Raw genomic sequence first — 72,089 nt, 5'->3', positions numbered from 1 at the left:
TGAGTTAGCAAAAGTGCTCTGTAGGATCCTGAGGCCTCTTTGTTATTCTAAAATAGCATTAAGACAACCTACAGAATGAAAGATCATATTCACTGATACTTTTGATAAGGGGTTAATACCCAAAATTTATAAAGAAATCACAAAACTCAATACTAAAAAAACAAACAACCTAATGAAAAAAATGAGCATAGGATTTGAATAGATGCTTCTCCAAAGAGGACATACAGATGGCCAATGGACACATGAAAATATGCTTAACATCATCAGAAAAATGCAAATTAAAACTGTAATGATATATCATATCACACCTGTCAGAATCTCTATAATAAGTAAGTTTACAAATAACAAGTTCTGGCAAGGATGTGGAGAAAGGAGTACACTTTTACACTGTTTGTGGAAATGCATATTGGTGCAGCCACTGAGGAAAGCAGTATGGAGATTCCTCAAAAAAGTAAAAATGGAACTGCCTTATGATCCAGTGATCCCACTTCTGGGAATATATTTAAAGGAAACCAAAACACTAATTCAAAATAATGTAAGTACCTCTTTAAAAAAGATTACCTTTTAAAAAAATATGTTCATTGCAGTGTTATTTACAATGATCAAGATATGGAAGAAGCTGAAGTGTCCATCAGTAGAGGAGTGGATAAAACAACTATGGGACATTTACACTATGGAATACTACTTGGCCATAAAAAAGAAGAAAGCTTTACCCTTTGCAACAGTATGGATGGACCTAGTGAACATTATGCTAAGTGAAATAAGCCAGTCAAAGAAAGATAAATACCGTATGATTTCACTCATATGTGGATTCTAATGAACAAACTGAACTAACAAGCAAAACAGAGACAAACTCATAGATGAAGAGCAGACGACAGCTAGTGGGGATGGGGAGGTTATGAGGTGGAGGGATAGAGCAAAAAGGAAAAAGGACTCATGGACATGGACAACAGTATGGTCATTTCTGGGGGGAGGGGGTATAAGGTGACTAAATATTAATGGAAAATATAAAGTAAAGATTAAATCAAAGTTAAAAAATAAAATAGCATTAAGTTCAATTGATCACCCTGAACTGAACCATGTCTCTTTCCTTGAACACATCCAGCTCTTAAACTCTACAAAATTTTAAGTATTGATACTTCATGTTTTCTTTCTGTGCTGTAATAAATGAAATAGTTTGTAATTTTGTTTTAAATTGTTTAGTACTAGTATGAGGTCTGTCCAGATGGTATCCAGACATGTAATATGAAAACTACAAACATTTATTGAAGAAGATACAAAACGGATGGTGCAGAGGATGATGATACCTTAGTCCCCATCAAGTAGGCACTTAAGGACCTCACACAGTTCTCCCAATCACCACTAGCTGCCCTGTCATATTGTCCTGAATCTCATGGATGGTCTGAAATCTCTTCCCTTTCAAAGGTGATTTGAGTTTTGAGTAAAGCCAGAAGTCACAGGGAGCCAAATCTGGGCTGTAGAGAGGCTGAGTCACTTGGGTGATTTGATGTTTTGCCAAAAAAATCTGCACCACACTTGATGCATGAGTGGGCACATTGTTTGATGAAGCTGCCAATCACCAGTTGCCCATAGCTGTGGCCTTCTGAATCATCTGAATAGCTTTCATGGAGGGATGTTCAAGGTTAACACAAAATTTGATGCAGATTCGTTACTCTACTTGCTCAGTCATTTTGAATGTGATGGCCTCATATTACACATGCTCATTCAACAGCATCTACACCCCTCCACTGACTACTACAGTGAAGACATCATTGTTCATGCATGTGCATTTCAGTCCACTCTCCTTGGCTGTCAGGTTACACAGATGTTGCCTAAACTGTTCTCATTATATTAACAATGGCTGGACTATTTCCAGATAGCCTTTCAAATACAAAAATGCAAGTTTTTCTTGTATTTTAAACATATATCTTGTGACTTGTAACACTTAATATCTATATTAAGTGTTATTGTATAGATTCTTAGCATTTTTCACATATACAATTATTTCATCTATTAATAATCTGCTAATACCAGTTTAAGTGTCCCTGCCCAAACTGAATATCTTTTATTTAATACTTTTCCTAAAAAATTGTTTATTTATTAGCCCTGGCTGGTGTAGCTCAGTGGATTGAGCACGGGCCTGCGAACCAAAAGATCGTGGTTCAATTCCCAGTCAGGGCACATCCCTGGGTTGCAGGCCAGTTCCCAGCAGGGGCCAGTTCCCAGCAGGGGTCGCATGAGAAGCAACCATACATTGATATTTCTCTCCCTCTCTCCTTCCCTCCCCTTCTAAAGATAAATAAATAAAATCTAAAAAAATAAATAAAATTATTTAAAAGAATTGTTTATTTATTCATCACATACTAAAAGACCCTTTAATCACTTCCAAGTTTTGACAATTATAAATAAAACTGCTATAAATTCCATGTGCAGGCATTTGAGTGAATATATAGCTTTAATTTATGTAAGTAAATAATGAGGCACATGATTGCTGGAATGTATGTTAAGACTATGAGTAGTTTTGTAAATCAATGAAACAAAACACAGACTTCAGAAACAAACCAACATGGGTAGTAAATTTAGTAAAGGTGAAAAGGCAACAATAAAGAAAGGATTGCCTTTTTAAAAAATAGTCCTTGAACATTAGCTATCCATATACAAAGTAATGAACCTCAATCCATACCTCATACTCCATGCAAAAAATAAAACTCAAAATGGATCACAGAATTAAATGCAGAACTAAAACTATAAAACTTCTAAAAGAAGACAGGAGAACATTTTTGTAACTTAGAATTATGCAAATGTATCTTGGCATACAGAAAACATGTATAAAGTAACATATTAAGTAAAATGTCATCAAAATTAATAATTTATCTTTTTTGAAAAACACTGTTAAGGAAATGAAAAGACAATCATAGAATGACACATGTCTTCAAATCACATATCACATAGAGGGCCTGTATCCAGAATAAAGGACTCACAAATACTCAATAATTAGAGAAGAAGCAATGCAATAAAAAGGCCGAAATATTTGAGCATACATTTCTCCAAAGAAGATGTATATATGGCAAATAAGTACTTGAAAATATGCTTTATGCAACTAATTATCATGGAAATGTAAATTAAACTACAGTGATGTACAATTAACCATCTATTAGAAAGCTAAAATTTAAAAGAAAGATTGTATCAGGTTCCAATGAGGATATGTAATAACTGCAGCTCAAAAATTGCTGGTGAGAATTCATAATGGTATAGGGACTTGGGATAAATTAGGCAATTTTTAAATAAAGTCAAACATATGCTTAGCCTATGACCTGGCAATCTTAGTCTTAGATTTTCAGCCAAATGAAGTGTAATTTAGTTTTCACTTCTTATGAAATATATAAAATTATGATAGCTTTATTTCTAATCACCAAAACCTGAAAAGAACTCAAATGTCCTTCAACTGGAAAATGGGTGAATCGATCTGGTATATCCATACAATGGAATGCTGCTAGCAATGAAAAAGAATGAGCTACTAATACAAGTACAACATGGATAAAACTCGAATGTATTATGCTAAAGGAAACAACCCAGATTCTAAATGCTACAAAAAGTATGACTCCATTTGCAAGACTTTTTAAGAAAAGCAAAATAGTAAGCATAGGAAACAAAAGGCTGTCAGGGGCGGTGGGAGGAGTTGACTAAAAAGTTGCACCAGGGTATTTTTTTTGGAGATTGATGGAACAATCCTACATCTTTATTGTGGTAGTGGCATGTTGATCTGTTGAGATCTGGGAAATTGAGAATGTAGCCTGACCACAGAAAAACAGGCTGATTGTAATCTGTTTAGCTTTGAATTTTGAAACCCCACCCTGTTCCCATGCGCGGTCTCTGTCAGCAAACAGCTAACTGCCACGTCTGCTTCTGTTCAACGCTTGCTTGCTCGCCCCTACATAAGGACTTAGCTGTAAGCGCTCGGTGGGATTCCCATCTGCAGCCCTCTGGGGACCGTGTCTCAGGACACTCCGAGAGTTCGCCCCTGCGCAGGTTAAGCTTGGCCAATAAAATAAGATCAAAACCCTGAAAGGTCTTCGAAAGTTATTCTCACATCTGGTGGATATAACAGATCAAAACTCACAGAAATGTAAACTAAAAAGAGTAAATATTACTCTGTTAAGTTGTATCTTTAAAACATGGAAAATATAATGATAAAAATGATAGCTTAACTTTGCATATTGCTCTTGGACTCCATTAAATGTTTGGAAAACATGAATTTCTTAGAATTTCTAAGGAATGCATCTAAAAAGCTTTTTGCACATAAAAAAGACATATTCAGCCTGGCTAGGACAAAGTCACTCAGATATGCAGTAAAAATTTTCAGGATCTTTCCTATCATGTACTGTTACCGAACAACTAGAGGTCCGAGGGAGGGGCAATACAATATTTGGCCCACCTAGGGATGCCCAAAACTGCTATACAACAGGGGCGCCTCCCAAAAACAAAATACTAATATCTACTGGGCTCTTTTGTCCGCCGCCAATTGGAAAGACATCTCTTAATGCCAGAGATTTGTGAAAAGGAAACAAAATGTTTATTTAATGCTATTCAGGCCTAATGCCTCCACTAAAATATCAAAGTCCTTTAGGGTATACACCTACACCCACACAGCGCTCCCTTCTCCCACTGTCCCAACTCCGGGTACCGTAAATCAGGAAAAGAGCACACGTCTGCGTTTCAGGCTGCTGGCACCGTCAGCTGTGTCACTGTGCAGGATCTCGAGTTAATCCAAAGTACTGTGGTACCCTCTCATGGTCCACTGGCAAGAGTCCTTTGTACCCAGTTCCAGTCAAAGTCTCTCTTGCTTTTCAGGCCCCGTGGCCAAAGGGGGCACCCCAAAGTCGCATGGGCCTCTTCTACCAAAGCTGCAGGAGTCTGCACTCCACCAAAAGCATGTGGCTTTCTTCTTCACCTGGCTGCAGGGATCTCCATTCTGGCAAAGCTGCGTGGTTTTCCCTTTCACCTAGGCAGTTATCCCCTCATGTCCTGGAGCCCGTCTTTTCCAAGTTCCCACACACCGGCACTTCACTCAGGAGCGCAGCCCCTCGTTACATTCTGAGTCCAAGCCCTTCTCACTCAGAAGTCCAGCCCCTAGTTACATTCTCCTGAGTCCCTGCTACTCCCTTCTCCCTGGCTCCAAACTTGGCCACAGCTATTTAACATATCTATGAAACCAGTTAAAGGTTATAGATATGTTAAATAACCATTCCAGAGGTTAGCTGCAAAACTGTTGCTATGCAAAACAGCTCTCAATGGCCCTGCTCCATTCGTTTCTTCCCCCTGGGGGGAGGTGTGAGGACATCTTATATGTCTCTCCAATATTCCCATACACTTTGAATTCTGGACACCATTCTAAATCTTTTTTTGGGGCCCCCCCACCAGCTGCACCCTGTATCAGTACCACAAGGACACAAAATACAGTGTCTTAATGCTTATGTTCCTGACAGTTTAATTATACTGTCAATTACTTGGATATAAATATTCAACAAGAATTCATTAGCTTACTAAAATAGAGCACACCACATATTAGTATATTAAATACTTATTCAGCTGAATACTTATTTAATGTTCTTGATGGCAAAGGAAAATATATGTTATGTGACATTAAGTAACCAAAAAAGTAAGGCATAAAATGGTTGCACAGTTCATAATATATGAAAATGTGCTTAAGTGTGGGGGCGACCACTTTCGCAAGGTCCCCCTGGTGCCGCGGACACGCGTGAGTGAGTAAATATGGCCGAGACAAGATGAGATCTGTTTGGGGATGGAGGCGTGGGCTGTGGCCAGTTTCCCTGGGGAGAAAGAGGCCAGCAGCGGCCAGTTTATCCGAGGAGAAAAAGGCTTGAGCACCTTTTTCCATAACCTTTTATTGGGTTGTAATACACAGGAATACAGGGCAGCAAGGATCAAACAGTAGATAACATTACAAAGAGGTCTGAGGGTTTTAGTCTGAGTGAGTGTCTGTCAGGAAGAGAGTTGCAGAAACTTTGGGAGACATACTCATTTCCTCTCGGTGGACCCTTATCATATGAATGAAAGAACTCTTAGCAGAGCAGATTTCACAGGTTTATCAGCAAGTCTTTGTGGTGCCAGATTTTCCCCCAGGGCATGCTCTGGCCAGGCAAGGAGCTGCACCTCTCTCCGTCAGGTATTCAGGTTTAAGGGGATTAGAGCCAGGAAGCGCTTATCCCAGAGTACATGGGGACTCAGGCTATGTCAAAGCTGGGGATGAGAGTCCATTGCTCTTTGTTGCAGCCCCCCCTCCCCAGTCCTTCCATGAAGGCCTCCCAAGTGATTGAGTCTGGCTTAGGTTGCCCCCTCACCCTGCTGTGAGGGGTCTAAACCGTCATTGACTTCCGAGCAAGCTTTGGGGGCAGGGAGAGGAACTGAGGCAGCGTTTGCTACCAGAGACAGGCTTTGTCTCCTGCGGCTGGCATTCCAGATGTCGTCTCTCACCCTTAGCCACCAGGGGTAGAGATACAATTCCTAAAATCAGGCAGAGTGGTCTACTACACTTAAGTGACAAAACATTTTGCAGTTATGAAGTATTTAGCTTAATGAGTATGATTAGTGATAATTAAAATGCTCTTTGATATTTTGTATTTTTAAATGAGTAGACATTGATGAAATATTGGCTATAATTATTCAAATGCTAAACTTAAAAGAAACAGAATTTTAAAATAATGTAATTGATATTTGATCTTAAAACAGTTCTGAAGAACACAAAGATTTATAATTAGACTACCTAATATTTAGGGACTCAGGTATAACTAAAATGAATGGATATCATGTTCTTGAACAGCTGAAAAACTTGAAATATACTGCATGTTAATAATAATGAAATGGCTAGATAAATTATGTTTTGTGAGACGAATATGATAACCACTACACTACAGAAACCCTTGATAAATTATGTTTTTTTCCATAAATGTGTATATTTTACAGCCAGTTAAATTATGTTAAAACTGCAGTTATATATCTATGTGAATATGTGGTTTTATACATGTACAAATACAGATTTCTCATAGAATATATATGCAATCTATGTGAAGAATAGTTTCAGATATGAAAAATATAATTAAAAACAAAAAATGTACATCACAATAACATAAGTAATAAATGTAACTTTTTGATAATTTTCATAGTCTCTAATAATTTTAAAGTGATAATTTCATAATTTTACAGTTTATAAAGAAAAGTACTTCAAGCATTTTAAATGTTTAGTGCTTACTTCAGTGCCTACTTTTTTCTTTTCAAATTTATTTATTTTAATTATTGTTCAAGTACAGTTTCCTGTCTTTTACTCCCTTCCCAGCCCACCCCCCAGTGCTCCCCACCCCCCTCCCATTTCTACTCCCCCTTAGTTTTTGTCCAGGTGTCCTTTATACTTGCTCCTGTAAACCCTTCCCCTTTTCCCCTGAAATTCCCTCCCTTCTGGTCACTGTCAGCCTGTTCTCTATTTCAGTTTCTTTGGTTATATTTTGCTTGCTTGTTTGTTTTGTTGTTTACGTTCCTGTTAAAGGTGAGGTTATATGGTATTTGTCTTTCACTGCCTGACTTATTTCACTCAGCATAATGCTTTCCAGTTCCATCCATGCTGTTGCAAAGAGTAGTAGCTCCTTCTTTCTTTCTGCTGCGTAGGATTCCATTGTGTATATGTACCATAGTTTTTGGGTCCATTCATTTACTGATGGGCACCTGGGTTGCTTCCAACTCTTGGCTATTGTAAATTGTGCAGCTATGAACATTGGGGTGCATAGGTTCTTTTGGATTGGTGTTTCAGGGTTCTTAGGATATAAGAACTCAATTCCTAGCAGTGGAATTGCTGGGTCAAAAGGCATATTCATTTTTAGTTTTCTTAGAAAATTCCATACTGTTTTCCATAGTGGTTGTACCCAGTGCCTACTCTTTCAGATAACATAATGGGCATCAGGGAAGTCAAGTGTATAGAATGCCAAGCCTGTTCTCAAATGGGAAATGAAAAGTAAATAAATAATTGCAGTGACATGTAAGGAATACTTTTTATTTATTTTTTTAGAAAATATTTTAATTATTTTTAGAGAGAGGGGAAAGGAGGGAGAAAGAGAGAGAGGAAGGAGAGAGAGAGAGAGGGAGGGAGAAAGAAATGTGTGGTTGCCTCTTGTAAGTCCCCAAATGAAGACCTGGCCTGCAACCCAGGCATGTGTCTTGACTGGGAATTTAACTGGCGACTCTTTGGTTTGCAGACTGGCTCTCAGTTCATTGAGCCACACTAGCCAGGGCAGGAATGCTTTTTAAGAGTGCACATCTCTGTATGAACATAGTGGAGAGCTGGTACAAATGCCTGCAGAGGTACACAGTTTTAGCAAGGGATTATGCTAGATTAATTTGCTGAATGAGAAACATCCATTCTAGAGAAATAGATAAAATATAGTTCAATTAAAAATATTTATTTACCTGCGCACACATACACAGTAGAAAATAGATAGCAATCTCTTGTAAAATGTTAGTAGTAAATATGTTGATTGCTCCGGCCTGCGGAGCAATCAACTGGGGCTCGACCACCTACCTAGAACAAATGAGTTGGGGGGACAAGAGGCGCGAAGAATGGCAGCAAGACAAAAGATTCTGATCAAGCTGCAAACTTTATTTTTCCGAACTGGGTATATATATGGGGGGAGGGAGAGGAAGGGAGATTAGGTTGCTTGCTATTGGCTAGCTTAAGACAAAGAAGGGCCCGCTTATTGATTACTTGGGTGCAACTGGTACTCGTGGACACCTCAAGTGCCTGTAGCCGATTGGCTTGGGGAGCGCATGCACACCTCATGTACCTGTAGCCGATTGGCTTGTGGAGCACACAGGTTCCTGTAATCAATGCAATGTTTTTAGCTAGAAGCCAGGTGTAAGGTTCCCAACATCTCCTCCCCTTTTTATTACTTTGAGGGCGAGGAGAATGTAGATAGGGTAGACTTTAACCGGCTGGGGGAGGCAGAGGCCTGACTCCTCCTGGGCTCATTCTGAGCTTTAGGGTACCTTTTGGGAGGAGAGGAGTTGGGTACCAACCTCTTTGCAAGTCAGCTTACCTCTCAGGAGACTCGAAGTGGCCGTATGTACAGGCCTCTCCTTGCAGTGCTTTGCCTTGCACCCAGCAGTGTCTATCACAGCTACTTGGCTGTGAAGCATACCTTCGAGGGTTATGCTGCTCCCGCAGGAGGGGAACCTGGCAGGAATCGTGGGCTAGCACCCCAGCGGCTGTACGGCTCAGAGTCCGCTCCATGTGGCTCAGAGTCTGCTCCATGTTCTAGCATTTCTATTTGTTGATAGTGCACCTGAATAGGTCTTCCTAGTACACTGTTAAGTTGGTCTTTGACTAAGTTGGTTACACGTCTAAGAATCCAGGGGGCAAAGGAGAGGATGAGGGTGATAGAAACTAAAGGTCCTAAGAGGGGAAGGAGGTAGGGGAGAATTCCGTTGAGTCCACCCCAAAGGGGGTGTTCAGAAAGTTCTTTTCTTCTTTTTTCTAAGTCTTCTTGTAACTGTTTTATCTTGTCTCGGACGATGCCTGATTTGTTGGCATAGAAGCAGCAGTGTTCCTGTAAAGCCAAACAGATACCTCCCTGTTCTGCAGTAAGTAAATCTAGACCTCGTCTGTTTTGAAGGACAACTTCTGCTAGGGAGTCTACTTGGTCTTGGATGTCACTAATGGTACTGGACAGAGCCTGGACATCATCAATTAGTTGTTTAGAGAGCTTTGTGTATGAATGGACTGCGACTCCCAATCCTGCAGTCCCTGTGGCAACTGCTCCAGAGACGCCCAATCCAACTAATAAGGGTATGAATGTTAATGCTCTTTTTTGTCGCCCCGCAATATGGTCTAAGCTGGGAATGGGGACAGGCTCGTCTCCAGGGAGAACATCTATATCTGGTAGTAAGGTAGCCAAGACACATAGCCCGGTCCAGTTAGCGGGCAAGGCTGAAAAGGCTAGGTTGTTTCCACAAACGAATATTTGTCCATGACCTGGGCAAAGGGGGTTACTATAATTGGTTATGCTGCTACAACTAGTAAATTCCATAAAGCTGATGGGAATGTCAAAGCTATTATTTTGAGCTATGCCTTGTAAGCACGGGGAGGGTGGGAATATTGTAGGTTGGACTCTAAAATGTAAACTAGGGTTACATTGTAGCTGTGATTTATTAAGGGTGGATATATTGACAGGAATAGCTAAAGGCATGGGGGTGCCTAGGCTCATACATAACCAGCAATCCTCGGCTAGGTGAGGGTTAGATATGTTAAGAGCTTGATGTGTGGCTATTAAAATGTCAGCAGTCTGGGTATCTAGGTCTACTCCCCGCAGTTTGGGGAAAGCTAGTAATTCAGTGGGGGGTGGATATGGTTGAATCAGTGAATTCTTTAGCCACGGCCTTGATTTCTCGAATGAGAATTAAGGCTTCTTGAATGGAGGTTTTTTGGAGAAGGGGTTTTTGGTGGATTGTTGGTGGCTCGGGGTTGTTTAGAATGGGGGCCAGAATATGGGTGGCCGCAGGCGGTAGGTTTGAGGGTGCATAGGGGGGCGGCCGAAAAGCTGGGAGATCTTTAAGTAAGGGGACAGAAGAGAGAGGAGGCCAGTCAAGGTTATTGTAAGAAGCTGCCTCTTTTTCGAGTTTGGCCTCTTCTGCTGGGTTTAATTGGTCGACATGGTTATTTGAGGAATTACGGGAAGGGTTAGGGGGTTTTTTAATCTCTTCCTCTATGTTAATAGAAATTGAGGGGCAAATTGAGGGGGCCCTCAAAGGGGGCCGAGATTGATTTTTTGAAATTTCTTGTCCCTCTTTACAGAGATTTTGGGCTGAAGGGGCCCTCGAGGGGGACCAGGATTGGTTTTTTAGAACTTCTTGTCCCTCTTTACAGAGGCTCTGGACATCCGGAGAATGCCCATGAGTGACTAAGATTTCTTTAATAAGATTAAAATAGCTGAAGGTGGTGATAGGGACGGTCTAGGGGCCAGAGACTCAATAATAGTCATTAAGGCAATCTCCGACCCGGTTCCAACACTGCGGGTCAATCGTCCCCTCTTGGGGGAACCAGGGGCACATTTTGAATATAAAGTCAAAAAATAAAACTAAATCCTTTTTCTTAACTCGAGTTCCTCGCACCTTGAGAGTTTGCTTTAATTGACTTACAAAAATATCACTTTGTGAACATGCTTGTCCCATGACTGGGGGCCTTACCTGGCCGAGTTCGCTGTCAGGGGAGGGGCTCCTGGATCTGTCTCGCGGTCGAGTAGTCGCGGCGATCCAATCTGTACGGGGAAGTCACTGGCGGGGACGGCGCTTTGTTCCGGGGCCCCACATTGGGTGCCACTTGCTCCTGCCTGCAGAGCAATCAACTGGGGCTCGACCACCTACCTAGAACAAATGAGTTGGGGGGACAAGAGGCGCGAAGAATGGCAGCAAGACAAAAGATTCTGATCAAGCTGCAAACTTTATTTTTCCGAACTGGGTATATATATAGGGGGGGAAGGGAGAGGAAGGAGATTAGGTTGCTTGCTATTGGCTAGCTTGAGACAAAGAAGGGCCCGCTTATTGATTACTTGGGTGCAACTGGTACTCGTGGACACCTCATGTGCCTGTAGCCGATTGGCTCTGTGGAGCGCACAGGTTCCTGTAATCAATGCAATGTTTTTAGCTAGAAGCCAGGTGTAAGGTTCCCAACAGTTGATTTTGAAAACATGGGGGTTTGTACATATTTATTTCTAATAGACAGTCTAAAGTGAACTGAGTGAGGAGTTTCTAGAATGAGAATCTGTTTCACTATGTCAGATGGTATTGATGTGTCATGTACCATGTAGGCCAAGTACTGACCATTGGATCCTGCAGTGTGAAGGCTACTGTGTGACATGCAGTCCATGGCAAAGAAAAAGTGCCTGACTGGTGTAAAATCAAGAGAAATAGAGAAGTAATTAAAACCAGAATGTATAGGTGACTCTTTTAAGGCATTTTACTGTAATTGAGAAGGTGAAAGAAGGAGAAGATCAGGAAGAGGAGGAGGAAGAAGAGGAGGAGGAAGTGGGGGAGGCAGGGGAGGAGCGGAGAGAGGGAGGAGTAGGTGGGCAGAGGAAAAGCTATAGGGGAATGTGGATGCCAGAGGTTTTTCTTTCTTCCTTTGCTCCTTGCCTCTCTCCTAACCTCTCTACCACATCGAAGCATGAAATAAACCAGTAAAGAATAGTCCAGCAATAATCCATAGTTTTTATCTTTTCAAATACTCTCTAGATGTATAGACTTGGAATTACTTAAAAAGGTGAACTGGTTTATTTCTTAGACTCTGAGTGAAAAAGCTCACTGTGGCTCAAAGAAATTGATTGTATATTATTGATCAGAGACTTTAAAAGCATGGAGTAGCCAAAGAACCTATACATGACCCATAGACATGAGCAATGATGTAGGGATTACTAGAGGGAGTGGGGGCTATTGGGTGGAGGGGAAAGTGGGAAAAGTTAGGACAACTGTATAATCAAACAAAATCAACTGTATAATCAAGCATAATCAACAAAATATATATTTTTTAAAAAGCGTGTCCCAAGCTCCCTTGTGGACTTGCTTCAGGAACATATATGCAGTGAGAAATTTATCTAGTCTTAACTGTCCCTCATCTGCTAGGGCTTCTAAAATTAATCTCATGTATGGCTAGAAATATTGAGGAAACTACTCTGGTTCCCATTTCCAAAGACATATTTTTTTAGGAAACAAGACATGAGTCACCTGGTCCCAGATCTGTTTGGTCTTGATCCCATAAATGATGGGATTCAGCACAGGGGGCACAAGAACACAGACGTTGGCCAGCAGTACATGGATGTGGGGTGAGATGTGCTGCCCTAACCCATGAGTGAGGGTTGAGAAGATCCCAGGCCCATAAAAGAGGATGATGACACAGACATGGGAGGCACATGTGTTGAGAGCTTTGTGGCGAGCATCTCAGGATGGGATGTGAAAGACGGCATGGAGAATAAGCACATATGAAACAAAAATTAGCACAACATCTAAAATCACTGTTGATATCAGGACAAAAATTCCATACCAAATGTTTATTCGTATGTCACTACAGGAATATTTGGCCAACCCAGTGTGCTCACAAACAGTGTGTGGAAGAATGTTAGTTCTGCAAAAAGTCAGTTTTTTCAGAAGAAATATTATGGGGAATATTGTACAGTAACTTCTCAGAAAGATGGCAGCACCAATTTTCCCAATCAGTGCATGTGTAAGAATGGTGGTGTATCTCAGTGGGTAGCATATGGCAATGTAGCGGTCAAATGCCATCACCAGCAAGATCCCTGACTCAGAGATGTAGGTGGAATGGATGAAGAAGAGCTGAGTGATACAGCCGTTTAGGGAGATCTCCCCTGCATGGAACCAGAAAATGGCCAAGGCCTGAGGTACAGTGCACATGGAGAGGACAAGGTCTGTTCCTGCCAGCATGCAGAGGAAGAGGTACATGGGTTCATGGAGGCTACGCTTGGTGAGAATAACAAAGATGAGAAGACTGTTTCCAAGCAGGGCAATGACATAGGAAATGAAGAAGGGGATGGAAATCCACCAGTACTGGTCCTCTAGGCCTGGGATGCCCAGTAAGTGAAAGACCGTGTAGCTAACACCAGTGTGGTTTAAGGTAGTCATGCCTGGAGCATATGACCTAGGACCTCACTTTTTGTTTACAGACACAATCAAAATTTCCAATTGTACTCAAACTTTATAGCTCCTATCTGATTCTTTCCCATAATGAATGTTCCAAGAACATCTAGGATAAGAAAATAAAGGTTATTTTTATTTTTATTTTTTTTAGTAAGGCAACAGTAAAATAACAGCCAACTAAAATAATATGGTAAGCGAACATATTAGAGGCACAAACTACTATGGGAATCCGACAGAATGGCTAATTCACTTTATTTGGCTGTAGTATATCTGTGGATGGAGGTGAAATAGGTGGAGAATGGAATGAAGTCATTGGCAGTTGAAAGAAAGACTGCTGTCATACAAATATTTAATGAATGTAAAATAGTTTGCAATCTTGTGTTGTTGTGTGATTGCTTCTGTTATGCAGTGGTAAAAGGAGAGAAACAAAAGTATATTGGCTCTGATTACAAATTAAAGAACTCGGATGCTGTACTAGGAGAAGATAGTCAACCACCATGAGTTTTAAATTGAAAAGCATTAGTTATCACTCTGCTTACTTAACATCAGACAAAAAGTCCTAATGTTTTCAAATATTTATCTGAGGCCCTATAGTCCTTTAGTATAAATGGGATCCTCTCCTATTTACTCCCCAGGAGGTTATCTGACATCAATATATAACTTACTCACGTACTTCAAATGCAGTCTTCATAGCCTAGGATGTGGCGAATCAAGGTCTCTGAGTGTTGGGCATCAGGGAGCAGAGATATTTATGTATTTGCCTGAAGGCTCCAAGGGAAGTCAGTTCCACAGGGAACTAACACTTTTTACAAACCACCCTTCATCACATACACGTGAGTTAAGATATTGTGGCTCTTCATATCTGCCAATAGCATCCCTTCCAAACAACTCCATCCCTGGATTGGGTTGCACATATATTACTTCCAATGAATAACTGTTAGGGTTATTACACTATGTATTTCTGTTTCTGTTTTCATGACAATTAGTAAATAATCCTATTTATATTACCACATATAAATTGACTATAACATATGTAGATTATTTTAAAATCCCTTATTTTTACAAGGTTTTCTCTGTGATTTTGACAAATTTAAAATGAAATTTGTTTTTTTTTATATTATTTTGTAATGTCTTCCAATTACTTTTTGCATTTAGGAACGTAGTTTTATTTTTAAAAAATAATTGCACAAATTATATTGTAGCTTTACTCTGCACGGGGAATTTAAGATAATGTTTTGAATCTTTTATTTCTCTTTTGAACTACTCAGAGTATTAAAACTATGTAGTTATATTAGAGGACATGTTGCATAAGCTTATTTTTCTTTTTTTACTTTGTTATATTGTTTTACAATATTATATTAGTTTCAGGTGTACCATGCAGTGATTAGACATTGTAGAACTTATGAAGTGGTCACTCCAATAAATCTAGTACTCTTCTGACAGCCTATCCCTGTGACTATTTGGTAATTTCAAATTTGTACTTCTTAATCTCTTTGTCTTTTTTACCCATCCACCCAACCTCCTCCCTGTAGCAACCTTCAAAATATTCTCTGTACCTGTGAGTCTGTTTCTGTTCTGTTTGTTTGTTCATTTTGTTTTTTCGATTGCGCATATAGGTAAAGTCATATGGCATTTTTTCCTCTGTCTGATTTACTTCACTCAGCATAATACCCTCTAGGTCTACCCATGTTGCTACAGATGGCAAGGTTTCATTATTTTTTATGGCTGAGTCATATCCCATTGTTTATGTGCAGTGCATCTTTATTCATTTATCTGTTGATGGACAGTTGAGTTTTTCTCCATATCTTGGCTGTTGTAAATAACGTTGCAATGAACATATGTATGTATGTATGTATGTATATACATATGTATATTCATTTCTGTTTTAAAAATGTTTTTTAATCTCTGATTTTTATGTATGTTTCAACACTCTGTTTGTTGAAGTTCTCACTAATTTCAGCTATTTTCTCCCTAATTTTATTATGCATCCTTATAACCAGTTTTTTGAGCTCTGAATCTGAGAGATTGCTTGTTTCCATTTTGTTTAGTTTGGAGTTTTGTTCTATTTTTCATGTAAGACATTTCTTTGTCTCCTCATTTAGGCTGCCTCCCTGTTTGTTTATATGTGCCAGGTAGGATTGATAGTGTGACCTAATATAGTAGGTGTCCTGTAGCATCCAGTGGCACATCTTCCCAATTACCCAAGAAGGACACTCCAGGTGCCCCTCCTATGTGAGCCGTGAAATATGCTCTTCTTAAACAAACCTATGTCAAGGGTTTTAACATTCATTGGTGATTCTGGCCTGAATCAGTTTTTATTCTGATGGTTGTGGATGGTGGTTTTCCAACTCAGGATTTCTCATTACATTTATTAGTCGATATTCTATTGTAAATAAGAGGCTTCCTGTTTATTATTATTTTTATTAGTATTGATTCATGGATTCTTTTGTATTCAATAATTTATAATCCAGTGCTATGATTATTCATTTTGGTAATCAAAAAATTCTCTTAGGTTTGACTATAGAGGGCCACTTCAAATTGGCTCTTGTAACCTTTGTGATTTCTCTGTATTTTTTTGAGCATTTCCTTACATTTTGGCATAAGATGTTCCAGAATCACCTTGTAATTTCCCATTTCATCCTTGGAATAAATGATTTCTCTAAGATTCCTTACAGACTTTTAATGGTGAGTAATATTTAGAAAACAAGTTTGAGCTCTCGATGTGCTATTTTGGTGTTATTGTTTCTAGCCTCTTTTATCTATCAGAGTCAGGAAGAACAAATGCTTTTCTTTTTTTCTTTTTCTCTCTGAATGATTAATTCATACTGATAGCTCTAATTCTGATGCAATATAGCAGAGTTCTTGTCTTCTTGAATTTCTTTCAGCAATGTTTTGTAGTTTTCAGTGTACAAATATTATACCCCCTGGGTTAAATTTACTCATAGTTATTTTATTTTTGATGGTATTGTAAATGAAATTGTTTTCTTAATTTTGATTGTTTATTGCTAGTGTAGAGTAAAACAACTTACTTTTGTGTGTTGTTTGCTTTTTGAGCATGCATCCTGTTCTGGGTTTGAGTGAGGCTTTCTAGATTACCTGTTTGTTATGTATAAAAGCCCTTATTCACCAAAGATCCCACCTCCCCAAGCTTTTGGTCTCTCTATTGTTTGTTTGAACTGTGCTCTTTTGTACCAGGTGGCAATGATAGCAAAATGCCCCAGTTCATGGCCTTTCTATGTTTTGAGAAACATCTTCCATATAGGTGCTTTTATGTCCTGAGAGAGGTCAAATTTAGACAAAAAAATATGTGAGTACCTTGTGTTAGTCCTTCAGGCAACACCCTGACAGTAAAAATAGACATGTTTAAGTCATCTTTTTCTTGATTCAACATTTGCTTGGATGCTGTAAGTCTTGACTATTTGTCAGAGTTCTGAGAAAGTTGATGCTTACAGGTTTTACTAATTATTTTTTGGTGTTTCTGCAAAAATAATAACAATAACAACAACAATCCCCCCACCCAGGTCTTTGGAGTTCTCTAGTCTGTCCTTTTTGCCAAGTAGTCAACTTATTTTTGGTAAAAGTGACAAGGAGATTCTATGAGACTAGCATAATTTTTTATGCTATAGATGGTGCTTAAACACTATGGATTACTATATGCCCCTCTCCTCAAAGACCTCAATTGCTACCTCACACCATATATAAAATTTAACTCTAAAGAATCATAGACCTGCATGTAAGAATCAGAACAATAAAGCTCCTAGAATAAATCATGGAAGGAAATCTTAGTAATCTTGGATTTATCAAAGGATTTCTTAAATATGACATAAAACTCATAAAACACTTAAAAATAGTAAATACTGGACTTTATTTAGATTAGGTCACAGACAAAAGAAAATATATGCTGCTTAAAATATATCCTTAAGAAAGAAATTTCTTAAGGATAGAGACATAGAAAAGTTAGAAATAAAAAGATGGAAAAGATATACCACATAAACACTAATCAGAAGAAAGCCCATGTTGCTGTATTAATGAAAAAGAAAGTGAATGTTAGGGGAAGAATCATAACTAGAGATGTAGGGGGATATTCATAACAATTAAGGTGTAAGTTCGCTACAAAGATATGAATATTCTGAACCTATATGCACCAAGTTCTGTAATAGCTACAGAATGCATAAAGTAAACATTGACAGCACTAAAAGGACATATAAATCTAATGTCATCGTGGGAGACTTTGACACACTTCTCAAGAAATGAAAAACAAGGAGACAAAAGACTAATGGGACTAATAAAACTGTAGAAGGTAATCAACATAATTTAAAATTTTACTTACTAAATATTTATAGACCATTTCATTAAATAACAAGAGGATACACACTCTTTTCATATGTACATGGAGCAGTTACCAAAATTGACCATGTGCTAAGTTTCAAAGCAATCTTTATCAAATTTCAGGGAAATGAAATTATTCAGAGCATGTTGTATGGCTATAGCAGAATTAAAAAAGAAATCAATTACACAAAGATTACTTAAAAATTCTCAACTGTGTAAAAACATACTCCAAAATAATCAATGGGTCAAGAAGTCACAAACATTTTGAACTATATTAAAATGAAAAAAAAAAGAAGTATCAAAATCTGTAGGATGCAGCTAAAGAAGTGTTGTTTTGTATATTGTTTTGTTTATTTGATTGTTGTAGAATGTTTCTGTGCCAAGGGTCAACCTGAGATGTAAGCTTAAGGTCTCTGCAGGGCTTTTCTGAGCCTGCAACTTTTCCTGGGTAGGCATGGTCACTTTTTCAAAACTACTCCCATTATGCAGTTGCTTTCCCATCTTTTAATCTTTAATGTTTAATGTTTAGTAATTGTGTCTAGACAGTAGGATGTTTCAATTTGTGACTTTGGAAGTGGAGAAAGGATGCGTTTATGGGAGTATATAACTAAAATAAGATAAAGGGAAATGCAATTGAGATGGGGGAAAATTCAATCAAGAACACAGCACAAAGAATCAGTTTTCTACGTGGACTTTGAAGTCCTAGTGATACCAGTGCCAGACTTGCATGCAATTGTTTGTGAGGAACTCTAGGAGGCCTTCGGACACAGTGAGGAGTAGGAAAAGGTAGATAATGATTCTCAAGGCGGCATTAGCTTCTACAAGAAAGTGAATGAGCGTTAGTCTGAAATAAGACCTGGGAAATATTATGAAATGAGAATGCCCCCCAAATGGGTTTATGTCTTTAAAATATCAAGGGCTTCCACAAGTTCTAAACATATGGCACCAAAATTTTGATGGACAAAAATACTTAACTAGAGGATTTTTCTTTTTTCTTTATTGTTTATTTTTTGCTCTGTACCATAAATGCCCCAAAGGCATCTGTCTGGTTACTCCTGTATTGCATGCTGCCTTGTTCAAAGTAGGTTTCCAATGAAAAAATATAACTCTTTCACAGAAAAAATTGTAAGTAATGATTAAACTATGGGAAATTTTGATCAATAATAAACATATTACATGGAAATGAAAACATTGCTACAATCAATAAGTTCCTTCTTTCAAGTATCATATACTTAAATAAAATAATTCAGAATGTATACAGAAGTTTATGTATAAATATGTTTATCACAGAATATTTTTAACAGAGAAAAATGGAAGCTATGCAAATATTCAATAATAGTGGAATGGGTAAACTATTGTAGTATGTCACTAGAGTGGAATATTTAGCCACTTAATTTTTTAGGAAATATTTATAGAATACTCACTATTTATGTGGCACTGTGTCAGACTGGAGATAAATGCAGCTGTGTGAGAGGAGCTATGTGATTTATAGCAGCAGTCACCAACCTTTTTGGCACCACAGACCAATTTCATGGAAGAAAATTCTTCCATGGACCGGGGTGGGGTGATGGTTTTGGGATGTTTCAAGTGCATTACATTTATTGTAAGCTTAATTTCTATTATTATTACATTGTAATGCATAATGATATAATTATACAACTCACCATAATGCTGAATAAGTGGGATCCCTGAGCTTGTTTTCCTGCAACTAGACAGTCTCGCCTGGGGGTGATGGGAGACAATGATACCTGGAGTGTGTTGCTTTTGTCCACTCTACTCCATAATCTTATTCTGGTTGCTGTCACTGCTTCACAAAGACAGGATGCTGGAAATGGAAGCAGGCTTTTCAGTGCTTTTGTGGCAACCTCAGGATGTTCTGCCTTGACTTTAACCCAGAATGTATGGCGATTTGGAGTTGTCTCAAACATACTTTTAAGGCCACCGTCATTTGTGACCTCAAGCAGTTGATCCTCTTCTAGCATGGACAAAGTCGACTCACCTGGCTTGTTCACAAATGGGTCACGGAACCATTCCTTCTCAGTTTGGGGGTCTTTTGTGATTGGGAGGTAATGCTTAAAGTCTTTTGAAAAATGAAATAGGTGATCATGAACCAGCTGTGAGAAAGAAGGCCCTGGCTCAGTCTCTTTCAGAATTTCTGGTAATGTTTGAAACGTGTAAAAAATCCCAATGTTCACTCATTGCCCCATAATTCCAGTTTGGCTTTGAATGCGGCCGCTGTATCTGCCGACTTGAACATAGTTGTTCTTCCCTGAAGTGACAGATTGAGTTTGTTGAGCAGGTTGAATAAGTCACACAAGTAAGCAAGTTTTGAGACCCATTCTGTGTCACTGAAATGTGTTGCCAGTGGTGACTGTTTTTTTAAGAGAAATCTGTGAAGTGGCTCTTATAACTAAAAAATTCTGGCCAATGATCTATCTTTTTTTTTTTTTCCAATGATCTATCTTTAAAAAGCCATCTCATACCGTGAGAATCCTGAAACACCAATTCAAAAGAACATATGCATCCCAATGTTCACAGCAGCACAATTTATAATAGCCAATTGCTAAATGCCAATCAGTAAATGGGTGGATAAAAAACCAGTGATACATTTACACAATGGATTACTATGCAGCAGAAAGAAAGAAGGAACTCTTACCCTTTGCAACGGCACGGATGGAACTGGAGGTTATTATGCTAAGTGAAATAAGCCAGGTGGTGAAAGACAAATACCACATTGATCTCACCTGTAAGTTTCCACGAGTCAACAAAACAAGCAAGCAAAATAGAACCAGAGATATTGAAATTAAGAACAAACTGAGAGTAACCAGAGGGGAGGGAGGAGGGAAATAATGGGGGAAAGAAAGGGAAAGGGTCAATGAACATGTATAAAGGACCTGTGAACAAAGACAACAAGCAGGTGAGGATTGATGCGGGAGGCAGGGGGGAGTAATAGGGGGAAAATGGGGACAACTGTAACTGAACAACAAGAAAAAAAGAAAAAACTAGAGCACAAGGTCATGGTTAGTTTTGAGAACAAGAATGAAAAGATAAAGCTTAGCATTAAGAAAAATAGAAAGCAATTTCAATAAAAGTAAACACCACCCCCACAAACTTTGTTGGAAATTAAAAAAAAAAGAAAGCCATCTCGCTTCTGTGTATAAGAGAAGACGTGCTCTGCATCGATCTCCTTACAGAGCTATGTGAACAGATGTGAGTTTAAGGCATGTACTTTAATGTGGTTGATAATTTTAATCATATCCTGCAAAATGTTGTTAAGTTCAGGTGACATTTTTCAGCTAGCCAGCATTTCTCTATGGATGACATGGTGGTAGACTCACATTCAGAAACAAAGTCTTTGACCTGAGCAGTGAAACCAGAAAGCTGTCAGTCACGGCAGCAGCTTCATCTGTGCATATACTGACACAAAATGACCAATTCAGTTTTCGTGATATATAATCAATCAAAGACTTGAATAGTTCTGAAGCTGTGGTGTTGGTTGGCAACAAAAGTGCACATAACACATGCTTATGCACATCCCTCTGAAAAATATATCACACAAAAGAGAGCAAGTCTTTTGATGTTGTTGTCAACATTGATGGTCAGCCTGGATTGATGAGTGACTGACTCATGGTTGACAAGTCAACCATGGTGACTCATTAATCCTCTCTAACAATTGTGCCTCAGTATCCTCTGCTATTTGGTCAATTTGTCTAACTATGGTGCTAACTAAAAGGAACACATGCCACCTTTTGAATTGTAGCCTCTCCTAAAAGTTCATGACAAATGTCCTTAGCAGCAGACAAGGTCAACTCTTTACCAATAGTAAAGGACTTCTTCAGTAAATAGCTTCAGCAATGCCACTATTTAGCCACTAAGAATGATGGTGTCAGTGCAGACATATTTGATGAAGTGGTGGCCTTCAATAATTGCTTCTGTTCTTTATGTTCATGTTTTTATTTTTGAAAAACTCCAAAGGCTTGTTTTTTAATGCAGGGTGCTTGGTCTCCCTTTGGCAAAGCAGTTTTGAAGGTTTCATGGCTTTGTTGGATAGCCAGTTGCCACATATTATACAAAGTGGGCTTGGAGAATGTGAATCACCTGTTGCAATGTAGGACTCTTGGTATTTCAAGTGTAGCTTTATTTTTGTTGACAGTCTTAGAGTTTTCTGCTTTCTTATCATTGAGACTTTCTGCCCTTTTCCCTGAAATCTACATGTTCTTTAACATCTCTGAGATGTTGTTCATGTTCTTCCCTCCTCACAGGATTTCCCTTGGAAAACTATTACTCATTATTCAAGGTTCAAATTAGAGAGGCACTTTTAGAAAAACCTTTTCTGAACTTCTAGGGGATTCTTCATGTTTTCACAGCTCCCTGTATTTACCTTTTCCTCCACACTATCCATACTATGTAAATAGATATTTTGTTTAATTGCCTGTCTTCCCAACTAGGTCCTCCAGCAGCCATGGTTTGTGCTCACTAAGCTTTGTTAAATTGATAGTCAACTCAGTTACCATTTTCCTCTTGAGAAGCACATCACATTCCGATAGTTAAAGTGGAAACTGCAATGTTTGTTATTCACAGCTCTGAACAACCTGTTGGAACTATCTGAGACTAAGGTCTATCTCATTGTAGAGCTGGAATAACTCTCTTACAGATGAACTAATTCAACTCCCCAACTTTAGTTTTATTAAAATTAAAAATCTTTTAATTACAGTTGACCTACCATACTATATGTTTCAAGTGTACAACCTAGTGATTAGACATTTGTAAAACTTACGAAGTGGTCATCCTGGTAAGTCCAGTACCCATCTGACAACATAAAGTTATTAAAATAATATTGACTTTATTTCCTATGCTTGACTTTACATCCCCATGACTATTTTTATAACCGATTTGTACTTCTTAATCTCTTCGCTTATGTCACACACACCCCTACTCCTTTGCATTTAGCAACTCTGTTTGCATTACTGAATGCAGCTTTGTTTCTGCTTTATTTATTTTGATTTTTTTTTTTTTTTTTTAACATTCCAGTTTTGGTTTTAAGATGGCAGAAGAGAGACCCAGAGCAGGGAAGTAATGTTACTGAGATCATGTGGCAAGTGAATAGACCAGCAAGGTATTTTAACCAACATTTCCTGACTTTCTGATGAGGACCCTTTCCACTGCTCATCCGATGGAAAATAATCTGTTCACTTCTCCCCTACTCCAATCCAATTCACATCTTTAGGAAGAAAGAAGACGTGATGGCCAACTCCTGTACAACAATACCCAGGTTAATTATCCTGGGCATGGCAACCCCCAACCACACTGTTACTAGTTATTTGTTCTTCATTCTGCTGGGCATCCTTGGCCTGGAAGACCAGCACACATAGATCTCTCTCCCTTTTTATTTCCTACCTTGCTGCTCTCCTTGGGAATAGCTTCCTGGTCTTCATCATCATTACTGAAGCAGCTTCCATGAACCCATGTACCTCTTCCTCTGCTTGCTGGCTGTGGCAGACAGACCTCATCCTGTGTAGCACCACTGTGCCCAAAGCCCTGGCCATATTCTGGTTACATGCTGAGGAGATATCCTTTGCTGGCTGTTTCACCCGAATCTTCTTCACTGTTGCCGCCTTTGTTCCTGAGTCAAGGACTTTGTTGGACATGGTGTTAGACCACAAGGTGGCCATCTGTGACTCACTGCACTTACCACATTGCTCAGTCATGCAGTAATCATAAGGGTTGGCCTGGCTGTGGTCCCGAGAAGCTTCCCTGTGATACTCCGTGATGTGTTCCTGCTGAAGAGACTGCCTTTCTGCCATAGTGATGTGCTACTACATACTTACCGTGAGCACACAGCTGTTGCCAAGTTTGCTTATACTGATATTTATATCAATGTCTGGTATAGTTTATCTGTTCTCTCTACTGTAGTGTTGATGCCATACTTATTGTGGTTTCCTACACCCTTTGCCTCAATGCAGCCTTCCGCCTCCCTAGGAGCTTTGCAGAGGGTCCTAGGCACATGTGGATCTCATCTTGGGTCATTTACATGTTCTACTTGACTGGCATTTTTACTATGATTACCCAGCATGGCATCATGTTTCTCTCTGTTCACATTCTGCTGGCCAATGTCTGCATGTTAGCAGCCCCTCTTATGCTGAACCCCATCATTTATGGTGTCAAGACCAGGCATATTCAAAAGCATGTGGTCATTACTTTGTCTTCAGAGAGGAAACACTGCTGAGTTTGTCAGGCTGATCAGGAGGTATGGTTACCAATGTAGGGTCTCACATTTTCTTTGCCTTGTTACCTTGAGAAGGGCAGTGTTTCGAAAAGAGCATGAATTTTTGGATCAGGATTAGATTTGAATTCTGCCTCCACCAAAATTGATGAGTTTGAGCTTGGGGAAATTACATGATCCCTTAGAGACTCTTCTTAGCACATGTATAAGATCCCAGGAAAATAGGGATATCAAAACCAAACTAAATTATATTAAACAGTGAGAATTATTTCCTACAATGAATTTATCTAGGATATTGTAATTAAAACATGTTGGTGAATATATATTAATTTAACCATAGATACATGTGATATTAAAGAAAAACTTCTTTTTGAATTAAAAAGTAGGACCAGTGAAACAGAATAGAGAGCCCAGAAATAAATCCATGCATATAAGGTCAACTGATGTTTGACAAGAGATATAATACACAATGAGAAAAGGATAGTTCCTTAAAAGAACTTAAAAAACTGGATATCAACATGCAAAACAATAAAATTGAACTCTTATTTTATATCACACATAAAAATTAACTCGAAATGGATTAAGGAGTTAAATCCACTTAACTCCTTAAATGGATTAAGGAAAAGGCCTGAAAGTATAATATTAATCAAAATTAGAATTGGTGCTGGTAGAATTTTTCCTTGTTTCTCAAGAGAATTTTTGAGTGACATGCAGGGGTGTACTAGATTACTTGTTAATAATTATTGGTGGGGATAAAAGCTGAGATACTATAAAATCTCTACTACTTAATCCATTTTGGTAGAGACCAAGGAGATTGTAATATGTCACCTGTATAATGTCCCTGTCCAAACATAAGGGTAACCCAATATGCCAAGGTATTCAGATTTTGAGAAATGAGAATATTTAAGTTACTATCATTATGGTACTCTCCTCCCACTAGTATATCAACTGAAAAGAAGGAGCCATCATTTCACATTGGCACACCTCAAGGCAGAGACATAGAGAAGCAGGAAAGCTGATCATGTATAATCTATCCTTCTTTAAAAAAAAATTCTCCACATTCCTGACATATGGAATCCAACCATTCCCCAGTACACCTCCATTCATATAGGACTGAGTTCTCTTCCATAATCTTCTTACAGTTTATCAACCAAGGCACTGGCTAACTTTGCCAACTTAGATAGATTTAGCTCCTGTAATATTGTCATCTTTCCTGAGAATTCCGTTCTTCTTATCCTCCCTCCTATGGACCTCCTTTCTGTCCAGTGTTAAGACAGAAAAAACTTTTCTTTTTTAAAAAATCAATAAAATGACTCTTCAAGATCACCAACATCTTTTACAGTACCTGAGTTTTTTCATGAAATGTTTAGCAGCTGCTCTGAGGGCACATCTGAGATTTTATTTTAGACAAGGAACCAGGGTTCCTGGGAGAATAATGGCTCTCTCATAGCCTATTATTGCTCCAGAGCTTTATTATGCCAACCTCAAAAGTTTAAGCTCAAGAAAGTGCTGTCACTAGGTGATGCTATAACCTCACTCCTGCCCTTCACACCAATCAGTTTAACTGGAGAAGCAGAACTAGTAAGAAATAAATATTGACGTTTATTGCAAGGACGTTTATTACTTACACAATTATGGAGACTGGCAAGACAAATTTTAAATCTGCAGGCACGCCTGATTGAATGAGGCCCACTCAACTTATCTAGGACAATTTCCCTGACTTAAAGTCAAATCATTATGGACTTCAGTGACACCTACCAAACTCCTTCACAACAATATCTAGATTAGTGTTTGAAAAATGGGGGGCTTAGAGCCTAGGCAAGTTGACACACACAAAAAAACCCCTCACAACTCCCATGTATATTGACATGCCCTTTAACCAACTCCGGTATCAACAAGATGTGGTTGGGAGGTAATGGTGGGAATGGTGATTTGGCAATCTCAGCTATGCATAATTCAGTTGTGTAAACAAATAAATGTGACTGTTTTCTATAGGAAGTGTGGCGTCACCTATGATCAGATATGTGCGTGTTGGAAAGAGTATTCCAGATGTGTATGAGAGCAAGGATTGAATGGGATAGGTGGAGATGAAATTTACTTAGGAAACACTTTTGCAAACCCTGTAAGATAAAACAGTGATCTGAGCAAAGGCCTAGACATGGCGGGGAGAAAACAAAACTTGAGTCACATAAAGAAGGCAGAAACATGTTTTGGTTGATCCAGATGAATTTGGACCAAATATAAGTAGTTTGTTTCATGGGGAAATCATAAGCAGGAATGATAGATATTGAAGATCATTTGACACAGATATTCAGTGACCTCTTGTCAAAGTATCTAATACCTCTGCAGGGACAAAGGTGGTTCAGAGTTCATGGATAAATAAGGCAGGGTCAGTGGCTGAGGAGGGGATATCAACAAAGGGGGTGTCAGTGACCAGAGAGAGCCATCAACAGTCAGTGGATCCCTATCACCCGATGCTCAGAGGACAGAGGGTCAGAGGGGCTGCATTTCTTCCACTATCATTGAAACCGGTATTGAAGAAAGGCCGCAGGGGTCCATTGAAGGTACAGTCTGAGAAGGTGTAGATGAGGGAGCCATGGTCAGTGATGTTATAGAAAGAGAGAGTGCTGGCCTCATAGTCCAGGAAGATCCCAATTTGGCGTGGAGGCACTGAAAGGTGGAGGGGAGTCTGCGGGCAGGTGCCAGCCTCATATTTTCGTTTGTTCCACAGCCAGATTGTCCAGAAGCCATTCATGGTGCTGAGCAAAAAATGTCCCTTCCTCTGCACAGAGTCTCTACAAACCCCCAGGTCCCAGGCATCCTTTCCCGTCACATCTACCTCCCAGTAAAGTTTCCCGGAGTCAAAGCGCTGGGTACCCAGGACCATGGGATAAGTGTCAAATCTCTCCTCATTTTCTGGCAGCTTTTTCTGGGTGTCTCCAAGCCTCACTTGTCTCTGATCCTCTGAGATGATGAGCCACGGATGGGCTGTGTGTGGATCCAGAGTGATGTGTACTGCAGAGAGAGCACCATGGTCAGAACGGGAGAGTGTGGGGAGTCGCTAACCCTGTGCCTGAGGTAGGGGGATGAGAGGGTGAGCCTGAGCCTTACTGTGTGATGAGATGACACCCCAGCCAGCTCTAGCCCTTGGTTGGGACCTTTGAGGAGGCCACTTTTCTGAGCTCTGTTCCTGCCCCACCTACTTTGACCTGCCACACTTCCTTGACCCTGGACCTACTCTGCACCCTTGTCATCCCATTGCTGCTCAGAAGGCCAATCTGACGCTCCTGTAGCTTGCCTCACCTCCACATGTCCTCAGCATCTTCTTCAGCCCTGGCACATGGCACACACTCCTCAGGTCTGGGGAGACAACATTCAGCTGTTCCAGGTTCCAGGACTCACACCTGGGAGAAACAGAGTTAGAAATCCCGTCTCTGTCTCTAACTCCTATCCTACCCTCTCTGAACTCTAATGCTATAACCTCTCTTGTGGATGACAGATAATTTGATTCAAAACAGATTTTAAAATGCCTGTTGTGTTAGAATCCCTGGCGATGGGATTTATTTCCTATCTAGCCTTTGGGCCACAAGGGCCTCTGAAGCGTGAGTCTGTACCTCCTCCCCATGCCTGAGGTCACCACACAGGCACATTCTGTTTCATTTTATAGGCAGGGTGCAGATATGATATTTGCAGAATCACTCCCTAAGGAACCTCAAGGAGTCTCGCCCACACTGTGGGTCTTACCATTTCAGACCACAGCTCTTTCTGGGAGGTTTGTAATTGGTTGGATGCTTTTTAAAGGAGTCCCGCAGGCTGCAGACTTAAAACTTCCCAGAATTTCCTTGTTTGTCAGAGCTTCACTTTGTGAACATGTTACAGTCCAATTACTTTGGGCAGCTCACCAACTAAGGTGTCCATTAATTAGCTTTCTGAGACTAGAAAGTATTTTATGAAGGACAGGATCTTTGAGCATAGGAAGGAGGATGGGGAAAACTTCAGTGCATGTTTTTCTAACTCAATAATCTTTTACACAGCTGAGGACACTTCCTGCTACCTCTTTCTCTAGCAAAGAAAACCTCTCCTTACCTTTCCAGGATACTTTTCACCTCCTGAGGAAAAAGGAGACACAGAGTAAGTTCCGGAATCACTGTGTTAATGACTGAGTCTTCAGTGCTATGGGTAATGAGACAACACCCTGAGGTCACAGGCACTTCTCTGCTCAGTTCCTCTGGGCCAGAGCCTGAAAGACATTTCTGACCAACTTGAAACAGAGGGATGTGTGAATGCTTGTGGGTCACCAGAACTTCACATGTAACCTACAGCCAAGAGAAGGGTGATCTGTTTAAGGACTCAGAAAACAAATTAGACAGACCAGATTCTTGGGGAGATGAACAGGTCCGGTAGAGTGGAAAGGAGCAAATAGCCCAGGCTGGCCAAGGCCCAGAGAAAGAACAGCCAAATCAGGATGCACAGAAATTGCACTCTCTCATTTATGGGCTTGAGTTGTTTGGAAGAAAAGGCTGGTCAGTTAAAGCTCTGCCCTGTGTTGTAGTTAACATTGTTCCTTCATGTATGTGAAATCAAATCACCTGAGAATATTTTGTTACCCAGGCTGGGTGTCCTTCTCTGGAACTGGCAGGCTCCTAAGTCTCATCAAAAGTGCACTAGAAGCTTGGCTCAGTGTTGAGTCAAAGCAAGATTCAGGTAACGGGAAGAAGAGAGCCTTCCAATCAACCACTCCAGTCAGCATTTTTGCCCAAACAGAAAGAAATGGCTTCGTGACCACATCTGAATGAGACAGAGAAAAGGAACGCAGACTCTTACAACAGAAGGGACTTTTGAGAACATCGAGTTCCTAGTTTCCCAAAGTGAGTAAAACAAATCATTGGTGGGCATGAGGTCATTTTAAGTAGAATATACACTGATGAATTAAAAAAATAGTTATGTACTTATTTTAATTTTAGCTCTATCTCTTACTATTTGAGTGAACTTGGTCAAGCTATTTAGCTTTTGTATCTCATTTGGTCTCTTAACATTTCTGTGCCTTAGTTTCTCATCTATAAAATTGGGGTAATAGGAGTACCACCTTATCACATTGTCATAAGGGATTCAATGTCTGGCATGTAATATGTGAAATTTAAGAGGATGCAGTTATTATTTTTGTTATGAAATAGAAAGTATCACTAACAATATCAATATCCACATATGTGATTTCTTGGCTACCATTGGTTAGGGCAAATTTCCTTTTAAATTAAGTTTATCTGCTAAAAGAATGAGACAATTTAAAGGAAAAATAACATCTTAAAAACAGGTAGTTCATTGAAGCAGCAGAAAGTGTAAAGGTGATACATTTATAACTAAAGTTTGGGAAATATTTGTTATTTAGACCAGTCCCTCTCCCTTTGTTTCACAAATGGAGAAATTAGGTCTAGGAAAGGAAAAAACTTAACTTTGAGTTATGGAGAAAACTGGTAACAAGGCTGAGGCTGGGCTACTCTCTCTTAATTTTCAGTTCAGTATTTTTAGGTTTTTTGGGAAAACCTTCCCATGGCCAGACACTCATCAAAGAGTCTTAGTGGATTCTGTCATTTAATCCTCACAAAATTCTTTGAGATATGTAATAGTATATCAATTTAACTATGAGAAACCTGCACAGGGAACCAATAGTGATGGAAAAAAAAACTGGGACTCAAATCAATGGAGTGGGCCAGAAGGAGGAAAGAAACAACCAAACAGAAAAGAATAAAGAAACAACAACTCAAAAAATGAGGGGAGGCTTAGGAACCTCCAGAACATCTTTAAACATTCCAACATCTGAATTATAGGGGTACCAGAAGGGGAAGAGGAAGAGCAACAAGTGGAAAACTTCTTTGAACAAATAATGAAGGAGAACTTCCCCAATCTGACAAAGGAAATAAATTTCCAGGAAGTCCAGGAAGCTCAGAGAGTCCCAAAGAAGTTGGACCCAAGGAGGAACACACCAAGGCACATCATAATGACCTTAGCCAAGATTAAAATGAAGGAGAGAATCCTAGAAGTAGCAAGAGATAAGGGGATAGTCACCTACAAAGGAGTTCCCATCAGACTGTCAAATGATTTCTCAAAAGAGACCTTGCAAGCAAGAAGAGGCTGGAAAGAGGTATTCCAAGTCATGAAAGGCAAGGACCTACATCCAAGATTGCTCTATCCAGCAAAGCTTTCACTTAGAATGGAAGGGCAGATAAAGTGCTTCTCAGATAAGGTCAAGTTAAAGGAGTTCATCTTCACCAAGCCCTTATTTTATAAAATGTTAAAGGGACTTATCTAAGAAAAAGAAGATAAAAATATGAACAGTGTGAACAGTAAAAAGACAGCAAACTCACAGTTATTAAGAACCATACCTAAAACAAAAGCAAACCAAGCAAACAACTAGAACAGGAAATAGAACCACAGAAATGGAGATCACATAGAGGGTTATCCAACAGGGGAGTGGGAGGAGGAGATAGGGGGAAAAGATACAGAGAATAAGTAGCATAGATGGTAGGGAGAAAATAGACAGTGGGAAGGCAAAAATACTATGGGAAATGTAGAAGCTAAAAAACTTATGACCAAGAGAGATGAACTAAAGGGGGGGCAATGTGGGTGGGAGGGGGTGTGCAGGGGGGAGGGGAATGAAGGGGGGAATGGGACAACTGTAATAGCATAATCAATAAAATATATTAAATAAATAAATAAATAAATAATACCTAAAAAAAAGAAACATGATACTCAGAAAAATTAAGGACCTTGCTCAAGGTCATGAACCTTGTACATGTTAGAGCAGGCACTTACCAGAGATGTCCATTTTAAAAAAATTGCTGCATGAAATACTCCCTCCTAAATCTATATCTTTCCATGTCTTGATTGCAAACCACTCATGGGTCTGAATTCCAGTTTGTTTTATTTAAGAAAATTCCAGGGACTGGGTTTTTGTTTGCTGTGATGGTAGCCCCAGAGAGCTCTGGCTTCTGCTTGGTTCCTCCTTGAATGCAGATTGGGACCCTCTCCCGTCTCACCTGCAGCAGCTCTAGCTCTGAGCTCCGACTTCTCCTCTCCAGCTCTGAGATTAGCTCCTGTAGGACCTGGCTCTGCTGGGCCAGTTTGGCCTCTGTCTCCCCCAGGATTCTCAGCTCTTCCTTCTCTTCCTTTTCCAGCTTCTGCATTTGCCTCTGTTCCTCTTCAGCCAGGAAGTTTTTCTGCTGTTCAAACTCTGCATGAATTCGCAATCTGTGTGTCTCAACCTTCCCCTTTGGTGTCAATGAAAAGAGAGAGGTGGTTTTATCAAAATGTCCTAAGCTTTGGGAATGGATGTGTCCAAACCCACTTCTACTCCCTGGAGACTCACCACTCTGGCTCTGTCTGGGAACAAACACACACATACATTTTGCTGGGGAAGTCAGTGTGTCAGGCTTCTGGGATTAAGTGGGGAATGGGATTGGCGGAGGCCACACTGTAGCTGCTCTAGCCCATGGATTTGGGGACTTTCCTCAACTTCTCTCAAAATCCAGTCAGCACCCAAATGTGTCCTTTTGTCTTCATATCTGTGTTACTGAGAGAGTAACACCTGTCCTCACTCAAACAACCTCACAAAGACAGGCCCACAACACCAATTCTTAAGTCCTGGGAAAAGAAAGTCTTGGTGATATGCTTTGTTTGCTCTCTTGTGATAGTGATTAGGCCACCTGATGACACAGGATGACCCCTTTGGCCATCACAGTTTTGGTCACCTCCCTTGGTCCCAAAACTTCCTGTTCTGGTATCAATTGGCCATTAGTTGCTTTCACTCCTCTTTATCCCTGACCTACCCATGTCCAAATCACTAGTGCAGAATAAGCTTTAGTTTTCCATTCTACTTTGGATCAGTGATCTGGACACAGTCAAGCAACCATCTGGTCAGACTGGTTTTCCTACCTCAGGCCTTGGTGATTTCCTTAATTAAGCCTGTTCCTTATAGCCCCTGTCATTTCCCGACAGGCCTAGACGTATCTCTCCTGGGATAGCTGTTTCAGATACCAAAGCACTGCTATGATCATCCCTAAGATTGGGCTTTTTCCTTAGCACCTTGTCCTAAGACTCTTGATCTTTGTTTCTGATTGGGAGCTCTCTTTGAGCTCCATACTTTTTATTTCCCTTTACCAGCAGACACTGAGAACTGTTGGTTCTTGAAGAGTGAGATATGCTGACTCTATCACTCCTCAGACAGGTGTAGCTATAGTTAGGGCTTTCCTGAGGCTAGGACTCTGGACCCTGTCTAGTGTTTTGATCTAAGATTCCTTTTGGGATGTGACTCTTGCCTTCCAGGCTGTTCTCTTCATTGCAACATCCACTTCCAACTTCTCAGCAAACTCTTGCTCTTTTCTCAGTTTCCTTAATGCCTCCTGAACCTTCTCCTGTAGAGAAAGATAACAGGTTAATGCCCAATCAGACCAAGAAGGAGGATTGTGTGATGTGAGGTGGGGGAAGATCCTACAGGTTCTTAGAAAAGCCTGAAGCCGGGGAAGGAAGGAGGACTAGAGTCTGTTTGGCATGCAAATTCTGTGGATGGCAGTACTTCGGGGGGAAAAAGCTCACGTTTCTTAGAAAGAAGCCGCATTGTTGGGGTGGCAGGGAAGGGGCACTGCTCATTCCTAATTAACCAGGAAGCCACAGGGAACATGATCCTTGCAGTGATTTCCCACAGCATCACCCGTTTCTGGGCAATGAGAAAGTTGTGATCATCCTTAAATTAGACATAGAAGGTGGGGAACACTCTTCCTTTCTCCAGTCCCTCAACTCTATGGGCAACTCTCTCCTAACCCCAGCTCTGGGGAACAAAGCACTCATAGGACCCCATCTCCTTTCTACCTGTTCATGCCTCCATGCCAAGGACTCACCTGGTACTCCTGAGCAGCCTCCTCAATTGGGACCATGGGGTGGTCACGGTGTTTCCGGGACTGGGAACAAACCCAACAAAGAGCCTTCCCATCTCTCTCACAAAATAGGTGAAGTTTCTCTCCATGCACTTCACATTGCTCCCCCTTTGTACCCTCCTTGGCATCTTGGTTGATTTTTTTTAGGTTGTCCACCATATTGGCTAGCTGGAGATTGGGCCTGAAGTTCCTGAGCAGGAATTTTTTCCGGCACACAGGACAGGAACCGCCTCCATTTTTCCCAACTTGAGAGATACATTCGTGGCAGAAGCTGTGGCCACAGTCAATGCTCACTGGCTCCACTGTGGGATCCAGGCAGATAGGGCATGTGACCTCCTCCCACATCATTGTCAAGGGCATTGCAGAAGCCATCGGGGACATGTGCCTATTAATAAACAATGTGGAGAGCTTTAGGTAACCTAGTGGAGAGAAGAGAAGAGTCAGGGAGAAGATGAGAAAGTTTGTGTGAGAAAAACAAAACAATTCAAAGAAAGAAAAAAGGGAGAGTGAACTGGAGGGGGTTAAAACAAGCCAGGAACATTATCCTGAATAACAAGACCTTCTCTTCCACAGTCAGGTTGATTGATCCAGTCAAATAGAAGGGGAAACTGAGTCCCCAAAATGGACAGTGAAAACTGTTGGGAACTTCAGAGATAGGGCCGTTATTTTCATCATATCCATCTCTGCTTAAACCCTCAGTGCCCAGGCTTTTTCTGTCCGCAATAATAGTGACCATTTACCACGAGCCTTCCATGTGCCAGAAAAGTGGCAACATGCTGGCACACTTCTTCATTAGTCTTCAAAAATGGAAGTTGATATATATGTATATACACATATATCTGAATATATACATAAGAATATTCTTCAACAACAGGGATGGATCTTGAGAGTTTTAGGCCAACTGAAATAAGTCAGACAGGAGAGGACAAAAACACATGATTTCACTCATATGTGGGACTTATATCTACATATAACTAAATTACATATAACTTTTATAACTAAAAGTATCGAATGATCAAACAAAACAAAGAAAAAAATCATATACAGACAATGGTGCGGTGATTCCCAGGGGGGAAGGGGGATAGGGGAGGTGAAGTGGGTAAAGGGGGCCCAATACAGGGTAATGGAAGAAAGCTAGACTTTAGGTGGTAAGCATGCAGATGTGGAATTGAAATGTTGCACACTTGAAATTTATATAATATTATTAACCAAGGTTACCCCAATAAATTTAATTAATAAATAAATCTGTACCAAAGAAGTAATTATAAAGAAAAGAACATTTATTGTTATATATTCTTATAAGATATACAATCTGTGTGTGTATATGTATGTGCATATATATGTACGTGTACATGTTTAACACACACATATACGTATGTGTAGTCAGCACTCCCTGGGCTCTTCTCTCAGCTACTCGACCCAGACAGGTATCTTCATTTCGTCCAGGGCATAGATCTCATGGACTTCTAACATCCTAAACAACCCTGTTCCTCTCTCCTCCCGAGGGGTACTTCTGGGGATGGCAGTCTCAAAGATCGCATACCTCCCCCACACCGGGCTCCTCCCGACCACCCTGCGGTTAGGTTTCAGTCCCGTTTTTTTTTTCAGCTTCCGTAGGCCTTAGTACCAGCTCTGGTGGAAGCAGCAGGACAGCCCAGGCAGACCCAGCAGCGCGGGAAGAACTGCTGGGCTTGGGCTGAGCGAGTCCTGCTGTGGAGAAGGGGAAACTGATCCCCAAGGCTCTATGGGTGGGGACTGATTGGAAGGGGAATCTTCAGATCTGGGCGGGGGGTACCTCAGTTCAGCCTGGTTCACTCACCTTTTCAAAGGACTCAAGGGATGGCAGCTGGCTTTCTATTTCACTTTCTATTTCCTACAAGGGGTGCGTCGGAGAGGGAGGCGGGCCCAAAGGAGAGAGTGGGAGGAGTAAGGGCAGGAAGGGAAACTGAAGGGCGGGGCGGGGCGGGGCGGGGCAAGAGAGACCAGCGGAGGTACTACGAGAGAAGGCGGAGTTGAGGCGCCGCCTGGGTCAGAAGCTGCTGGAGCCCGGGCTAGTGCTTCTGGGTGGCTGGGTCAGAGGGCAATGTTTGCACAATTGCTTCATGCTTTGTGCCCCTTCCATGTCCCTATGATCTAATATAGTAAAATATGGTATCTGTTAGATGGAGGGGCCGTCTTCTTACACCGACGTGCTGTGTCCTCAGGGGAGGTTTAGATGGAGAAAAGAGTGCCTGGAGCGCTTTCTCACTTGCCACTATCTGCTTCTTACTTTCAGACACAGTTCCTTTTCAGGAGACTTGATATTCTTTTAACATCAGGGTGTAAGAAACTTATTTTGCATGACCCTAAGGTGTGCATCACACCAGTGAGTGGTAAGAAGGGAACTGAAAATTACTGAGCACCAACTGTCTTGTCACTGACCTAGGGATCTTCTTAGGTTATTATTTATTATTTTTTAAAAATTGTGCTAAAATACCCATAATATAAGATTTACCATCTTAACCGTTTTTAGGTGTATAGTTCAGTAGCACTAAATACATTCACACTGTTGTGTGACCAGCACCATCACCTACCCACAGAACTTTTTCATTTTGCCAAACTGTCACTAGGTCCCCATTAAACAATGACTGCCCATCCCCCTCCCCTCAGTCCCCACAACCACCATTCTATTTTCTGGTTCTGAATTTGACTGTTGTAGGTGTCTCAGTAAGTGGAATCATACAGTACTGGTCCTTTTGTATGACTTATTTCACTTCACAATAATAACCTCAAGTTTCGTCCATGTTGTAGCATGTGACAGGATTTCCTTTTTTTAAAGGCTAATTTCAATTGTATGTCTGTACACTTTGTTTATTCATTCATCTGTCAGTGGGCATTTGGGTGGCTTCCACCTTTTGGCTATTATGAATAGTGCTGCTATATCCAGTTACAGTATTATAGTCACATAACAATTTAGTGATTATTAAATTTATATTACAGGAGAGGCACTGGGGCTGAACGGAGAGAAGTGACTTGCTTGAGTAAGCAGTGTAAGCATAGGTGCACTAGGTGAAAGGTCGAGGGAGGAACCTCTTTTAGTGACATCCCAGAAATATAAGTTTGCCCTGTCTGTCCAAGCGGAGGTTGTGGGAACGGCTGGTGGGGTTGTGGTCATAAGATGCAGAGAAGGATGAAGAGAAGAGGCACCATGGGAGGCTAGAAGAATTCTCAATTTCTTCCACCTCAGATGTGCTTTTTCCTTTTTCAGTCCCTGTATAATTTAAGTAAAAACATAAGTTAAGCTTTGCTTAATATTTTCTATAGATTTAGCAAACCTAAAAGCATTTCATGCTTCTTTGAAATTTCCTATCTGTTTTTAAGAGCATTTGCATCAGGCAACACCTAATGTCCATATTGTGCCACTGTACTCAGATTCGATTTTGGAAACATAGTACCAGAAAACAAAGTGAAAAAAGAGTGAAAAAAAAATCAAACGAAGAAGAGACCTGTACATGAATTTGCGGACACTCAGAAAAGGGCTATTCTTCACATCGCTGCAGACCCTTTGTTGTTTCCTGCAGGCACAGAGCCAGCCACTGTCAAAAGGGGTAGAAAAGCCGAGATCTCATGATAGGGCAGACATGGATTCAGTGTTAATCCTGCTATTTACTAGCTATGTGCCATCTCTATGGGCTTCAGTGGACTAATCTATTAAATTAGGATGTCAATACATACACCACAGGATTGCTTTGGTACATGTTCAATAATATACATATAGAGAAGTTAACATAACACATTCATAGCTGCAACGGTCCCCACCTTGGTAATTGGCTCTAAGACCAATGTTGCCACTCATTCCAAATTCCACTCTTTCACTCCCAGTACGTTGGCAATCCAGTGTTCTTTTCCTGGTGATGTGACCCAAATCTTCATTCTTGAAGGATCAGTGTCCTTAATGTTCTTGTCTTTAACACATTGGCCATTGTTATCAGGCAATGATAATGAGGAATTTCTCTAGTGCAAGCAGATAGTAGCAAGTGAGAAAGCACTCCAGGCACTCTTTTCTCCATCTAAACCGCCTTAACAGCAAGGCCTGTGGGCTGCATGCAGCCCAGGCTGGCTATGAATGTGGCCCAACACAAAATTGTAAATTTGCTTAAAACACTATGAGATTTTTTTTGTGATTATGTGTCAAAATGTTATTTAAAATAAACATACATAAACTCTTGCTATTTGTATGCATGTGTAGCTTCAGCTTTATAGTGGTGTGTGGCTTCCAGTGTGTTATCTTCCAAGCACAGACAGTAGAATTGACACCATCAGACATTACATGTGTCTGTGGTGACTTAGTGAGACAGCGTTTATCAGTAATATTTCAACCTACCATTGCAACCTTAAGTGTTTAATGTTATTTAGAACTCAGGTAGGCATTCTTATTTAATTATTAGAGATACTTCCACACCTCATTAATGCCTCACACATCACCTGCCACACTTTACCATCAGCCCTCTGCCTTGACTTGTATCAGCAGCCAAGAGTGTTGTGGAAGGGCCCAAACCTTGCTTTCTATTTTCTTGTCAATTAATTTTCAAAATAAAGGGAAATGATATAATCAACAAAAGAAAAAAGCAAACAAAATATAATCAAAGACATTGAAATTAAGAACAGTCTGACAATAACCAGAGAGGAGGGGGGAGGGGATAACGGGGGGGGGGAAGGGTTTTCAGCAACTACTATAAAGGGCACATGGACAAAACCAAGGGGCAGGGTGGAAGCAAGGGAGGGAGGTGGGTTTGGCTGGGGTTGGGGAGGGGAGTGGTGGGTGGGAAATGCAGACAACTGTAACTGAACAACAGTAAAATAATTTTTTAAAAATAAATAAAGTCCCTTATTTATTATTGTGTTTTTAATTCCAGCATGGCTTCTATAGCATTTCAAAAGAAAAAAGAACCCTGAAAAGAAAAATAATGGATGAAGGAAAATTGTTCAGTGAAAAGTGGACAGATAACTACTTTTTTTGTCAAGGCAAATATTAAGGCACTTGGCTTAATTTGTAGGAAATTTGTGCAAGTTTTCAAAGACTATAATTTGAAAAGGCATTATATGCAAAAACATGCTGCCAAATTCAATGTGTATGAAGGATTGTGTCATAAGGACAAAATATCAGAAATGAAAAAAGTCTGTCTTCTGAACAAAATTTTTTTCAAAAAGTTACAACTCAGGTGGATTCCACTGTAAAAGCTAGTTATGTAGTAGCATATGTAATAGCAAAAAAAAAAATCAAAACTATTTACTGATGTGAGTTTATTAAACAATGTATACAAAGCATGGCAGATATAATTTGCCCTGAAAAAAAAGAGGGATATTTCTAAAATCAGTTTGTCTTACCAGGTGAGTTGAAGAAACTGGAAAATTTATGGAAAGAAGTTTGGAGAATAAAGCTGCTAATTTTAAATTTTAAGCTTTGGCAATGGATGATAGCACTGATGCTACAGATATAGCTCAACTTGCCATTTTTATTAGAGGTGTTGATGACTAATATAATGTCACTAAAGAAATGGCTTCTTTAGTGACATTAAAAGACACAATTAAACCAAGAGATTTATATGAAGCAGTAAAAAATACGTTAAAGAGATGTTCTTTGGCCATTGTCAACACATCTCTTAGAGTTACTGATGATACCCTGGAGATGGCAGGAAAAAGAGAGGGACTTGTAAAATTAATAGAAGATGATGCAATTGCCACATAAAACTCACATTTGATAAAATATCATTGCACAGTACATCAAGAAAATTTATCCACAAGAACTTAAAAAATGGGTAACATTATGCAAATCATCATTAAGACTGTGAATTTCATAAATGCTAAAGGATTGAATCATTACCAGTTCCAGGAATTCCTTAAAAGCATTGTTGCTGATTGTGGTGACATAATCTACTTTTAGAAGTAAGATGGCTAAGTTGAGACCAAATGTTGAAAAGATTTTTTGATTTGTGACATGTTATCAAGTCATTTATGCTATCCAAAAACATATTAGTGCCAGAACTTGATGATGAAAACTGGCTTACAGATTTAGCCTTTTTAGTGGATTTAACCACTCATTTAAACATGCATTTTCAAGGTGAAAACCAACTTATCAATAATCAATACCATGTTTCAAACCACAACAGTGCCCCAAGTGAAATTGAAATTAGGGCAAGCTCAAATTAAGGCAAACAATTTTATGCATTTTGACACCTTGGCTAAACACAGTCCAGTGAACAGCAAAAAATATGCAGCCTTGCTTTTCAATTTGATAAATTAATTTGAAAACAAATTTCAAGATTTCTGGGAAAATAATCAAAATTTTGTTCTATCTGTGACTCCATTTTTAGTTGACATAAATATGTTACCTGCCAATTTTCAAATGGAATGCATAGAGTGGCAATCTGACATTCAACTTAAAGGAAAATTTGATCATGTCCCCTTACTGGACTTTTATAGGTCCTATCTTCCCAGAGACAAATATCCCTTGCCTCACAATCATGCCTTATTCATGTCATCACTATTTGGCAGCACCTACATTTGCGAGCAACTAATTTCAAGAATGAAACACAGTAAGAATAAAATTAGAACCAAAATATCTGATGAGCACCTTGAGAACTCACTGAGCATTGCAACTACTTCTATCAAACCAGATATCGATGCACTACTTTCTCAGATACAATGTCAAACATCCAACTACTTTTATGTTGCCCTCTTTCCTTTTACTTTTATGATAAAAATATTTTTTAAAAAAATCAATGATATTTTATTACTTAGGTATGTACATTTTTAAAAAAAAATTATTTATTTATCTTTAGAAGGGAAGGAGAGAAATATCAATGTATGGTTGCTTCTGGTGCATCCCCTGCTGGGAACTGCCCTGAAACCCAGGAATGTGCCCTGATGGGGGAATCGAACCGTGATCTTTTGGTTTGCAGGCCCATGCTCAATCCACTGAGCTACACCAGCCAGGGCTTAGGTATGTACATTTTCTATACTAGTGATCACAAACTTAGGACCTGCTCTACAATTTTAAAAGATTATTGAAGGGCCCACTGCATCATTAGGGTTATTATGTGAGGACTTTTTTGTTTATATGTGGTGGTGGATATCATGAAGATTATGCATGGACCTTGGTTTTGCTCATCAGTTTTCATTAGTGTTTGTGTGTTTAGTGTGTGGCCCAAGACAACTCTTCTTTTTCCAGTGTGGACCAGAGATGCCAAAAGGTTGGATACCCCTGCTCTAGTGTATATTTTGGGTTTTAGGCATAGTTTCCTTGGCCCTATGCTGTGCTAGCAACCCATGTTCTCCTTGGTAATAGGTAAAAGTCATTCCAGCCAGTATAGAAACCATATCCTTTGTTTATTTCTTCAGTGGTTTAAGAAGCCTGGAAGAGCCAGGGGGTAGATGCAAATTCCAATTTATTAGAACCAAGTTCACTTTGGTGAAAGGGCTTCTCCCTTCTTCACTAGATCCTCCAAACAGGGCTGAGTCCTATGTTGGGGGATGGGAAGGAAACTATCTTTTAGAGGCATAAACTACTAGATGATAAGATTGCTGTCTGATTTAATCTTTAGATAAAGCACAGTAAATAAAAGATTCCCAGTTTTTAAAAACATTTTAAAGACTATTGGCCCTGGCTGGTGTGGTTCAGTGGATTGAGTGCCGTCCTGTGAACCAAAGGGTTGTGGGTTCGATTCCCAGCCAGGACACATGCCTGGGTTGGGGGCCAGGTCCCCAGTAGGGGGTGAGTGAGAGGCAACTACACATTGATATTTCTCTTCCCTCCCTTCCTTCCCCTCTCTAAAAAGAAATAAATAAAATCTTTAAAAAAAAAAAGACTAGTGGATAATGTAGATTTTTGAATGAATTGAATTGGGAGCAGTCTTATGAACAAATAAATCTGGTTTTGGTTTCATCCTTCTACTTCCATTGATCATTTTTTCTCTCATCTCATACTTGAGAGACAATCTGCCATGAGCCATATTTGTTAGTTTTAAGGCAAAGAAAGCATCCAGAATGAGGCACTAGAAAGGCCAAAGAAAATATTTTATCAAAGAGATGTCTGTATTTCAACAAAACACAGAAATCCATTAAAATTATCTCTTTCCCTTTAAAGTTTGGATCGTGATAAGAACCTGCAAAATTTCTAAAATTTCAGTGAAAAAAGTGTTGCGTGATAGGTCTGAGAAGGCTTATATTGGGATGCAGACCATGGAGGACAATGATTGGTTTCTCGGTTGGAAGAATTACTTGGAAAACCTCAGGAATTGCTGCTAATGGGGTCAAGCAGCCAGAGCTGTCAGATGTCCCATCTCTGTTCTGCAGGACACACTGGGACCTGGAGTAGAATAAAGACTCAGGACATCCCACAGTGTAGCCTATTGCCTTTGTATTGTCCTCTCCATGCTGGAGAAAAAAGGAAGAGAGGTTGGCTGAAGTTGGCGAATTAAAAGCTCTCATCTTCTTAAAAAAAAACAACAACTGACTAACATTCTTCAAGACTCACAAGGTTGTAAAAACCAAGGAAAGACTAAGAAACTGTCACAAACCAGAAGAGACTAAGCAGACATGGGGAGGTACCCTGCATTGGATCCTGGACTGGAAAATAGACACTAGTAGAAAAACCGGTGAAATACAAATAAAATCTGGACTGTAGTTAGTAGTAATGTACTATTAGTAATTCCTCAGTTTTGACAAATGTACCATGTTTATGTTAACATTAAAGAAACTGGCTGAAGGACATACAGAAACTTTTTATAGTATCTTTGTAATTATATCTTCTGTAAATCTAAATTTATCCCCAAATAAGAAGTTTAGTCAATAAACCCCAAACTCTGACGACGAGTGGTGGGGAAGCATGGCATGTGGATGTGCAACCTAGAGGAGTCCAGGCAGACGACTGAAGCCTATTCTCAGTCTCCTATTGGAGTAGAAGGGGAGTCTGTATGCAGATTCTGTGAGGTTTCAAATCTTTTTCTGAGTGCTTTTATATTCTAATATAACTCTAACAATGATCTCATGAAATAACCATTATTCTCGGTTTACAAGTGAAGCATAAAGGCTCAAGGAGTTCAAGTAATTTGCTTATTATCACAGTTGGTGACAGATCAAGAAATAGATCTCAGCTTTCCTACGATGTCATGCTGGTGGATGATCTCCAAGGCTTAATACCAGGAGAAATGGAAATATTACTTAATCATTATAGGTTTATTTTCAACCACCTTCATCACCTGGGTATAGGCATGAAGTTAAAGAACTTCTCTCTGACATGCTTCCTACGTTTAAAGCATTCATGTGCAGCTCTTTGGCTACTTTGCTTGATTTCTCTTTGGCAGAATTTGGAAAGAGCTTTGGCTCATTCCTTTGAGAAATGAAAATGCCTCACTGCCTCTGTTGCTTCAGAAGGACAGAGTGTGTCCTAGTCACTAACCAACTTCTTGGTCCCCAGCTGCCTCCATCTGTCACCAGGCAATTTGTGGGGCTGACTCTTTGGGAAGAGCAGGTGCTCAGGACAGGGCACTTTAGTATTCTTCTGATAATTCTGTGAAAAGTTATCAGGATGTACTTATTGCCTGAAGCTTCCTTCCAAGTCCCAGATCTGCCTGGCTCAGCTCTCAGGGGATTCAGCAAGTTCAATTCTGAAAATCTCTTGGATTTGCACTCAGATCCCAGCAGACCTTTTATTTTTCTACCTCAACCAGGAGGATTATAAAATTCTGTTCTTTATTGACACAGCAAGAGATGCTTTTTACAAACAGAGGACTAGATGTGAGGAGACAACAGTTCTGGAGCTATGGTGAGTGTTGAAACCAGAGGGTCAAGGCCAGGCCTGCAGTCTAGAGACTGAACACTGAGGCCATGCACCGGTAGTGTACATCAGTGTTTCTAGGTCTGGGCAGCACCAAACACCTCTCCACACATCCCCACTTCATCCCTAAAACATAATAAAAGCTTCAAATACCAAGAAAACAGCTGGAGGTAAAAAGGGTCAGGGTTGTTTCTGGAGAGCTGGAGACCCTGCAGATTGTGACTTCCAAGTTATAGGGGTCTGGCCCGGGCAGATTTATACTGAGCAGAGCAGTATTAGAGCTGATGTTGGCTGGTGCATAACTGCATCATGGGTTTGGGGAAAACTTGGGTTCCCAGCTCTTGACAGTCTTTGCTAGGTTAAGGCTGCTGTGCCAGGGCCTATTTCTCTCTTGGCTCCAGATCTGGGGCTTCTTCAGCCCCAGGACTCAGCTGGCAAATCCAGAGGCTTATAGCCTAACATTCTCTTGAGTGCTGGAGACTGATGCTTGGTTGCCATGGAAATCTTCTTGTGGGCGAAGGGTCTCTAACTTTCTCTGAGCTTGTTCATTGCTCATAGCTTGGCCTTGAACCATTTGGGGACATACGTCCCTGATTATAGAAACACAGTTTTTTTCACTATATTCACAGTCTTCTAGAACCTGGATGAGTAAGATGGTAGAGGAGCAGAGAGTGTAGTTTTTAATTTTTCCCACACCCTTAGAAGTGTTTGTTTTGCACTGATCGTCTCTGTTGCTCTTTCTCTCTCTCTCCCCCACTCCTTCTCTATTTCTTTCTCATTTGTCTCTCAGGGGATTATTTCTTTTAAGAAAGTTCTTTTTCTTATGTTTTATTCCTACCTGAGGACACACTTATTGATTTTAGGGAGTGGGGAAGGGAGGGAGAGAGAGAAACACTGATGTGAGAGAGAAGCATTGATCAGTTGCTTGCCTCTTTCCCCCTACTGGGGACTGAATGGCAACCTAGGCATATGCCCTGACTGGGAATTGAACTCTCGAACTGTTGGTCTACAGGCTAGTGCTCCAACCAACTGAGACACACTGGCTAGGGCAGGAAAAATTTTTTCTTAAGTCATCAGTCTATAATTAAATTCAAGTACTATGCAGCAGAGGGTTGGTCAATAAACACATGGACCTCTTATAATCTTAGAAATTTTTCATGGGGAAGTTCAAGGATTGATATGTAGAACAGGTCAGGGAGGAGGTAGAAGTGGTAGATGAGATTGCATAAATCTGTAATTGTATTTCATCTTCTTTGGGGATGAAAATTTGCAGCATTAACAACCTTAATAATCATCGTAGCTAGCTGAAACCAGCAACATAACACAGTGGTGAAGAATGTGGGCTCTGGAGTCAGACTGCTTCTATTTGAGCTCTGGCTCCTCTACTTATTTCATGATCTTAAGCAAGTTATCCAACTGCTTGGTACCTTTGTTTTTCCATATACAACATGAAAATGATAATTGTACCCACCTCATAAAGTAGTAAATACTCAAAAAACAGTAATAGCTAATATTTATTAAGTGCTTATTATATGCCAGAGTTGTCCTAAGTGCTCTGCATGCACTCCTTTAATCTTTATACTGATATCAAGTGACATGTATTATTACTAAAGATTTTAGAGATGAGATTGCTGAGGAATGAACATACACATGAGTTTTGGAGTCAAATGGACTGTGCTTGGAGCTGGTCTTTTATGTTTTTGTTTTGTGTGTGTGTGTTTGTTTTAGAGAGAGAGAGGAAGGGAGAGAGAAAAGAGAAACATTGATTTATTGTTCCACTTATTTATGTATTCATTTGTTGATTCCTGTATGTGCCCTGACTGGGGATTGAACCTGCAACCTTGGCATATTGGGACAGTGCTCCAACCAACTGAGCTATCCCACCGGGTGAAGCTGGTCTCTTTTGCTTACTTATAATGTGGCCATTGACAGGTTTCCACACCTCTCAGACTCTATTTCCTCATCTGTAGAAAGGAATTGATGCCACTCACAAGCTTGGGAAGCAAGCTTTCTCACGTTCATACTATTCTGTGAGGTCAGCATTATCGCAACCCCTTTTTTCACATTACAAAAACACAAGGTTTTGGTGAACTCCTTGTCATCGCTGTAGCCATAGACTAGCAGGGGGTGGATGCAGTCTCCCTTGTACCAGACACTGCAGCATTCCTGGGTCTTGGCTGCAGGTGAGCTGTAGAAAGTAACTGGGCCATTGTATTTGGAGGATGAGTTACAGCCTACGTGGAAAGTTAGAAAAACTGAGAGTGATGGAGGTGGAAGCCTGGCTGGATTGATTCAAGGACTACTTTTAGCCAGTGACCTCACTCTGGTCTCAAACATCTGCATCTGCTTTATAGGGACACAAGGTTGGAGAAAGGGGAGAGGAAAAAAACCGGCTTTCAAATAATTATGATAGCAAAGGATCTAAGCGCCTCAAAGGGCCAGAATCACTGTTTCTTATATGAAGCAATTAAGCAAATAGCCTTTGTCTTTGGGCCAGCTTGGATTTAAATCCCAGATATGCCACTTAGCTTCCTGACCTTGGGAAAGTTACTTGACTCCATGAATCCTAATTTTTTTTATCATAAAATGGAAACATTTCACAAGGTTAGTGTATTAAGTAAGCAATATATGCAGACAGCATTTATAAAAGACAAATATGTTAATTTCTGCTTCTTACTATTATTTTGTGAGAAAATAAACTTAGGACCCTGAAGAAGTGTCAGAAAGCAAAGGACATGGAAAAGAGTTTTTAAAAAAAGATGCAGAAAGTGAACTGAACTCCAGCACAGTGACATAGAGATCTCTAACAACCATGGAGATAGGGAATGTCCAAGTGGCCAGCTGCCGGAGAAGGTATTTATTCAGGTGGGATTGTGGCATGTATTTGTCATTTCAGAAGCTTTGTAAAAAATGCTCTATGCTATGTGGAACGACAGTTAGTGCTCCTGTGCAGGCCCCAAGCTGTTATTTGTGTACAGACTAAGTTGTGCCCAGAAAAAAAGCCTTTCCGTTTGAGCTTGGCCTATCAGATAGTCCATGTCTTGACTGACAGTTTGGGAAAAGTTTCATAAGCTGCTTGCTAGCACATGGCCTTGAGAATCAGTGCTGAGCTGAGATCAGGAGCATTCACTTACCAGATATTTGGCTTGTAGCACATTATTCAACCTGAGATTCAGCTCCTTATTGTGAAGAGTGTAGGTAAGTGATCATTTCTATTCAGAATCTGGCACATAGTCGATAAGTGATAGGAGCTATTCTTTTTTTTTTTTTTCTCATCAAAATGTTCTCATTTATTCTATTACAGTTGTTCCAATTTATCCCCCTTGGCCCTCCTCTGCCCCGCCCACCCCCAGCTCCCATAGTCAATCCCCATACTGTAGTCCATGTCCATGGGTCATTTCTTTCTTTTTTTTTTTTTTTAAAATATTAAATTTTATTTAGTTACTTTTCAAGTACATTTTTTTTTCTCTTCCCCCCCCCGCCCAGTCTCCCCCCTCCCTCCCATTCCCCCCCCCCCCAGTCCTCATCTCTGTGTCTTTCATACTTGTTCCTCAAAATCCCTCCCCCCTTTTCCCCTTAAGTTCCCTTCCCTCTCCCCTCTGGTCGCTGCCCACTTGTTCTCTATTTCAGCGTCTTTGTTTTTATTCTGTTTGCTTGTTTGTTTTATTCTTTAGCTTCCTGTCAAAGGTGAGATCATATGGTATTTGTCCTTCAATGCCTGGCCTATTCTTCTCATCAGTGATCAGCATCAGATCCCGAGTGGTGGAATTATACACTTACATATTGGAACAAACAAGCACATTTTTTAAGGGTATTCCTGGTTTATGTGAGTTTTCTTTGCTATATGTCATTTTCTAGCACAGTGCTTGACACATAACAGAAAGTTGTTTTAGTTAGGTAGTGCTTGCAAAACAATTAAATCATATGTTCATTTCTTGAACAAACAGACTAAAGTTGAATGAAGGAAGGCAGATAGGTAAGAGTATATCCTACATGATTCTAATAAGCAAACTTAACCTGTGGTATTAGAAGTGAGGATGGTGGTTATCACTGAGAAGATGGGGTAACTGGAAGGTGTCACGGGAGGACACTGGGGGCTGAAAATATTTTGTTTCTGGATCTGGGTGCTTGTTACATGGGTGTGTTCACTTTGAGGAAATTCTTCAAGCTTTACACTTACAATATGTAGGCTTTTCTATGTATATTTTATATTTAAACAAAAAAGATATTTTAAGAATTATCAAATGTGGTAAACTTGGTGAGTAGAAGAATGTCTTATAAATGGTGCTTATAATGCTTAGGAGAGAGGTAACTGAGTGGGTTAGAAATGTAGGATGGACAAGGTCCTTCCCCTTATGCACCTGGTATAATGATCTCACTTAGACCTGATCCTGCGGCGTCAGGGACCGGTGAGAGTCATTAAACCAAATTGTGGTAGGAGACATCTTCCTGAAACATATTGTATCACTGTGTTTTCTCCCTAGGCATGTGTTCATTTAAATGTCTACCTTTGTTTTTTCTCAAGTATTCTGATCATGATTCTAATAAAAATTTGGCAATCGATTAGGATACATAAAGAGGGACAAAAATGACTGAAGTAGGGCAGTTAGGTGGCTGCAAACAATATCTAGGGGAATAATGATGATTTTGGCTGGGTTAGTTTCACTGGAATCTGAGAGGAGGGGATATTTAAAATACAGTTATTTTGGGAAATATGTTGCAGAGTGAAAAGAGATACTAGGTTTTTGTGTCTTTTTTTTTTTCTGGAGATTTCATGGATAACAAGAAAGGGTGCAAAATCTGACCGGTATTGGAAGGTGAACTTTGGGGAGAAAATGAGAGAATTACAGTTTGTGGTCCTGCAGGCCATTCAATTTACAATGCAAATCCTTAGTAGACAAATGGAGATGCAGTCCTGTTGCTGAGGAGAGAACCTGGGGAGACTGTGCAGCCTAACTCTGCCATGTGAACTTATGGAGGTAGATGAGCTTACATGATACATCTGGGCTCCTTGCTTAACATTATTAACCCCGGGCTTCTGGAGCTCTTGCTTCTTTGCCTGACTCCTCAGGTGTTTTCCTCCAGACCTGTCAACCTCACCCTTCTGCCCACAACTGAGGAGAGCTTCAAAGTCCTTGAGACTATCACAACATCTTTTATGGTAAGAGGGATGAAAAGGAGATATTTAAGACAAAAGTGCTTCCAAACTGAGTGTATGCTCACAGGACTGTCTCAGACGCAGAATCAGAAGAAAATGTGAAAGCTTTAAGCAGCCAATAAGATTGAGGTGGGGTTGGGGAAGAAAGAGTTTAACAAAAAATGAATGCATCTGGGTTTACCAGACTTAGCTTTGAAGAACTCTTGAGTACTTTTTCTAAGCGAACACATCCTCACAGGAGAGAAACTTTTGCCATTGAACACGTTCAAAGAGCTTGTTTTTGGCCCAAAAATGTCCAGAAAATAAATAAGGAAAGTGTTGGTTGCAGAACAGCAACCGAGTGAACACCAACCAGCCTCCACAGAGGTTTTGAAAATGTGTCATTTGTTTGAGTGTGGCCTTTCTGGTATATTTGTTAACATGTATGTCAGACTGTGGAAAATTTGCCTTTAAGAATAAATAGAAATGGAATCTATACTGCTCGTTCCTAACAGCACCTTAAATTTTAGCAAAAAATTATTCTCCTTTTTTTTTCATTATTTCATCTGAGAAGACACTTTGAAGATAGGCTATTGGGTATTGCTTAAATGAAAAAAAAAAAAAGCCAATAAGAAGACAGGTACTGAGAAGCTGATGCAATAAGCAGAGATCAAGTCATCAAATTGTTTCAGTGTTACTTATTCAAAGAGAATATTAAATTAGTCAGGAAATGGAGGGGAATGAAACTCCTAAAAGAAATGAAGGTTCTGTCCTGGCCTAAGAAAGGGTTGTGGGGAAGCTCTTCCTTTGCAGCCCACACTTAGGCACTTTACAAGTGATAATCAAATGAATGCATGCCTCTTACTCGTAGGGTGGACAACACCTTCCTGGAATCACTATGTTCTCCTGCAACACCAGCACTTCGGGTCATTCTACCTTCCTTCTCACTGGCTTTCCAGGCCTGGAAGCTTCTCATCATTGGGTTTCCATCCCTATCAACCTCATCTGTGTGTTTTCCATCCTGGGTAACAGTATCATCCTCTTCCTGATACGCACAGACCCAGCCTTACATGAACCCATGTACATCTTCCTATCCATGTTGGCAGCCTCTGACCTGGGCCTCTGTGCCTGCACCTTCCCAACTATGGTGCGACTCTTCTGGCTGGGTGCTCGTGAGCTGCACTTTGATCTCTGTGCAGCACAGATGTTCTTCATCCATGCCTTTACATATGTGGAGTCTGGTGTGCTGCTGGCCATGGCCTTTGATCGTTTTGTTGCCATCCGGGACCCTCTGCACTATGGCACAATTCTTACCCACTCAGCCATGGCCAAAGTGGGAGCTGCCATCTTGATGAGGGCTGTCCTGCTCAACCTCCCAGGACCCATCCTTTTGCGGCGTCTGCTCTTTCCCCAGATCAGTGTCCTCTCTCACTGCTACTGCCTGCACTGCGATCTTGTGGGACTTGCCTGCTCAGACACCCAGATTAACAGCTTGTTTGGCCTGGTCTCCATCCTCCTCTCATTGGGCCTTGACTCCTCCCTCATTGTGCTCTCCTACGCCCTGATCCTGCGGACTGTGCTGGGCATCGCATCACCTGGGGAGCGGCTCAAGGCCCTCAACACGTGTGTTTCACACCTGTGCATTGTTCTCATCTTTTATTTGCCCAAACTGGGGCTATCTGTGTTGCACCGAGTAGAGAAGCACAGCTACCCTGCTCTGGCAGTGCTCATGGCCAACCTGCACTTTTTGGTCCCACCCTTCATGAACCCCATTGTTTATTGTGTCAAGTCTAAACAGATCCGTCAGGGTGTCCTAAAGCGCTTCCAGGAGAAAAGGGTTGATGTTTCCTAGAACAGCGGAAGAGCCTAGGGACACATGACCCTGTGGGTCAAACCAGGTCTTGGGTTGAGGGAGAATGTTATGAACAGTTAATTTTGGGGGTTTTAAAATCATTTTTTGTTTTTAAATGATTAATGTTTTTAAATAATTCAGCTTTGTTGTGCCCTTTGTGTGGGTGGCACTATGAGATCCTATAATTATGTTTTTGGGGATGGACTGAGACCACTGGAAAGTATATCAAAGTATCACCTTGGTAATCTTCTTATCATTCTATCTGATTAGAGCTGAATGATTTCAGACATATATATTGTAATTTCTCCTTGTCAAGGGGTCTTAACGACACTAACTGGGAGAATGTGTGTACCTATCTTTTTGTGAAGGTACCTCTCTCTGCCCCCCATCCCTGAATTTTTTTCCCCCATTTCATTTCTAAGCCTAAGGAAGAACAATATTCTTATTATATATAAATAAGAATATTATGTGTAAATAGGCTATATTCACCTTAACACTGGCTGTATTTTTCCAAATTTAATATAAGCCAGCTCACATACCAAGAAGCAGAAGAGGGGAGTGGGTGTTTGGAAACTCATGGAGCCACACAGCATGTGCAGAATTTATCTAGCATTTATTTGAAGTTCAGGGAGTGGTAGTTTTCTCCTGGTTCTCTTCATGCGTGCCTTTATTTGTTCTTTTTTCTTTTTTTCAATTACAGTTTACATTCAATAGTATTTTTGTATTAGTTTCAGGAGTACAGCATGGTGGTTAGACAATCATACACTTTACATAGTGTTTCCCCTGATAGTTCCAGCACCCACCTGGCATCATACATAGTTATTATAATATTACTGACTATATTCTTTGTGCTGTACTTATATCCTTTGCTACTTTGTAACTGCTAATCTGTATTTCTCAACCCCTTCCTTTTTTCACCTGGTCCCCCAGCCTGCCTCCCTGTGTCTCTGTTTTGAGCTAGAGAGAAAGTTTAATACTGCCAAGCCTAGGAAAACTGTTCAGTATAACTTGTGGACAAAGCTTCAGTGGTAAGGGTGGAAGAGCCATTCACTTCCAACACAGGTTATCTGCTAGAATGTAAGCTCCATGAGGCCCAGGATTCAGGAACTATTTTGTTCACTGCTATATCCCCAGCTCCAAGAATGACATGTACCATAAACTAGGTGCTCAACATATTTTTAAATAAATGAGTAAAGAAGATAAAGGGGAAAGAATTCTTGACAGCTGATGCTAAGGGAGGGAGAGGCCTGGGAGATCTGAGTGTTTGAGGTCTGTGGGGATAGCAGGAAGTTGGTAAACTTCAGTGGAATGAGGTGTGGTTGGATCAGAAATTTTGGGAACAAGGTATGATTTATATGGTCAAGAAGTCTGTTTATAAGGGTTCAGCTTAGAGAGGAACTAAGTTATTTTGTGAATCATTTTCCGAAGCTACTTCCAAATTTCTAGGAAAAATTTTACCCAGAAACTGAAGTGTGTCTCACTTTATCACTAGCATTGCCCTTGGCCTGCTCCTAAAAAAAACTGTAACATTTCTTGAAGAATTGGAATAGGGATATTCCTGATAATATCCCTAATAGGTTTTTTTTTTCCTGTTAGATGTATGTACATTACCCACTGTAGCATGGATTCCAAGAACTCAGAATTCCATGTCTATTAGTAACTCCGAGGGTCTGAAGGTCACGGATCCTGCCCAAGAAACAAGGACAACAGGTGATAAGTTCAGAGTTACCATTTTAGAATATTGATCTAATAGTAGCCAAGCAAAGGTTTCAGTAAGTCTGATTTGATCAGCCACTTGGAAAAGGAGGTTATTAGAAAAGACAGCATGAGCTATGAGACATTTCTGCCTCAGGGCCCTAAAGCTTGGACTGAAACAAACGACTGTCTTATCCAGGTCCTGTCCACTTCGTGCATCACCCGAGTAACAAAAATGTTCTGATCAGGAGCCAGCATGTACATCTCACGGGGAGACATGATGATATTCAGGACCACAAGTAGTCTCAGGCAGCTAAAAATAAACAAACAAACAAACAAACAAGCTGAATATAGGCCCTGAGGTGGCAATTCTTCAGAGTGTTAGCAGAATTGAGCTTGGATATTAGACACCCAGTACATGTTTGTGGGGTCCTTTGGCTTTGTTGATTTCGCTTTTTCTCAAGAGCAGCTCTGAACTTGGATCCTTCTTCCACCCATAACTCCCACCACCTTATTGTTAGTCATTCCATGCCTGCACTGATGGCAAGAGGTCAAGGGGAAAGGATCAGGGGTCCATGTTTCTACAACTTTACCTTCAAGGTGCAGGCACCTCAGCACTTCCCATAATGCCTTTCTCTGCCCCACAGACCCAGTAACTAGTACCTAAGTCTAACTCAAGGGAGAGTCCTGAGATGGTCTCCAAAAAGCTTCACTACCAGTTCAGCCAGTTAAAAGATGATCAGGGTATGATAGCCAGTGGCTTTTAGATTTTGTCATTGGTTTTTTAAAAAGTCATGTAGATGAATCTAAAGCTCCTCTTAATCTTTAGGTTAATCAGACTGTCACTGACTCATGTAGACAAGCTGAGATAAGTAAAATCTGACCTCTGGCCTATACCAGCTGTGTGACCTTAAGTTAGTTTTTCATCTTCTCTGAACCTCCATTTCCTCAAGTTTATAAAGTGGGAATAATACCTACCTCGCAGAGATGTGGTAAATATTCAGTTACATAATGAATGTAGAGCACTGAATCCAGCAGTGGAGAACAAGTTTCAGGCATGTTTGGGCAGTTATTACATCAATCTCGTCTTTCTTATTCACTAAAGGCACCACAAAGGCATTGCTTTTGCTGACTTGTTTAACCTTAGCACTTTGCACGTGGCCTGGGATATTGTAAGTCCTTTATATATAAAAATAAATCAGTGAATAACGGAAAGACTAAACTCCTTGCAAATGGTAACTGCCATTAACTGTATAATGTTTATTGAGCTCAACAGATGAGAGCATTTATTATTATTATCATTACGTATTAGGTAGCTTTGTATTAGGTATTAATATCAGGTAGCTCTGATTTTTGAAGGGAAATGGCAAATGCTGGTTGGTTTGTTGTAAATGGAGAATTTTTGTGCACAATCACACTGCTCAATAACCCCTTGGCTTATTAATTCATAATTAGCCTCTATAGGTTTCTAGGTTCTAAAGGGGTGGTCTAAATCTGGTATAAAAGATATATAAGTACAGTCCTCAGTTAACTGGAGCGCTTGCTCTAAATCTGTGATATCCTAGATCTGGATGAGTCCTTAGTGACTGTACAATGAGTGGTTGACTAATTTTATACAGTTTTATATCAAGTAAAAAGTTTGTGATGATTCTTATGCTAGTCCTGGCTGCTAGCTTTCAAAGAATTTGTGGGGGATGGTTTAGACATGAGGAGGAGGAGGAGATGGAGGATGGAGAAAAGGGTTATAGAAACTAGAATGTATGTCTCAAATTCTTCAAAGCCATATCTTCCCAAGCGGATCAATCTACATTGTCCTTGGATTGGGCATGGGCAAATAATTTCCTAATAACCCTCTGTAAAGAGCTATTTTTGCCTTTTATGGAGGAGGAGAAGGAAGTCTACAGAGATTGACTTAGTATGCAATTGGTATGAATTTACTCAGAGTAATGTAAAGTTATGATTAATGCAAAATTATCCATGTTGTAAATTTTTGTAGATTAGAACAACATAAGGAAAATGGCCATTTAAGAGATATCCTTGTGAATTCTTTCCATCTCCTCCCATGGGCAGTGTGAAAGGATAATTTGAGGGGGATAGGAGAGAAATGGAGGTCAATGGCATACTGAAGGAGGAAAGAGCATGAAAGGGAGAGAGGACTCGCAAAGAAGAGCATTAACTGCCTTCCTGGACCTCACTATCATGTAGTGGGCCTTGCTGGGGAGTTGTCTTGCTCTTATCCTTGTATTAAGAAATGCTGCTAGTTTCTGTTGTTTTGTTCTGTTTTTAGAACTGTGCCAAGAAAAATATAGCAGCAATTTTCAAACATCTAAAATGTAGTGTACTTTTCAAATTTCAGTCTAATTCCAAGTACTCCTCAAACCTTGATGTATAAAGACTTAAAAGGCTATTGAGTGAATAAATAATGTTTCCATTATGACTAGAGCACTGAGAGTTTATATTTTCTTGTGATCAAATATTTGAATTATGGTTAGATCCACATTCTGAGGTTGTTCGAGTCTATATGAAGTAAAAGTCCACATTTAGTGGTAGATTACTTGACTTTGCTTTTTAAGAAAACATCTCACCAAGGATAGACTGAGTTTCTGTATTTCTAAAACTGTCAACTCTGTCAGGCAGTTTACATTTGTAAAGATGTAAATATTAATATTCACATATTTATTCTGATGTCAATACTTAGCACTTGATGAGTGAGCCATTCCTATGCACAAGACAATGAAAGGAATTCCTATAGCATTAATAGCTCTTACCTTGCAGACATTTATTATTATTTTTCTTTCTTCCTCAGGATAGCTTTTAAAATTGATCCATATTTACAAATATCATGAGATATGATTAACATACAAAAAGCTGTACATACCCAATGTATAAAACTTGATGACTTTGGAGATAAGAGCTACTCTATTTCATAGTGCCTGTAGTCAAAAATATAGTATTTTGTAATAAAAACTTTGCTAAGATGCAAACCTTATGTCGTGTCCTCTCTCTCTTCCCCTCTCTCTCTTTCACTGATGCATACACATACAATAATATTAAAAGGCAGAAGGAAACTTTTGGAGGTGATGACTATGGTTTTACAGGTCCCTTTTTTTTTTGTTGGCATTGTCTATTTGACATTTTTCGGAAAAAGTGAACCCTCTTCTGAAAGTACGTTTCAGTGAAAGTAGATTTGCAGCAATGCCTACTTGAGGCTTTTGTGTCTAGAGGGCACTGCTTTGGTCATCTTTACCCCTCGGTAGTGGAACACGCACAATCATACCTCCAAATGGCTTGATTTATTGTGGCTAGAATTAGGAAATAGCAGATTCCTAATATATAATCCAAATAGTACTGTAAGAGTGATGATACCAACATATAAAACATCAAATATAATCAGAAACAAATGGCAACATCTAGTCCATCCCCTTGCCTTCAGGTAGGATTGTATCTGTAATTAGCACCAGCTTCATCTTCAGCCCATAAAAGAGAAGGTGTGGTGCACACAGCCCATCAGAGATAGCTTCCAATTGATCTTTCAGTCCTGATCCTTCTCCTGCTATCCCATTTTTCTGCTCACCTACAACAAAACTCATGTCCACTAGTTGTTCCCTTGATAGTCTCTTATGTCTACGCCAATCAGATTTTTGTCCTTCATCACTCTGCTGGAATGGCTTTTGTCAAAGTTCCAATGTGCTAACTCTCCATTGCCAACTCCACTTGTTGATATTCCATCCACTGGTAGCCTTTGAAGCAATTGGTCATTCTCTTCACCTTGTAATACCTTATCACTTTTCCTCTAAGATATACTCTTGCTTTTCTCCAATATCTCTCTGGGTCTTTCATTCTCAGACTCCTGAACTGTTCCCTCACTGTACCAAATTGAGTTTGTTCAGCCTGGATCTGTGTACTTGTCCTGATGGCTATCTGGTCAGGCAGCCAGAGGGTCCTAGGAGTTGCTTGTGCTGTTCTTGAGGTTGCAGAGCCAAGTTGCTCCTGTCCCTGCTATTCCCATTTGTCCCAAGCTGCAGAGCTTGCTACAGAGGGTGCTCCCAGTCTCTCATGTTCCTAACACATCCTGACATCACAGCACGTGGTGCTTGGTAAAACACCATCATGTTTTTGCTGGAATTATTGCATGCCTTTTGGGTCTGGCTGAGGCTTCCCTGTTGCTTCTGAAGATTGAATTGTCATGGAACCTGCTTAGGCATTTACACATTTGCAACCTGGAAGTACAAGGGGATTAACTCACTATAGTATGACTTTAAGCAATGGAAGGTAAAGAGTAATCAGATAAATTATCTTTCTCCCCACACCTCCCATTATGGTCTGTGTGGAAATGAACCATTCAATAGAGCCCTTTAGAAGACATCTGGGATACTGAGCAATCAGTTCATGGCAAGGTTGGTGGCAGCTTAGTAATGCATTCCTTTCTTGCCTCACTTCTTTTCCCCCTTTCATTCCTAAAAAGATAGTACACTCTCCTAAAAAGATAATACAGTGTGTGCATGTATAGTTTTACCTCCATTTTTAAAGCAAACTCAACCTAAGAGAGTTGATAAAAGAAATGGCCCTTAAAAGTAAATTCTCAGGGTAGTATTATGTCAATGGATTGAACATGAGTCTGAAAATATCAGGGACCACGTTGTTGACAGTTTATGAAGTGATAATAATACATGTCTTACAGTGAGGTACATTTACTAAAAATTTCCCACTCTTAGTTGGAATGAGGTAAAGGTGAAAAGAAATGCTTGGATATAGATAGGCTGGAGTACTTGATTGGCATGAGGACATGATAATTTTAAGGATTGCATGTGGGTTGACTGATTTTTGATGGCACTGGTAGATAGCCTTGCAAAAATAAAATGACAGGGTTGTGCCATCCAACTAACTCAACTGACTTAAAACATGACGCAAAAGACAGAGGTCTTCCATGGTAGCTTTAAAGGAGATAGTAAATTCCTGTAGCCAGAGGACAGACTGCTGAAAATCAAGCCCAGGGTGGCAGGAATATAAAGAACACTGAATCAATTCAGGATCAATAGGTCATCTACGTCAAAGGAAATTCCCTGATGGAAAAAGTGTGGGGCCTTAAGACCAAGAAATGAAGCATTTTGGTGAATGTGTCTGAACTACTGGACCTTCAATATCTTCTGAATTTTTCAGGCTGGCTGAAGCACCTTCCTTACCTTGCCAGAAGAGAATTGTTTCTCTTTGCCTGAACCCAAGCAGATGCTTTGCAAGAACTTTCTTCATGTTTTCTTCAAGATCCACTCATCACTCTTAATTGCTTCCAAACCAGGTTATATCTTAGAACTGTGTTAGTGGAGAAATTGAGTACCTGGCTCTAGAGAGAATAACTCACATGCAAAGAATATTGTAGAATATATAAACATGATATATTTCTTATTTTCCACCCACAGAGAAATCCAGAGATCTTTGAACTCCAGCCGAGAAGCATTGTATCAATGTAATAAAATTTAATAAAACTCCTATACAATTTTTTACTTCATCAATTCCTTCCCTTCTTTGTAGTCTTTTCCTCTTTTGACCCTGTATTCTGAGGTGGGTCAGGCTCTGTATATTACTCTTATGACTTTTGAAACTGTCTTCATTTCCTGGCAAAACTGAAGTTTGTCTTAACCTACTTCACAAGGACATTTTTCTGATTCCAGCCACCAAGATATCTAGTATCTGTTTTCTAATTTTTCAGGTGGCCCAGGCAGCCACTTTACTCATTGTTACCCATTGCTTCAAAGACTTGATTAATAGCACTAACTTGTTTAAGTCCATCTAATCACCCTTCTCAATAGGAAATAATGTTGGTCCCAGGTCTGTTGGAGTTACAAAATAGAGAAAAGTGGTATCCTGAGGAAGGCTTAGACTCCTAATCCTGCTGCTAGAATGCTTAGGGAGCAGATGTCAAAAAGGACTGAAAAACCCCAAAGGGTCCTAAAACTGACCCTCAGGTGAGAACAGGTGGGCATGAGGAGAAGATAAGACAACAGAACAGAACATGTTGTAATGGATCAGCTGGACCAGAATGAAAGGTGGACAGAGTGCAGTGATCCTGGCCACAAGGTGTAACTTGTCCTGAATCACAAGGTCAGAGATTGCAACTGAGAAAGTCACTGAACAGTAACTTCATTTAGTGTAACATCTCTGATATCAGCAATTTCCTGGTGTTAGCAAGACAGAGTTTGACATTTAAGTTTCACTAAGTTGGGAGAAATTGGTAACATCTCGGTCTTTGATTAAAACTTCAGAATGGCTGTGCCTTAACAGTACTTCTAAGTACTAAGGGCTATGATTTCCCAGTAAGGGTAAAATGAAATAATAAAGTCTTAATAGGGCTTGAAGTTAAACCTCATAGGATCAAGATTTCACAGACCCAGCAATATGTTAACTATGAATGCTAGATAAAAATTAAAAAGTCTTCAAGAAAGGTAAGAGAATCCTCATATTTTTCAGAGCATCATTTAGAACGTCTAGTATATATTGAAAAATTACTATATATACATACTACAAAAGCATAATCAGGAGAAAAATTACAAAGAAAGACTTCTGATAACCTACATTTTAGAAACAGTTGACAAACATGTTAATTATAAAAAGTTTGAATAATCTACCAGAAAAGGATAAATGGGTAGATTATTTGGGGATTTAGGGAGAAAGTTAGAAATGTATTTTAAAAATCAAATAAAAATTCTAGATCTGCAAATACACATGAAGTAAAAAAAATCATAGTTGGAAATAACATCAGATTGGACAATGCAAAATAAAAGATCAGTGAATTTGAAGACCAAGTTAATCGAACAGAGAGAGAAGAGTTAAGATATATGAACTGAGTAACATTTATTGGGTATCTAAGTAGTCTGACATATATGTATCTAAAGTCCCAGGAGGAGAGGAAAAGGGACTCAACACAAAAAATTAGTGAACTAATTGAAAACATTTTCTAAATTTGGGTTGCAAAATACAAAATTAACCCACTGACCCAGGAAATTTGGTGAGTCTTAAACAAAAGAAATACAAAGGAAATTACATTGAAGCATCAAACTGATGAAAATCAAATATAAAGAGAAAAAATGTAACAGAAGCCAGTTCAAAAATTACACATATGGGAGCAAAAATAAAAATGATGACTGACTTTCATGATAAAAAATGAGATAAAAAACAAAGGAACAGAATATTTAAAGTATTAGAAGGAAGAATAAACCTGTCAATCTAGAATTATATGGTTGGCAAACATTTTTATAAAAAATGAATAAGGACATTTTATGAAAAAGCTGAGATAATTTCTTATTAACAAACATATAGTGCAAGAATGCGGAAAATAAATACTACATAAAAATTTGGATATATAAAAAGAAAATGGGGGGTGCAAGGGTATTACTTGGAAGGAACACATGGAAACTTCCTGGGATTATGAAAATAATTTGTATCTTGATTAAGATGGTGGCTATACTAATGTATACATCTATTAGAGATCATAAAACTATGTATTTAATATATGCATTTTATTTTAAGTAAGTTATACTTCATAAAATTTTTTTTTTTCCTCAGAGGGTGGGCATCTCCAGACAGGAGGTGATCTTTCTCAGTACTCTTGGTTCCTGTGCTTACCTTAATCATATTGGTTAATTTGGGTTGGCTGCTTTCTGCTTACATGTAAATAAACTTTGATTGACAATGAGCAGACACCTTAAGAGAGGGATGTGTGACCTAATCAGGACCATATCCCTAGATAGTAGTAATATATTTGCTTATTCCTCTATATAATAGATATAGCTTGCCCATGATTCTTTGTTTATTTATTTGTCCCCATAGCCCATTGCTAAGTGCTCTGTCACTGTTAGTTTACAAAGTGGCCCCTGTACAGAGAGGGCAGGGAGAGACCAAAGAAAGAGGCATATCACTCCAGGTGGGTAGGCAGCAGTTTAATAGGCAAGGGAACTTACATAGAGTTTGTCTTGGGCAATTGCAAGATGAATAGTTCTCTGCACTCATCCAACGGAATCTTATATAGAGACCTTAACTGGGTTCAGTCATATATTCAGTCCAGACAGTCTCAATAATGCCTTACTTTCTCAAGGCTATGTCCTTGGAACAGCTTCCACTGTGGGAACAGTAGGCAGAGTGTATAGTCCATGGATAGGGGAAGTGGTGGGGAGCCTTAGATTGCCTGGGTCCAGCTCAACAATCAACCAGCAGTCACATCCTCTTGTTTACCTCCTCCAACAATCTCCTTGCTTTTCAAATTCTCTCTCTCTTTCCTCTCTTACTCTGTCTCTGTCTCTCTATTTTTCCTGTCAGGCTTAAAGCTCACTGAGGAAGGTATTTGTGTATCCCTATCGGGGTAAAAACTCCTGACTGTGGATGATAGCTATTTTTCCATGTCAGACCAGTAGTCATTTATTTCTCATTTTATCAAGGTCTTCTGGAAGGTAGGAACAAGGTCAGAACAGCAGAGCAGGGTTTCCTGGGAGGCCATCATGAGCTTGGTAACCATGTTTCCCATTAGACAGGGTCTCCCAGAGCTTTGTAACAATAACTACAGCACAAGCAGGAAACACCTGGTGGCTCTAACCCTCTCGGATTTGTGCTAAATCTCCTTATCAAATAAGAATACCAGTGAATGGGGGTTTCTTTCTTTCCACCATGCTGGAAGCCGCTGATCTCTTATATATCTTTCTCAAAGGCTAAGGGAAGAGAATAGCTCTCTGGGCTGGGGTTGAAGAGGTTATGACTGAGAAGGGCCCCTCTTCAGCAGTCGGAAGGCCCCATCCCGGATCTGCTTGGTCTTCATGCCATAGATGATGGGGTTGAGCATGGGTGGTACAACAAGGTAGAGATCAGCCAGGAGGATGTGGATGTGCCGGGGCACATTCTGGCCAAAGCGCTGTGTGTAGAATGAGAAGAGTCCCGGTGTATAGAAGAGGAGGATGACACCCAGGTGAGAGCCACAAGTACCAAAGGTCTTAGCCCTTGCTTCCTTAGAGGAGAGGCTTAACACAGCCCGGAAGATGAGTGCATAGGAGATAGCAATGCAGATGGAGTCAGTGCCTACCACCAGTGTGGCAGCAGTGATGCCATAGATGTTGTTCGGCCGTGTGCCCCCACAAGCCAGCTTCACCACAGCCATGTGCTCACAGTAGGAGTGGGCAACCATTCGACTACAGTAGCTCAGCCTTGCCAGTAGGCAGGTGAGTGGGGTCATGAGCCCCAACCCACGAAACACAGCAGCAGCCCCCAGCTTGCCCACAGCCTCTAGAGACAGCAATGACCCATAACGCAGGGGCCAGCAGATGGCCAAGTAGCGGTCAAAGGCCATTGCTAGCAGTATACCAGATTCTACAGCTGAGAAACCATGGATAAAAAACATCTGAGTAGCACAGGCTTCAAAGGCGATCTCAGCAGCATCTGCCCAAAAGAGTGCGAGGAGCTTGGGCACCGTAGAAGTACAGAGCACCAAGTCAATGATGGACAGCATGCATAGGAACAGATACATGGGCTGGTGCAGTGCAGGCTCTGAATGCACCACCAATAGCACCACCATGTTGCCAAGCACTGCCAGGGTATACATGGAACAGAAGGGAAATGCAATCCAAAAGTGGGATTCCTCCAGGCCAGGAATTCCCATTAGCAGGAAAGAGTTTGGGTTCTGATGGCTGTGGTTTGTGAATTGCATAGCCAGGTCAAGGTTGGGTGGGTATAGAAGACCTCACTGCCTTGCTCTTAGATATGGAAAACCCTGAGAGATCAAGCCATTGGGATTTACTCTCATGCTGTGGCTGAAATTGAAATGGTAGCAGAAAATATTAGAATTAGGCTTCATGAAAAAACATCCAGGATGAGAAGATTGTAGAGCACTAGGAAATGATTCAAGGCAGGAGCTGAAATTTTCACTTTGAGGGTTCAAGGGAGTCCTTAGCATTTGTGTCTAATTCAACGATGTCATGGCTATAGAATCCTGGTGAATCATGGTGAAGTTGAGAAGCTAGAGACATTTAGAGCTTTCTTCTTTTTGCATGTGAACCATCTTCTGCCTATACTTTGTTATTCTCCTCTGAATCATTTGCCTGTATGACAGAATAAGGGCAATGTAATAATAAAGTTCAGGCAGATTGGATGGAAGACTCAAATGTCGTTACTTTTCAAGATGGAAAAGTCAGGACTGAGGGGAAGATAAGGGAAAACGGGGAGATTTTGGATGGGTTTTTCAAGTCATTGAGCCTGTGGTTACTCACAGATGAGGCTCAGAGCCTGGGTTATAACCAGGAACAGCAAAACATATGGTGAGGGGCTGAATCTCGTGTAGCTTGCTACAGCCATAACATCACTAAGCTCTTTTTTTTTTTTTGCTTATGTCAGTACTAGATGCCTTGCTTGCCTTAGGTGTCTGGTATAGATGCTGGTAGAAACAAGTGAGGTCATGCAGAATTGGTCAGTGGTAGGTGTTAGGCTGATTCGGCCATAATATGTAATTTGATAAGGCTATTGACAGATGATTGCATACAAAGTGTATTTTCTTAGAGAAATCAAAGTACATGAAAGAAAGGGGGTAAAAGGTGAATTTCAATCATTGGGAACAAAATCATTCACTGTAAGCAAATATGGAAACTAACTGGTCAAATGACAGTACTGAGCTTCTACACATATCCACCCCATCTCTTTGTCCATTACCCATACTCTCTATATCCCCTCATCTTCCTTCACTTACATGTGCCTTCTCATTTTTCCTTGCATCCACTAGACAGCCAGTGATTGAGAATTTGAAAAAGATGGGAGATTAATAAAAAACTTAAGAAGGGGACATTAGAGGGAGGGGAGATGAGGATGAAAAGGAAAGAAAAAATAAGAAATTGACATAGGAGAGAGTAGAAAAGAGGAGAGAGATAGAGACAGAGAGAGAGAGAGAGATTCCTTTCTCACTTTCTCACACTGGTTTCTAATATAATAAAATGTGATGATCTTCTGGTTGCTAGTTGGGACAGACATAGCCAACTAATTGGGCCTTCTGGAGAGAGCCCATTTGTGTCCTTTACCTTAAGCTGTAATATCCTTGAAATTCCTTGCATTAGCTATCCATACCCAGAAAGAGAGAGAGAGAGAGAGAGAGAGAGAGAGAGAGAGAGAGAGAGAGAGAGACAGGAAGAAGGGAAGGAACCCTGGACCAGGATGCTTGCTTTCCCATCTCAGCACTAACTGTTGCTGTTACTGTGATATTGAACAAATTGCCTTGTCTCTCTTTGACTTATCACTCCCTCTTCCATGTGTTTCCTATTTTCTCTTCTGTGCTATCTCCCTCCCTGAGTTTCCATCATTCAGCCCTTGCCTGAGCATATTCTGAGGGATTTCAGTTTAGGTGGTGACCGAAGGGTCAAGAACAGAAAAATCTGAGTTGCTGGTGGGGAAGACCTTATCAAATAGTACATGTAAAACCAGCCCATTGTATGAATGAGCATGCTATGTGTTTGGCTGAGCATGTGATTATCTATATATGTTGCTGTGAAAAATGTATGAACAAGGCTATACTCAGAAGACAGATATAGTTAGGTAAGAAATTGTTTTTGGAGTGTCTCTGTTTCAGTGCTCTTTCTTTGGTGCAGAGAAAATGAAGAACTGAATTACCCAGCCATAAATGAGACAGCCTTCCTTACTTCTCTCCCTTTTCCTCTTCCACTCAGCCGTTATTTTTTTTAAAGATTTTATTTATTTATCTTTAGAGGAAAAGGGAAGGAGAGAGGGATAAAAATATCAATGTATGTTTGCCTCTTGTGCATCACCTGCTTCGAACTGGCCTGCAACCCAGGCATGTGCCCTGACTGGGAATTGAACCTCGATCCTTTGGTTCACAGGCCTGAGCTCAATCCACTGAGCTACACCAGCCAGGGCTTCCACTCAGCTTTTTAATAATTGAATTAACTCTCATCAGTTCCTGAGCAACCACTCATACAACTTTTACTCAATCTCTGTAGCTGCCTAGCACAATGACCTCAGAGCTCATTGTGCTTCAGTCCCATTTTCACAGATGGGGAAAATGAGGTTGGAAAAGCATATGCTGAGCAAAAAATGCCTATGTTCTAGGAAAGAGATCAAGGTCAGTGTGAAGGCTTTGGGGTTCTCACTTCCTGGCCCTCTCACTAGTATTTGATTTAGATCAAGGGCACTGGGAAATGATGCAAAGCAGGAGGTGGGTTATCATCACCAGTGTCCAAAGGAGCCTTTGCCACTTCCGTTTAATTCACTGATCTCTGGCTGCAGAGATCAGTGAATGGCATGGCTACAGAACCTTCTCCATGGTAAAGGTGAATGGCTAGGGACAGCTTTCTTCTTCTTGCCTGTGAACCCTCTTCTGCTATACCCTACTGTTATTTTCTTCTAATTCATCTCCCTCTGGAGGTCAGGCAAAGAGAAACTCCTAGCCTCTTCCAGATGACTCACCCAGAATAACTACTTTTATGTTTCACACTTCCCTTTGTGCTGCATTATGTTAATATTTGGTATAAGAAAGGCCTTACTTAAAATATAGGGCTGGGAAAAATTAGGTTAATAATAATAATACAATAATAAATAAATAAGTAAGTAAATAAATAACAATACAAGAATAAACTCTGTGTTTTGTGTACTTACAACAGTAAACTTAATTTTGCATACCCCTGTATATAAGAATAGAAGCTCAAGTACGTGGAACAGAGAAGGAGAATGTTCTTCATCGATGGAGGTGTTCATGAGCTTCTGGAAGCTACCTACCAAGAACTCAGCATTCATTAGTGGAAGGCTACTGTGAGGAATTATTATAGAAGATACTTATCTGAAGAGCAAGGCACTATCTAGCACAGCATGATTCACTTGTAAGTCTCTTTTATTGACATTATCTTAGTGGCAGTCAGGTCTTTGGTCTGACTATAGTGTGCCTATTATAGGGTTGAACAAACAGACAGACTTACCAGGTCTAGGGCAGGGAGTGGTAGTGCAGTGTTAGATGCTGTAGGGTTTAGAGTGCAAGGATCAAAGGAATTGGAGTATTTATCCTGTGATTAGGGCTTCAGCAGAGAGTAAAAATTCCCTGGGGATAAAAGCACTAGAAGGACCTCTGGGACGATGGAAAGAGGTGGAAAATTGAAGTTAGGTCATTTGGGCCATGGTGGGATAGAGGGGAAAGATAGGATAGCAGAAAAGATCTAACCTGAAAGTTCAGTTTGGGTAAGAAGGAGAAGGGGGAGAGTGCAAATAATTCTAAAGCCTTCTTCATATAGAAACACATTTTAGAATATCTTGCTAATTTTGTTTTTTCTCCTATCCCCTCCCACCTGTCCAAAATATTTGTCTTTCAGTGTTTCTTTTGGACAAGCTACTTCTCTGCATGTTATTTCTTCATCTGTAAAATGAGGAGGCAATGAATATTAAATAAGATAATATATGCAAGGGATTTGTCATTTTGCCTGGTCTATGCCAAGTGCTCAATAAAAAGTATAATTTTTATTTCATTATTTTATTTAATTCAGTGATCACTGGTTGAGCATCTGTTATATGCAAAGAACTATGGTAGACATTAGGGCATAGAGCTGAAGGGTGATGCCCCGTTCTCAGGAGGTTATGGTCTGATTTGGAAGATGGGCAGACAGATGGAAATTAATTAAAATTCAATGATATATATGTAGACATAAAAAAGACACAGAGGCTCATTCATAAGGGAAAGAGTTAGCTCTGTAAAAGTTAGTTAAGAATTTAGGGTTTAGAAAATTAAGGTGAGCTTGGAGGAAGGGGACATACCAGGGAAAGAGGACAGAACGTGTGAAACACAGCAGGAAGGGGATATGGACATGTTCTGGGAACCATTCATTCTAGTTCAGAGTTGACATTTTCATGAGTCTCCTCTGATACTCTAGGTCACCATTGGGTGTTCTCTCTCTTTTCTTGTCCACAAAACATCTTATCAGATGCTGTTTTTCTGATACTGTCCACTTTAACCTTATGAGTACAACCTTAGGTAAGTTAAATAATAACTCAGTCTCTTGTTTGCCATTCATAAAAATGGGGAGGATTGTCATGAGATATTACATATAAGATATTTAATATAGTGCCTGGAACATACTAAGTTTTCAAGAGATTTTTGTTGTTACTATGTTTACATTATCTTTCAGTTAGCTTCAACACGATGGATTTTATAAAGGCAGAAATCAGGATAAATTCATCTCTCTGTCTCTGATAGAGCTTCAGATGTCATGATGGTGTTAGTTTTTTGGAGAAGACTGTTGAATAAACAGATAGGATTTTAATCAAATGTAGGTCAGGCAGAGAAGCTGGATTTCAGACAATCATTAAGTCAAGAAACATGTATTGTTGACTTTATATGTACCTGACATTGTCTTGGAGATACAAAGAATTGAAAAGATCCCTGCATTCAGGAGTTTTCAATGCATGCAGGTGGTGGAGGGAAGCATTAGTGGAGGGTAATGTGGCCCAGGTGACAGAGAGGAAGGCGGAGGCATTATTCTATAAATATATAGATTCCATAGAAAGCAAGGAGGAATGATATTTTAATAATTAAGTTTTAGGACAGCTGAGTTTTGGCCTTTCCCCATTTAGATATTCCGGAGATACAATTAATACTAATAGAGGGAATAAATTACAATAGCAGATAAACGAGGTGACTCTTAAATTTTTTGCTGGTACCACAGTGCTCAGAGCCAAACCTAAGATTTCTGATGTCTAGGTGGGGCTCAGGGATAAACATGACCATTAATTGTTCATTTATGATACCACTGGGCAGATTTTCATTCAACCAAAAATATTTACTTGACAGAATATTACTGAGCACCTTTTATGTGCCAGCTTTTCTCTAAGTACTAAAAGTGTAGTATTGAAGAAAGAAGACAAAGTCTTAGTTCTCATGGAATTTCTATTGCTAGAGAGTCTTTATATATATATATATATATATATATATATATATATATATATATATATATATATATCATAAGTAGGTATTTAAAAGTTCTAAGAAAATAAAAGGATAAGAAGAAAATGATAGGGAGCACAATTTTAGGCATGGTGGTTAGGGAAGATGGTGATATTTGAGTAGGGATCTTGATAAAATGAGTGAGCAAGACAAGACAGCTGCATGTAGGGCAGTGCTCCAGGCAGGGGAAGCAGCAGATATACAGACCCTGAGGTGTGGAATGTGGTGAATTGAGGGATAGCGTCAGGCTAGTTGCTGGAATGGAGTGACTGAGAAAAGAAGGTAGGAGATAAATTTGGAGGGGTAACCAAGGTCTAGATTGTATTTGAAGGTTGGTGGACAGCTATTGGAAAATTTTGAACAGGATTCTGTTAGGCTGTGATTTAAGTTTTAAAAGGTCTATTCTGGATGCTATACTAGTGCAAAGAGACAGGGGTAAAAGATGAATCTAGTTTGAGAGTCATTGTTATAGCCAGAGAGTGAAACGGTGGTGGTTTGAACCAGAAGAGCAGCAGTAGAGGCAATGAAAAGTGATTACATGGGATATGGTTTGAAGGTGTAACAGATGGCATTTATTGATGGACTGGTATTATTATTAATGGTTAATAATTATTGAGTATTAATGAATAGCAACTTTGATAACTATTCCTCCCCAAATTATGAGGGGTGAGCAGTAATGGCATTATTGTCCCTACATAATAGATAGAGAAACAATCCAAGGTACAGAGAGGTTGATTGCCTCATCAAGGTCACTAGCTGGGACTTGAACCCAAATCTCCCATTCAGCCTTAGCTCACAGCTCTGTTCACAAACAAAACAACATCAGAAATCTAACCCAGTTTAGACAAATAAAAAAAATGAATAGATAACCTTGCTTTAGTTATGACTAAAACTCACCTTTCAAAAGTCACAGTCCAAAATGGAGTTTCCTCAAAAAATTGCAAATACAGCTACCATGCAACCCAGTAATTGCACTTCTGGATATTTATCCAAAAAATACAAAAACACTAACCTGAAAAGGTACATGAACCTCTATGTTCATTGCTGCGTTATTTACAATAGTCAAAATATGGAAGAAACGTAGGTGTCTATCAATAGATGAATGGTTAAAGAAGATGTGGTGTGTCAGTAGTGAAATATAAAAAATCCTGCCATTGGCAATAACATGGATGGACCTAGAGGGTATTATGCTAAGTAAAAAAAGTCAGAAAGAAAACAGCAAATACAGTGATTTTACTTAGTGTGAAATCTAAAAAACCCCACAAAACCAACCAACCAACCAACCAAACAGAAAAAATAACAAACAAACAAAACAACACAAAACAGAAACAAACTCAGATGCAGAGAACAAATTTATGGTTGCCAGATGAGAGGAGGGTGTGGGATAGGTAAAAGGAGTGGAGGGGAGTGAGAAGTATAAATTTCCAGTTATAAAATAAGTCACAGGGATATAATGTATAACATAGAAAATATAGTAAAAAATATTGTAATAACTTTGGTGACAGATGGTTACTGGACTTACTGTGGTGTCCACATCATAAGGTACATAAAAGTCAAATCACTGTGTTTTATACTTGAAAGGAATATAATATTTCATGTTATATTTAGAAATAATATCATACAAAAATTAATTTTTATTATCTATTATGAATACTATAACATAAACAATTTATTGTGTTATAAATACAACACAATAAATTATTATAAATAAATTAATTATCAATAAACGATCAATTTGTTATTTGTATTAATTTATATTATAATATTTATAATAATATAGCATAAATAATTATAATTCATTAAATATAATAAGTATATTTTATATAAGTATATTATTATATAATAAGTATATTAATGAATTATAAATTAAAAACAAAACAAAAAACTCAAAACACACACAGCAGGCATCTGTATATTCTCAGGAGACTCCATTTTCAGTAGGTTCTGCAGGGGAGGAAGGTGAGGGTGGTGAAAGGCACAGTTATTACTGAAACCAGACTGTTCTCTGCCTCAAGGGAGGCATGACTGAGTGCCACAGAATGGTGAAGAAGTAGGGTCTGTAGAAAGGAGGGGCTGGAACCCCAAAACACTGGAGACTAAGGCAGAGACGTTCCCTAGAGCCACTTCCAGAGAAGACATCAGGTCTATCACGGGACCTTTTAAGGATATTCTTCAGTGAGAGAACCTGCTGTTTCTTTTTTCTTTTGGGAGAAGACAAGCTGATTTTTGAGGCTATAGCCAGATCTCCCCTTTCTAACACCCTTTTTCCCCACCCTGCTCTCACTGAGAGGAGAACCGTGCCAGTGTTTCCTGAAGCCTCCAGAAAATGAGCTAAGCGTCACACTGAAGGGTGAGAGCACAGCGGTGGTAGGGGCAGACCAGAAGTACATGGGAACAGTAAGGCATTGGCACAAATGGGATGAGGGATGAGAAGACTAGGGAGGGGCAGGTATGCTGAGACCAGCTGGGGTACTAGAGGGCTGGAACAGGGTCAGGCCATGTGAGCTGAGGCTGGCAGAAAAACTGGAAGAGCCAGGACAGAATAAGACTGAAAATAGTAATCATGAAGGGGAATACCCAAAGACTGAGTGGAGCCCCAGTAAGAGAAGAGTATGTATAATGTTTGAGGAAAATAAGCTAGGTTAGAAGCATGAGCCTCGAATGCACAAGGTAGAGTCCATCTCTCATGCACATCTCCAAACAATTTACCTTGATCTCAGGCATTATCACCTCCTGATTCTCTCGTCTTCTACCATTCTCATTCTTGGATGTCTGTACCTAATAGAAGACCATCTTTCTATCCTTATCAAATGTTTTATCTTCTATATGCTTGAGATCCTCCTTTCCCACCATTATTACAAGAAACTCTTTTCTGTCACCCAGGCCTGTGCTCCTGTGTTGTGCCTTAGGAGCCACCTTAGGAAAACCTTAGCTAAACAACCCAGACTGGATTAGTCACATCCCCCCATCAGTGTGGCTTGATGCATTCCTACTTCATTTTCTGGCCCCACATCAGTCATAGCTGCTGTAATAGTCCAGGGGCAATAAAGAAGAAATCTGAAACAAAAAGATTGAAAGGACAGGACAGCTATATTTGATAATTAATGATTTCAGCAACAGCTTTATCTTTGCAGTATAGTTCTATAGACAGAATCCTGGTGTAGGAATTAGGAGATGTAAAATTTGTGCTAGATCTGCTATTAACTTTCTCTATGACCATTTGAGGATTCAGTTCCCTGCATACATTATCATAAGGTCCTCTCAAGGTGAAGATGTGATCTACTGAAATAGTTCACAGCACCGACTGAATACTCTCTAGGTATGGAGCCATGTGCACTTTTTTGGGAGACAAAGAAATAAATGACTCAGGCTTCCTTTTGTTATTTGCTGATATCTTGACTATGGAGGCAGGAAACAAACATAGGACAATGACAGGCAAGGACTGGACAAACGCCCATGCCAAACAGAGTGAAGGGAGCTGGAACAGGAGACCAGATAAGCAGAGTTGCAGTGTGAGTGGAACAAGAGGTATATTTTATTTGAACTTGGAAAGAAGGAAGGTTGATGGATTGTTAAGAATTTCAAACAGAATAGGCTAGCTGTGAGTCTGAGGTGTGGGGTTAAATAAACTGAGGGCCAGGGATGTTGAGGGGAGTACACAGGAAGTAAGAGACACAAGGGCATTCAGCAAGAGGAGATACCTGTTTGGTTGGAGAAGCACATTCACTTAGGGTAAGATGACAGCGTGTATAAGAGAATATTTGTTCATTTATTCAAGAAATATTTAGCAAATTTCTATATGGTTTTGCTGTGGATATTAGTGGCAGTGAATATAAAAACACAGTACCATTTTATGGGGCTTCCAGGCCATCTAGCCTACAGCTAAGTCTTAGAGAAAATGGACAGGTGCACATTATACTTGGAGGAGACGTTTCTAAGATGAAGAGGGCTTTTATTCTGATTGAAGTAAATGAATTGATGGAAGACTTTTATACAATTTCTGTTTGTGGAGGTGTCTAAAGTTGAAAGATACCTGTAAATCTCAGTTGGATCAGACGGTGGTAAATTATGCAATGGTAGGAGGGAAGAAAGTTTCTCTTGGAAAGGAGGCATTTATGCATTCATTTAAATATTACTTCATATACCATGTTCAGTGGTCTGTGAATGTAGAAATGAGTAAGTCACAGTTGTACTAAAAGCACTCACAGTCCTATAAATGGACAGACATGTGCATTGGCAACACAGATCAAACTCTCAGTACCTAATTTAGTGGATTAACAAGTCCCCATTGAAAACATTGAGGAAATCTGCCCTGGGAAGTTTGAGAAGTTTTCAGCAAAATGGTGCATGATCTTGGCCAGGTATGGAAGGGGACAGAGGAAAGCATTCCAAATAAATTGTATGAGTTACAAGCAAGACTGTTTTAGGAAGTGGCAAAGAATCGAATGTGGCTGAATCTAGGACAAATATTTAAGGAGACTTTAAGAGGTGAGGTCAATAATTTAGGCAGGAACAAGTTTGTAAGCATGTGGAGTGATTTTTTATTTTTCTAGTAGTGAAATCTCATAAGTGGTTTTCAATAGGGAAATAACATATGTTGTCTATCCTTGCATTGCAGTGCATGGATTAAGTAGTGGTGGAAAACTAAAGAGGAAGTCTTTATAGTGATACAGTTAAAAGATGATGTGAATTTGAGAAGACACAAAGGACATAGACAGGAGAGGAGAGGTTTGAGAGAATTCAGGGGCAGAATCAAGGGGCATCATTATCAACCAACACAGAGCTCCAAGAACGCTAGCATCTGGCAGAAGGCAATATTACTGGAATATAATGAAAAAGGGAGAGTTGGGAAAGGCTGAGGCTGAAAAGAGAATAGGGACCAGGCCATGCAGAGACTTGTAAACCAAGGTTAGGAGGTAGATGCCATCCTCAGTAATGGTAATTCCACGAAGGTTTTAGGCAAGACCTACCACAATATAATTTGCCTTTATGTATAAATGGTCTCTTTGGTTGCAGTATAAAGGATAGATTATAGAGGAGTCAAGATTTACACAATAAAACCAGTCAGGAGGCTTTTGTAGTCTGAGTGAAAGATGATGGTGATTTAGAAAGAATGTTGGCAGGGGAGAGGAAACAAATAGGTAGTAAAATGCATATTTCAGGTTGATAAGATCTGCTAATGAACTGGATAGAAGGAAGAAGGAAGTTTGTCTCTGTATTTCTGAAGTCACTTGCTACAGGATGGGTGGCAGTAATATGTACTGAGGTAGATAAGGGACGGGGAGGAAATAGTGTATGAGGAGGTAAGATTTCTGTTTTGGCTGTATTTAATTTGAGGCAAATGTGGAACATCTAGGAAAAAGTGTGTGATAGGCAGCAGGATATACTATTCTGAAACTCAGAGTAGAAGCTGTATGTTTGGGAATTCTCTGAATAGACATGG

At 39.9% G+C, this 72,089-nt stretch overlaps 4 protein-coding genes across 5 annotated transcripts; 1 reads left to right on the top strand and 3 right to left on the bottom strand.

The window, feature by feature from the left end:
* Positions 1-12,723: 12,723 nt before the first annotated feature.
* LOC119042117 (olfactory receptor 52B4-like) lies at positions 12,724-13,692 on the bottom strand. The gene is given in 1 exon segment (XM_037135710.2): positions 12,724-13,692. A coding segment is annotated over 1 exon segment (969 nt).
* Positions 13,693-24,877: 11,185 nt separating this feature from the next.
* On the bottom strand, positions 24,878-35,073 carry TRIM21 (tripartite motif containing 21). 2 transcript variants are annotated; one of them, XM_037135734.2, is made up of 7 exons: positions 35,006-35,073; positions 33,151-33,605; positions 32,572-32,667; positions 31,294-31,524; positions 28,346-28,368; positions 27,563-27,663; positions 24,879-27,274 (listed from the first exon to the last, which is right to left on the bottom strand). In XM_037135734.2, the coding sequence occupies exons 2-7, from the start codon at positions 33,565-33,567 to the stop codon at positions 26,727-26,729; spliced, it is 1,416 nt and encodes a 471-aa protein (XP_036991629.2). In that variant the 5' UTR covers positions 33,568-33,605; positions 35,006-35,073; the 3' UTR covers positions 24,879-26,726. The 2 variants fall into 2 exon arrangements, with proteins under 2 accessions (XP_036991630.2, XP_036991629.2); XM_037135735.2 differs by lacking the exon at positions 32,572-32,667 and having other exon boundaries at positions 24,878-27,274.
* Positions 35,074-49,017: 13,944 nt separating this feature from the next.
* LOC119046920 (olfactory receptor 51G2) lies at positions 49,018-49,992 on the top strand. Its single transcript, XM_037135669.2, has one exon. The coding sequence runs from the start codon at positions 49,039-49,041 to the stop codon at positions 49,990-49,992; it is 954 nt and encodes a 317-aa protein (XP_036991564.1). The 5' UTR covers positions 49,018-49,038.
* Positions 49,993-60,424: 10,432 nt separating this feature from the next.
* LOC119042089 (olfactory receptor 52P1-like) lies at positions 60,425-61,372 on the bottom strand. Its single transcript, XM_037135666.2, has one exon. The coding sequence runs from the start codon at positions 61,370-61,372 to the stop codon at positions 60,425-60,427; it is 948 nt and encodes a 315-aa protein (XP_036991561.2).
* Positions 61,373-72,089: the final 10,717 nt, after the last annotated feature.

The sequence above is a fragment of the Artibeus jamaicensis genome, unplaced genomic scaffold, assembly GCF_021234435.1.
Source record: "Artibeus jamaicensis isolate MK-2021 breed Jamaican fruit bat unplaced genomic scaffold, CSHL_Jam_final contig_64, whole genome shotgun sequence".
Classification (NCBI taxonomy): domain Eukaryota; kingdom Metazoa; phylum Chordata; class Mammalia; order Chiroptera; family Phyllostomidae; genus Artibeus; species Artibeus jamaicensis.
The sequence above is the reverse complement of the archived record's forward strand: the minus strand, read 5'-3'. Positions and strand labels throughout refer to the sequence as shown.

Bases quoted from the DNA above. Each gene is read 5' to 3' on its own strand.
- TRIM21 (XM_037135734.2), bottom strand. From the start codon at position 33,567: ATGTCCCCGATGGCTTCTGCAATGCCCTTGACAATGATGTGGGAGGAG. The intron at 31,525-32,571 runs GCAAGAGTCACA...TTGACACCAAAG, and splicing joins TGAAGAGAACAGCCTGGAAG to GGGAAGGTTGAGACACACAG. The intron at 27,275-27,562 runs GTGAGGCAAGCT...CTCTCTCTGCAG, and splicing joins GATGCTGAGGACATGTGGAG to TACACATCACTCTGGATCCA.
- LOC119046920 (XM_037135669.2), top strand. From the start codon at position 49,039: ATGTTCTCCTGCAACACCAGCACTTCGGGTCATTCTACCTTCCTTCTC.
- LOC119042089 (XM_037135666.2), bottom strand. From the start codon at position 61,372: ATGCAATTCACAAACCACAGCCATCAGAACCCAAACTCTTTCCTGCTA.